Genomic DNA, 72089 nt, shown 5'->3' with positions numbered 1-72089 from the left:
GAGGGAGGTGTATTTTCAGTGGTAGATTGCAGAAGAACCAGCAGGCACAAATTCAAATTTCGGGGAGTAACAGAAGGCTGGATCTCATGAAGATTACTTTCGGGTAGTGTGTTGTAGACTATTGGACCGAATTCCATGCAGCAGTGGTTGAAGTCGACAGTTTTGTTAGGTTCAAAGTTGAGTTGGATAAGTACATTTTTAGAGACTGGAAAGTATAAATGTTAGTTGTTTTTTTTTTTTTTTTTGGCAGATGCAGATAAAACTCTCTTTCTTGCACCATTTAGCGATTATAATGCTAAAACTAAAGGTAAATTTATTGTTTTTTAAGATAGAGTGAAAATAACATTGAGTATCGTATAATTTAAAACGTATTATTTTGTCATATTAAAAATTAATTTCCATTAATTAAAAATACTGGCTTCAAGATAACATTTAAAAAATTTTAATGTCATTTAGACTTTTAAATAAAGAGTCCAAGGATTGTGGCAAGGGTAATGGCAAAGATAATATCTCTCGTAGGCGGCGCACTGTCTTTATCCAATCCAAAGCCGTGAGCAATAGTTTATATCCTTATACAGTATATTGTTTTGTATGTTTTTATGCAAGAAATGTGAGTGTGATATAAATTCTATATAAAACGATAATATGATAAGTCTGTCCAAATCAATCATTTTTTTGTTACTAAAGCATATTGTAAAATATGCAAGAAGTCAAGATTGCTATAAAATCATTTAATAAATTTGGTGTAGTTCCATACTCGCAAATCATCTTATATGCACAATATCTCGAAATCAAAACTTTCAAATTTGTGATCGCTATTCTTTTGTTTCGTTTTCATTCTCCAGATGGCACCACATATACAATGCCAGTATGCAGTCTTTCCATTTAAAAATCATGATAACTTTTTAAAGTGATTGTATAAAAGGAAAGTGATTCTAATGAATCATTGATTTTAATAAAAAGTTTTAAGTGATTGTGTAAAAGGAAAGCGATTTTAATGAATCATTCATTTTAATAAAAAGTGAATCACTTTTTAAAGTGATTTTGTAAGCCCTTTCACTAACCCAATTACTCTTAACAAAATGATTGTAAAAAGTGAGTAGCTAAAGCGCGAGATGGTTAGGTACAGTGGTGTAGCCAGGGTAGGGTCAGCAGGTATATTGTACCCCAAAATCTGGTATTGTGGCACTTTTTAGCATTAGGCAATTGGCGCCTTTTTTTTTTTTTTTTGTGAATGTATCTGCTGACACCACTTACTTAAGTAAGTGGTGTGCACTTAGCTATAATTTTTTCTCGAGATACCATAGTGAAGAAAAGGCTCGACAGAATCCTGTGGCAAGTCACAGACAACCTTAATAAGCGAATAATAGCAGATTATCTCAAGAACAACGAAGTAACAGTAGTCAGCATCCACACAGCCATTTACTGTGAGCTGTAGCAGCCAATAGGATGAACGGAAGGGAAACCAAAGACTAACGTAACACAAAACGCAAAGACAAGAAACCACCAGCCTGGGAAATAAAGCTACAGCAGAAGACTGAAGAGATAAGCGTGAAGAGTGCAGTACAACGGGGTAACAGAAGTAAGAAGCTGATCAGAAAAGTGAAGGCCATTTCCAGGATCCACAGCAAACACGAGACCTATAAGTAGAAGATCGAAGAATACCTTGACAACCTCAAGCAGAAATTCCTGGCACACAACAAGAGACTTCGCCATTACAGGGAGAGTGACCAGAGGAAAACAAAAACAGGATATTTGATGAAAACCAAAGCGCCTTCTACAAGAAAATTGGAGAAGGGGAGACTGAGCCGGCCCCAAAACTTGTGAGACCTTGTTCAAGAATTGCTTGCGGGGCCCTGTTCAGGAATCATTTGCTGACCCTGTTTTTTATTTCCTTACCTCCAGAAGTTAAAATCAATACAGATATTATTGAAAGTGAGAATAACATAAAAATTACATTTTTAAATAATGTCCTATGTTCGAAATCAAACGAAACATACACATTGAGAAAGAAGTATACGCTCTACTTCTAGCAATTTTCAAGTTAACTCCCGCAAGCACTCTTGCAGTGACGATAATATGAATAACTAGACATTAAGACAGCGGTAGAGTCTACCGCCGTCTTAATGTCTAATAGAGCTCGTTGATAGAAATGCGGAAAAAGATGGGGATGATATTATTATTTAGACCATTTGAGTGCAGGGCCCTGTTCAACAGGACCGGTTGAACGTGCTTATGGTCGGCTCTGAGAGCAGAAGGAAGACAACGCATCCGCCAACCAGAAGGTACTCCAGGAGTTTTGGGGAAACCTGTGAAGCAGCGAAATTAGCCATAATGGCCAACTGAATAGATCTAGAAAGGAAGAAATTCATGAACGTAAAAAGGAGGACAGAATGGGAGATTGGGGAGGAAGATGCACAACAGTCAATCAGGAAGTCCCACAACTGGCGAACCCCAAACGGTAGTGTAGTTGTAGATAGATAATATCTACAGCTACACTAGAAGTTTAGCCACACACACACACACACACACACACACACACACACACACACACACACACACACACACACACACACACACACACACACACACACACACACACACACACACACCGGAGCAGTTCACCCAGTTAATAATGCACCCTGACACAATCCCAGAGGTCCTGACTCAAGGAATCACCTACTTGAAGGTTGACAAAGAAACAACAGACAAGACAAAGTACAAAACAATCAGCTGTCTCCCAACAATGTACAAGAACGTAACCATCTGCATAACTAAGAAGATATCAGACAACTTGGAGAGCCAGAACTTCGTAGCCGAGCAGCAGACGGGATGTAAGCAGATGCGCACAGGATGCAAGGAACAGTTGACCGTTGACGCTACACTTAAGAAGAAAGTCTACAAGAAGCACCGCAACCTCTACACGGCCTATATCGATTACCGCAAGACCTTCGTCTCTGTGCCCAATAGCTGGCTGGTAAGGACGCTGATGATCTACAAAGTCTGCCCGACACTGACACATTTCTTAAAGCAGCCATGGCAAAATGGAGGACTACCATCAAGGTCGAGAACATCACGACCAAACCGATACATCAACATTAGCATTAACATTAGTAGAGGCATATGATGAATAAAAGCAAGCTTATGCAGCATCAGCCAAAAAAAAAAAAAAAAAAACACTCCCATTTCACCCCGCCGTTCGTTCGAAATACCTGTCCAGCTGAGCCTTAAATTTATTTAAGCTATCAACTTCTACAACAAGGGATGGAGGTCTGTTCCACCAACCAACTACCCGCTGGCTAAAGGCAAATTTCCGCACATCTATCCTACATCCTTCTTTCCTCAATTTGAATTTATGCCCTCTCAGATGATTATTCTGAGCAAGAGGAAGAATCCCATCAGCATTGAGCATGTTCAAACCATTCAAGGCTTTATACACCTCTATCAGATCACCTCGCCGGTGCCTAGTTTCCAGAAACTGTAATTTGCAAAACTTAAGCCTTTCTTAGTAAGAGCAACCCTTGGTTCCATGCACTAAACTTGTTGCCCTTCTCTGTACTCGTTCCAGCAGCTCTACATCCTTCTTGAAATGAGGCCTCCAGACCTGTATACAGTACTCAAGGTGTGGCCTGACCATTGCCTTATACAAGGGAATAATCACCTCCTTATCCCTGCTAGAAAAATTCCTGTATATCATTGACAAGACACCAAGAGCTACTCTTGCAGGCCGTCTGCACTGTCAGAAAACTTCATATCTGCCTGCACAATTACTCCCAGGTCCTTTTCATTCTCTACCACTGTCAGTGTAGTACCACAGAGTTGATACGTTACTCTGGGGTTACTGTTTCCCATATGTAGTACTTTACATTTGTCAATGTTAAACTTCATGTGCCACCTCTTAGCCCATCTGCTCAACCTTTCCAGATCCTGTTGCAGCAGCAGCATACTGTCAGTAGTGTCCTTAACCCCGCCAACATTTGTATCGTCTGCAAACTTGGACATTCTTGATATACCATCATCAATATCATTTATAAATACAGAAAACAACAATGGACCCAACACTGAACTCTGAGGGACTCCACTAATAACATTAGATACTAATCGGAGGAGGAATCTTCCAGTGAAACGCCCTGAGCCCATTATGGTACTGTCTAATACTCAACCCAGTGAAAACCATGCTCAATAACAACAAATCTGGTTATACCCTAAAAGAAGAGAGAAAGAACCTGTATACCTTCTCTCACTTGATGTAAATAGATGACATCAAACTCTATCCCGCAATTGAGAATCGACTCCAAAAGCTGCTCCAGATCACCTAAGAGTTCAGCACTGACATCCGGCTGAAATTTGGCCTCGACAAATGCAAGACCTGTGAATTTCATTAAGGACGTTCAGTCGGTCGACACTACCAGATGAAGACCAGTAAAGAGATTGAAGCCATGACAGAGTGAGAGACATACAAATATCTGGAATGATGCAGGCCCATCAGTTTGAACACAAGGAGGTCATGGCTCGCCTGACCGAAAAATATAAGTGCAGACAAAAACACTTCATCACTTGTGAATTTTGAAAATAATGTGTTTTGAAATGTTCGAAATGCATTTGTTAGATGGGATATATATCTCTCTGGATGAAATCCAATTAAACGACTCCAACTGATATACCTAACTGCCATAAATGTCTTCCTAAAAGGGTAAAATGTGTAATTAATGGAAATATGAGAAATCATGCAAATGGCAATCATGACAAACAAACATACATTTTATTGCATTTAAATGTACAAACTGAAATGACAAATTTATGTACTGTAAATCAGCAAAATAAGTCCTAAATATTTTGTTCTTCCTTTTCGAGCTGCAATTACAGCCTTGCAACGATCTGTCATAGAGTTAATCAAGTTCTGTAATCAAGGTCGCCGAATTTCATGGTACAATACCATTACAGTGCTCTCCTGCAGCTAAATCCTATTTGTTGGCTTCTTCTGAGTAATTTTAGATGACATTATGTACAGCAATTTTCAATCGGGTAAAATGTGAACTACTGCCGAGCCAGTCCAACAGTGTAATGCCAGTATTTCTGAGATGACTGCACCTTAAGGGAGAAAAACAAGGGAAAACATTGGTGTAAGTATGTTATAAGCCTTGTGAGATCAGAAGACAAACTCATCATTAAATCTAAATAGCATAAAACTTACCAATTTTGCTGTGTGGCAAGGTGCTGCGTCCTGTTGAAAAATTCAGTTTTGGACGTCTGTGTGGTGATCCCTAATAACGGGTTTCAGGCACTCCTCCAAGATAGCAGTGTAGGTTTCTGCATTCACCGTTCCGTTAATAAACTTAATTCGCCCCACCCTTTTGTTATGCATCCCCAGACCATCTAACTGGTGGGGAACTTTACAGTCAGTGTTATTCAGTCAGGATGGTATGCATCTGATTTTCGTCTTCTGACATATCGCTTCCCATTCGAGACCATTCAGGTTGAATTTCGATTCGTCAGAAAAGATTATGGTGTCCCGTTACTCATTAGTCCATAAACATGCGTTTTTGCTCAAGCAAGTCGCTTCTTCCTCATTTGTTGGGTCAACAAAGGCTTCTCCTTTGGCGATAGGCATGCAGACCCCATTCCGAAAGCCGTCTTTGAATAGTTTCAACACAATGGCCATCTCAAAGTCCAGTTTAAAATCATGAGCAATAGCATGGCGATTACGAATTTTCTAATATCGATTTTGGGTAGGCATAGTCACTCTCTCACAGCCTGATCCAGGTCTTCCCTCCACATCACCGGTTTCAAGCTTGAATTTCAGCACCCAGGATACTGTTGACTGGTGGAAGCTTATTTTATCAGTGATAGCATGTGTAAAGTGTAAAGTGTGTTTAGGGTCAAACGGCACCAGAGGTTTCCCCCATCTCCGCTTTGTTTTCATTGTGGGTGTACCAGTTCATTGGAAATGCCAGAGATTTAAAAGTGTTCGGTTATTGTATTTGTGTAGCGCCATGTGCCGTTGTTCTGGTCGTTTAGCCGCTGGACTCCTGCTGAGGCCCAATGTTGCCCCACTTTAGCCCCCTGGAGGCATACCAGGAAACACCAGTAGACTAAGATTTACTCTAGCAGGTCCTGCCGTTTAATTTCCTGAGATTTCTGTGGCTAGGACCTAAAAAAAAATAATAATAATAAAAAATAAATGGAATAATTGCTTAGTGGGGATAGCGTTAGGATTTGAAAGGCTGGAAATATTAATGGGCGAATGTAATTTAGATTAATGTAATTAGGTTTGGAAAGTGTGGGGCATTCGCTTGCATCAGATAGAGGGGGGGAAGGAGACTGAAGGCTGGGGGGAGATAGACAGAAATATTGGAGTCAACAGGCAAGAAGACTCCAGATTTCGGTGGGGCATGCCCATGTCCCACCAGAAGGGAAAGTGGGGAAGGGGAGGAAACAGGAGTACCGTATATTCCCCTTCCCTGCTGGGGAAAGGCAAGGGAAGGAAAGGTGGGCCAGGCAACGGCGCCGGCTCAGACTGCCATAATGGCTTTTGTCATCAGTCGGTGGAAGGTCACTCATGGGACAGTATCCCGACCAAGGTATCCAAGGGTCCAATTTATTCAGTAGTCATTCATGGGACTAGTCCCATCCATATCGTCTTCATATCTTGCTTCTTGTACTCACTACAGTTGAAGCTGTCTTTGGTGTAGTCTGTTTGCAGGCAGTTTATGCCGTTCGGGGTTATGTTGGTATCAGGTCCATGCCGTAGTTTGCCATAGTTTATGCCGGGTAGACTCTTTACAGCTGCAGTTGTGGTTGTGGGAACATCCTTCTTCTTGTAAAAAGATCTTATGCAAACTGGATGAATGCATTGTATGTGTCTTCTTCAGTTAGTAGGAGGTGCTCCTGCTCTTGTAATATTAGTCGGGTGTTGATTATGAGTCGGCAGTGGAGGTTTTCGTACATAGTGACATAGTGTTTTTTTGACAAGCGGCACCGGTGCTTTCGCACAACTCCGCATTTGAATCTCTTGTGAAGTAAGACAGTACAGTACTGTCAAGGCCAGATAGCATATGTTAGTGTATGTTCATGTTTGCTTAGTGTGGTTTATGTTGTTCATCTGGCCGCTTGGCCTAGGGTCCGTGGAACACCACAGACCGCTAGTTACCGTCACTGGCACTGGGAGCCGGACCAGGTATGTGGGAAGAGAACTCTGGCTGGCCGACCCTGGGGTTCGCCTGAGCTTCCCAGGGAGAGCCAAAAAAATAAATAAATAAATAAATAAAATAAAATAAAATAAATTAAAAAAATAATAATAATAAAAAAAATATATAAAAAAAATTAAAAAAAATAATAAAAAAATAAAAATAAAATAAAATAAATTAAAAAAATAATAATAATAATAAAATAAATATAAAAAAAATTAAAAAAAAATAATAAAAAAATAAAAATAAAATAAAATAAATTAAAAAAATAATAATAATAAAAAAATAAATATAAAAAAAATAAAAATAAATAATAAAAAAATAAAACTAAAATAAAAATAAATAAATAAAAATAAATAAATAAAATAAAAAAAAATAAATAATAATAAAAATAAATAAATAAATAAAATTTTAAAAAAATAATAAAAAAATAATAATAATAAAATAAAAATAAAAATAAATAATAAAAATATTTTTTTTTTTTTTTTTTGAAATAGACGGGGTGAGAGATTGAGGTGAAGAAAGAAGGTAAGCAGAAGAAAGAGGGCGAGGTAGGGTGGGCTCCCCCCAAAGGAGGGGGGAGCCCACCCTACCTCAGGAAGAAGAGAAAAGATTGTGAGGTCAAGTGACCCACAAAGTCAGATTGCCTAATAGCATGACCCTGCATTTGATGTCAAATGCCAGTCCCACTCCCAGAGGAGTATTTATGAGTTCTTACACAAGTAGGAAAATCAGATATTGTCCTACAACTTGAAGAGAAGAGGTGCCGGCAAGGAGTGGGTCCCACATTGGGCAAGGGGCCCAGTGTCAGCAATTTAATCTTCATCCAAGGGTGACTTGTAGGCAATGAGCAGTGACCCACACTGGGTAGAGGACTTGGATAATCTTCTCTTAGGGGATGAGAGGAGGCACATGGATTCATGAAGCTCGAGGATTACTTGGAGTTCTTGTGTCTATTGTAGAAAAGTCCTTTTTGGGTTCGTGGGTTTGTCAGATAGTTTCCTTTGTGAACGTCGAGAGATTCCTGTTAGGTCAGGATAAAGATCAATATCCTGTTTGTGTTTTCTTTGATTCCATTCAGGATATGTTCTGTGAATTGAGTTTTGGGTTCGTTATAAGATGGGGGTGCGCTGAACAGTTTGCTGTAGGTGAATTTGGCGCATTTCAAATACACTCTGGGCAAAAGTAGTGAAGGCTTTGTAGTTGGTTTCATCAATTATGTAGAGATGTTCCTGCCCACTTGGTATATTTCCAGTTCTGGTAATTAGGAGACTTCTGGGTAGATCATAAAGAGGGCAATTATACATTAGGCGAATCCAGTCTTCATTGTCACCGCATGTGCACAGAGGAGAATCGGTGAGACCCAGGGCATGCAGCTTGGCCCGAAACAATCCATGACCAGTGAGGAAGAACGAGACGTGAAGGCCTGGTGAGTACCACGGAGGAGGTTTTGGTGCAGTTATCATAACTTGTGGAAGAAATCTTTTAGTTGTTTCACCTTTGGTTGTTTGCTCCCAAGATCTTTGCCAATGCTGGAAGAGCTTAGAGTAAATCTGTTTCATTTCGTTTTTTGGATCATTAGCAAGATCGAGTGTTATATCCAGAATGGTGGTGAGAATTCCTCTCTTTATGCGGTATGCAAGGCCGCGACGAATAACCTCCAGGTCCAGAGGAAGAGTACCTGCTAAGACCTGCAGGGCAGGATTACTGACTGTGCGGCAAGCTCTAGTCACAGTGAGTAGGATATTGCGTTGAATTGTATGTAGCTTTGCTTTATTACGGGCAATGATGGCACGAGGGAACCATATGGCTGCACCATAGCACACAGCTGGTAAGAAGATGGTTTTGTAAAGTAGCATGAGAGTCCTCCTCTTCAAACTGCAATCTGCTCTGCTAATTCTTACGATCATGGAAGTATAACGACGTATTTTGTTGGAGAGGTAATTAAGATGAGGTAAGAATGTTAATCGGGAGTCGAAGGTTACTCCTAGATATTTTAGTTCTGTTTTGAGTTGCAATGTCTGCCCAGAGATTTTAATTTGGGGCGGTCTTCTTATGTCCAAGGATCCTTTGAGGAGGATAGTCTTGGTTTTTTCCCCAGAGATGACTAACTTGTGGTTGTTTGCCCAATTTTGGAGGATCGTTAAGGCAGGGGAGGCAATTTGCTCAAGCTGAGTTCTAGAATCAGCTTTGATAAGGAGGATGAGGTCATTTGCATAGGCCATGCAGTCCACAGGGCCTAGATCCATAAGAAGGAATTCATCTAGTAACAAGTTCCAGAAGTGGGGCCCAAGAACTCAGCCCTGTGGACACCCTCTAACAACTGGTCGGGAGGTTTTTCTGAAAATTTGTTTGAACTGTTACTGAGCGGTTGAAGAGGTAGTTCTGGAGACAGCGGTAGAGGTTGACTGGAATATTGAGTTGACGTAATCTCCTGACAATGCTGGGCCACCAGATGGAATCGAAGGCACCAGCAAAGTCAATGGAGATAGCCAGTAGATATTTTTCTGTGGTTGAGTTTGCTGTGTTGAGGAGATTGTTCATAGCATCTTCAGTGGAGCATCCTGGCTTAAAGCCATACTGCTTTGGAGAGTCTAAGTTGGCTGTCTGGTAGTAGGTGGATAATCTGGATTGAAGCAGCCGCTCCATTACCTTTCCCAAGACCGGGAGAAGAGCAATGGGGCGGTAAGATTTGTGTAGACTAGGATCTTTATCTGGACCTTTTAGGATGAGTTGAAGCACTGCCTGTTTCCAAGAATCAGGGAAAATTCCTTTCGCAAGGCATTTGTTGAACAGTGCTAATAGGTGGTTTGGGACATGTGTTGCTGCTTTCTTGATGACCTCAGCCTCAATATTATCATGACCAGGGCATTTATTTATTTTTGTTCTGTCTGGTGCTTTGTTCATTTCCTCAGAGGTGAAAGGAGGTTCTATTTTATTGTTGGAGATGGCCTGGTTGTCTTGTTTAATTTGCTTTTGTTCATCATTGAGGGGACTCTCATCAGTCTGAAGTAGGGCATTCAGAATATTATTCATGGATTCAGCCCATGTGTGTGTTGGATTGCCATCAGGAGTCAGGGTTGCATTTAACATCTCTCCCCTGGGCAGCTTGTTCATAACAATGCGATAAACGACCCACCAAGGATCTGCGTTTCCAGTAGTTGTCACAAGGTTCTGCCAAGACACTTTCTTTTTCTGCCGAATGAGGCTTGTGTAGTCGTTACGATATCTTCTATATGCTTCCCGTAGAGCCTGGACCTCCGCAGGAGGCCAAGAGTGCCTCGCTCTCTGGAAGGCTTTTCAGGCAGTGTGGACTTGGCGCCTTAGGTTTTCTAGTTCCCTGCATCACCAAGGGACTGCTTTTAGGTGTTTCTGACGTTTTTTCATAGTTCTCTCACATGCTTGTTGGATTGTGCTTGTTAGGAGGGAGAGGTGCTCCTGTGGATCAAGATGGTTTAATTGAGATGTATCCATTTGTAGCTTTGATTTTATATTGTCCTTGAAGGCATTCCAATCAGCTGTTTTGGTGGAGTATCTGATGATATCGTGGTATATGGGAGGAGTACTATCAAGTTGTCTCGATAGATGGAAGGAGATGGCCCTGTGGTCTGAGGTGGTCCAGGCCTCATGAACCATCCATGATGAGAACTTTTGTGCTATGGACCATTTCCATTTCGTACATTAGGTGTCTGCATGTTTCCCGTTGGCCACAATGGCATAAAGGGGTGTCGCTAAGTCCAAATTCTTGGAGTTTGTCTCATATAGCGCCGTGTCGAGTTAGCAGATAGGTAACAAGGAGTCCGGGATAGAGCCAAGGTGGATAATTTGGGAATACTAGCTGTATATTGCGTATAAATTTTCTAGTAATTTCACCCTTGCTTGATGCTTGCCAGTGGTTTTGCCAAACCTGCTGGAGGTATATGGAGAGACGTTTACGTTCTGATTTGCAGTCGTTTGCATGGTCCACAATGAAGTCCAAATGGGTAGCTCCTCGTCCTTTGGAGAGTTCGTATACTAGACCACGGTAGGCAATCTCCAAGTCGAGGGGAAGAGTCCCGTTAGGGCCTGAAGTGCATGTGTGCTTACAGTGTTGCAAGCTCTTGAGATTGTAAGTAGAATGTACCGCTACGTATGGTTTCCATATTTCTTCTGTTAACGGCGGTGTTAGCCTTTCGGTACCACACGCTGGCAGCGAACGTAATGGCAGGCAGGAAGACAGTTTTGTAGAATAATTTGAGGGTTCTCTTTCGCAGGCCCCAGTCTCTGCGGACGACCCTCGAAGTAGGGCAGAGTATCCTCTAATCTTTCTTTGAATGTAGATCAGGTGGGGCGTAAATGAAAGGTTCTTGTCCAATATGACACCGAGGTGTTTTAGTTCCTTTGTGAGCTTTATGGTGGTTCCATGAATGCGAATTTGAGGAGGTCTCTTTATATCTAGGGTTCCTTTCAGTAGTATTGAACTGGTTTTGGTAGAGGGTATGCGGAGGTTATTATTGTCGGCCTACTCCTGTAGGACACTAATGGCATTGGTGACTGAAGCTTCCAGCATGGCTCTGGAATGCTCCCTCAATACCAGGACCAGGTCATCCGCATACGCCTGAGACGTAATGCCGCCAAGGTCCAGGTTCAGAAAGCCGTCGAGGACCCTGTTCCAGAGGAGCGGTCCCAAGACTGATCCCTGAGGGCAGCCTCTGAAAATCTGTCTAGTAATGGATCAGTATTAGCCTCAACTGCGACCGATCTGTTAGTGAGGTACGTCCTTATGCATTGGAAGAGGTTTGCTGGGATGTTGGTCTTCGGGAATCGGCCGAGGACGCTTGGCCACCACAAGGTGTCAAATTCCCCGGAAAAATCTATTATTATTACCAGAAGGTATTCTTGGTTAGTTGTCTCTGCAGTTTTAGTAATGCTTTCCAGGGCGTCCTGGGTGGAGCAGCCCTGCCTGACCCAAACTGATTTTGTGACTGTAGATCTGAAGCCGAGTAGCGAGGTTCAATTCTATCTCTGAGGTGTTCAAAGAGCTTACTTAACACAGAGAGAAACGCTATTGGTCGGTATGACTCCGGGAGGTCCTGCAGCCTGGCAGCCCTCCAGGCTTGCAGAAAGTATCCCTCCTTGAGTGGCATGTTAAATAGGTCAAGTATGACCTTGGGAATGGTCTCTAAGGCTTTCTTAACAATCTCGGGCTTCAAGAGGTCAGCACCCAGTGATTTCATGTTGGTGGTGGAATAGGTGTCATTAACCTGGCATAATGATATTTGTTCCGGAGTGGATGGGGTGAGGTGTCCTCGGAACATGCAGTCGAAAATATTGTTTATGGTCTCCTTTATGGCATTTTTTTTATAATTTATTGCCATGTCTTTGTAATTCCCTTGTGGTGTCCTGGTTGCGGGAATGACTTCTCCCCTCGCGAGTTTATTTGTTGATAGCATGCGTAGAAAGCCCTTCCTGGAACAGAACAACAGCTACACTTTTTTTTTTCCTTGGTGTCGACTGAACGTATGGAGCCATGCTTACACCTCTGCAAAACAGGATACTGTACTAATGAGTGTGTACACCCTTCCAACGCCATATTTATCGAAACGGTTGATGTAATACCTTGCAATTACCTTCTGATGCAACAGAAGCATTATCTGACGCAATACCTTTGCTTTGCTACAATCAAAATTACTGTAATCAAACAATAAAATATCTTATACGTTTCACTACAAATGTTACTTTTTAAGTGATGCATTTTTTTTTTTTTTTTTTTTTTTGTCTGGTACTATACCATCAGAGACAGAGAAGTTTGTTAAAATCAAAGCTGAAAGTTTCTAAACACAACAGTCGCAGTACTAACGTACTTTTTATTTATTTATTATAATTAGCCATATGGTGCAAGGAAGCCTGAGGCTTATGCTCACCAGCCAAAAAAAAAAAAATTCCCTATTACCCTGACTTCTTTGGGATCGTAGAGTGGACCGACATCGAGCTGGAGGAGATTATGAGATCGATCAGGGAAATAAAGAAAATAAAAGGCTACCTATCTGATTGACATAACGGTGCCCAACACTGTCAACCTCCAGAAAACCCATAATGAAAAGCTCAGGAAGTACACGAGCATAAGATACGAGATCAAAGAAATATAGCATATGCAACAAGTAACGACCATCGTATCTTAGGCTCGTATATTAGGCTAAGATACGAGATCAAAGAAATATGGCATATGCAACAAGTAACGACCATCGTAATTGGCACCATATTTGTTGAACAAAGTCTTTGGCACCATACCGGTAAACACTGGTATGGTATCAAAGACCCTGCATAACAATCTAGCAGCAATAGGCTCCCAGAGAACACCTATGAGGAACTCCAGAAAGTCGCAATCCTGAACACCTGTAGGATAGGCAATAGGAATAGGAGTTCCTTGACCTACAGTAATAACAGCTGGACGTAACAACCACCAGTGCGTGATATCACGTGGCGGATTCCGCCACCATCAGGGTGAAATAATATAATAATAATAATAATTTCTGTTTTGCTGCAGTACAATTTTTTTAATTAGTACATCAGAGAGGGCGCTGTTCTTGAATGATGAGAGTGAAATTGTCAATATAAACATCTGCAATACCGGAAATTGTGGCGTCGGGGTTTATATTTTATTATTGTTACCTTTAGTTTTGTGATACTATTTATGTAATTTTTAATCAATGTTTTTACGATAATTTACTGTTTCTGTAAGTGAAGGTATTAAACTTTTGATTTACACCTTCCACAAATTTAGGTTTCTGTAGAGCCGTTTTGCGGTTATCATTTGACTATTAAATATTAACATTTTTCGGTTTGAATATGTGTTTATGAAAAAAAGTGAAATTTAGTTTGAGATTTTTGGTGAGTAATTTCGAATTATTTGAGTGAAATGCTGATTATAATTATAACTACTGAATTGCTGTACATGTATAATTATTGAATATATCAGTTTTTGTTGCTCTCGGTGTCAGTGGAAACTTCTCGAGAAAGAGGATTGTGAACATCCATGCTGTTTTTTTTTTTTTTTTTTTTTTTTTTCCTTTTTGTCGTCAGTAATTACAACTTACGTGTAGTGAAATTTCATTGTTTGAGTCACATTTGCGGAGAGGAAAGATGTTTGCGCATATAACGGGACTTTTCTGGATTTCAGACATACCATACATGGTATGTCAGGTATACATGGTATTAATAGCCAAAGGTTTGACGGCCTGTTTTGGTGTTCCCTTCAATATGATAAGGTACGGTCTATCAGTTATTGGGCCTAGTCGCAAATGATTATCTCTAGGTGAGAAGCGGAAGTACTGAAAAAACTAATAAATAAAATAAATAAATTATTAATATCAGTAAATCTTCAGTTATATTCTTTGCTAATGTATGTATGAAGAATGAATTCTTCACGTGTGCATTCTTGGACTTCAATTATAAGGAAAATTTATGGTTAAAATTTTGGCGAAACTCCAGATTGTGAGTATCCTGCACTTCGACAGGAAGAAGGCAGTGATTGGTAGGTGCCACTCACTCCTTTCCCCTCCTCCTAGCCTTTTTGTCTGCACATGACATTAAAATACGTCACAACCTAAATAAATAGAGAAACAGCAATATGGAGCTAAAATACATGAACATAAATGCAAATTTTTAAAAACAGGGTTTTTTTTTTTTTTCTCTCTCTCTCCTCTCTTGAATTCCTCCTGAAGTTATTTAAAAACTTAACCTCTTTTTGCTAAACAAAAATTACAACTTCAGTCCAAAGAAAATGCCATGGCCAGCGGCCGGTTTTTTGCTTGAACCCCTCCTGAAATCGCATAAAAAAACTTTTTGTTTAGTGGAAAACAAAAAAAAAAAAAAAAAATGACTACTTGAATTCAAAGATATCTTATCAGTCCTGGCATGATGGCCAGTATAGTTCACAAATTCCATTAATGAAAGACATTATTATGTCACTGCTGCCAGAATGCCTACGCCGCCACATGAACTCTGTGAGGTAGGAGTCAGTCTGCCAGACTGACCATTGACATTTCTTGATGGCAGTTGCTGTTCAATAGCATTCCAAGAACCCTCTATACTGTTGTTGCATTTGCACCAGTTTCAGGATTGCTGAAGTGAAGCGAGTGGTTAACAGCTGTCTGCTGAAACCCCTTGTCACTTAGGCAATCATAAGACTTCCAGTAATCTGATACTATAGTAGTACCAAGTAAAATGGAAGTCTTAATGATACGATATCTAGGAGGACTTCTTTACTCCGATTTTCAGTAACCCTGAGAAACAGTGATGTACCTAGTTCAACCCCACCAAACACCCACTGCCCATTCACTCTTCTACCTCTATTGTATTTCTTTTTACCAAACTTGCTCTTGCCAATTTCAACAGTAACACGTATATCCACCAGCACAATGGTGACGACTAAACAAGAATGACACATGTGTAAATGATAATTTTCCATTTCCCCTCCAAATCAGAATGGAATTGCATCCAATTAAACAACCAGAAAGAAAATTACACGTTCACAGAACTCAACGGTACAATCACTCCATTTTTTTCCCGAGACGTGGAGACAAGTGATACCCAGAAACTGGAGTATAATGAAAATTTTTAAAATAATTTCCCTCTCCAAAGCAGTTCATCAAATTATAGGTCTCCAAAGCAGACCTATAGACTGCACACCAGTGGTGGTTTGACTGTACCTTAATAAAAAAAATCAGTTTTTTTTTTTTTTTTGTTTTTTTTGCTAAACAAAACTAATTTTAATGAAGAAAATGTTTTCATAATCAATATCTGACTAAATCTGTGCTGATACTATTTCTTCAACAATAAATTGAGGCTTTATTTTTATTACTCTGTTTCAGCATGTAAGTCAGAAGTTGTCAAATTTTCAGGTTGAATGTAAAATGCAAAGCATGAATAAAAGGCACATGCCTAGTGTTAGAAAGCCAAGAATTAATATCACTATATTTAAAATTATTACATATATTTTTATGCATTTTTAAAATTCAATAATTTAATTTATCTTCAGACAAAAAGAGATTATATATATTTTTTGATTTATTTTTGAGACTGTCACTTTGTTATAGAATGTTCTTCCATTTGAGGCATTGTTTGCAGAGGAAACCAATTTGCAGTAGTACTAAACAAACTTAGTTACGTAGTTAAAAAGCCTTCCTGTACATATTTTGTGTCAATAAGAGAATTTTAGTTTAGTAATCTTTTACATGAGGGAGTGCTGTATATTTAGTGAGTTAGCATCACTAGGAAGTGGCGTCATTTCTATCTCGCATTTTCGTTACCAATCGGTTTTACTTAAGTTCGAAAAATTTAGTAGGTGCCACCAAAGATGTTTTCACATCAAAAAGTAGACTTGTGCTGGAATATATGGTATTTCAATAAAAATAGCGTATAAAAAGATATCGGTAGTATGCTTAATTTTTTTTTTCAACTGAAAGATGGTCCATAGTGTCAGGAAGGCTAAGAATTGCTGATAGGCCCAGAAACACTGCTCTAGATTAGATTAGTGTTTCTAAGTCTGTGGGTTGTGGCTCACTTTAATTGCATTAAAGACAATACAGTAGAACCTCAAGTTTGTAATTGTGGGCACATATCGTGCTTCAATTTTTGAAGGTTGTGTATGGACCAAGTATTTGGGGATTTGTGATTGTAATTAGATAGCACAGTAGCCTTGATCTTTAATATCTCCCAAAAATGACAGTCATTGGCATTAAGTCAGAATTACCTATACTGCCAGATTGGTCCAGTGGGTAACATACTTGCTAAAGAAATAAAGGTTGTGGGTTTCAATGCTGCATCCAGTATAAGGTGTTGCAGTTGTCCAATATTGAATGTTTTCAGTTTTACATTGAATGTTTTACAGAATGAGTGATTTCATAAGATGTAATAGTGTGTATTACATTAAAATCATTGAAAGCCATTAAGATATGAAAAGTGACAGTAAGGATAACTATTGTGGATCTTAAATAATGAAAATGTTGCAATAAAATTACAAGTTTATCCCCTTCAAAATAATTGCTTTGGGCTTACACTCACTCACTCTCAGGGTATGACAGTTAACATTTATTGAACATTCTCATTCACACGATCCCTTTTATAACAGTACCCCCAGGCCTGATGCAAGACCTAACTACAACTCGTCGGACGGGACTCTGCTCTCATGAGTGCCGTTACTTTGTCAACTGAACCAGAAAGATCAGAGTACCACGATATCGGACGGGACTTTGCTCCCACGAACATCACAATCAAACACGGACACCCTGTCAACTGGACCGACAGCGCATGTAATTTACCCAACGAACTACCCTAGAATGTGACAATCACCATATGCAGGAGTGACAACACTGCATCGGCACCCAGATAACAGAACAAACAGTGAAAGTGACCACATACCAACAATGACCACCCAAAATGGAAATAGAAGGACCACGACCAAACTGGATGAGACCTTGATCCCATGACCAACGCTGGCATTCAACCAATCTGTGAACAAGTCGGTAGAGACCTTGTCCCTGGATGTACCTCCTGGTGGGGCCAGTGTCGTGATGCTGTTCTACACCTGCTGACCTAGCCACTCTGCAGCCAGGCTGCACACACGCCATATTGGCGACCTGTGCCGGCTCCCTTGTCCGGCCCTTTCTACCCCACCCTGGCAGGGGAGGAGACGGTCATACTGTTTCCTCCCCTCCACGCCACCCCCATTCTTCCTTCTGGCAGGGCATGCCCTACTGACACCAAATTGAGGCCTCCTACTCTATTGGCCTTATCCTTCCTCCTTTAACCCCCCCACAGTCTTCAGTCTCTCTCCCCTCTATCTTTACAAAAGCAAATTTCCCCCCCCACACATAAATTCAATGAATCCAAATTAGCTTACGCCCATATTTCGGTCTTTCCTTATTCAAGCGACATCACCCTACGCAATCGAGAGATATCACACATATCTATACACATGTGTAAACATTTTTTTTTTTTAGGTCCTAGCCACTGAAATCTCAGGAAATTAGGTGGCAGGACCTGCCAGAGTGAACTAAAGACTATCGGGTACCTGGTCTGCCTCCATGGGGCATAAGTGGGGCAACATTGGGCCTCAGAAGAGGTCCAGCGGCTAAATGGCCAGAGGAACAACGGTACAAAACACCACACTTCCATAATCCATACACTTTTAAATCTCTGGCCTTCCCAGTGAACTGATACACCCACAGTAAAAGCAACGCGGAGATGGGAGAAACCCCTGGTGCCGTTAGACACTGAATACACTTACTAACTCTACTACCACATACATTCACTCACAATTAAAATGTATTCCATCAAACACATTTTCTTTTATACGTACACTGGCTGGGAAACATTCTAGCTGGCCGGTCATTATCAGTAGTTGTCACAGTGAGGGAAAGGAACTTCTCAAGGTAGAGGCAGGTGTCTGAGTTTAGGGTATCGCTGCAGTGCACAAAAGGTGATATTGTTGTACATGTTGGCACTAATGACCTTAAGAGTAACAGATCTGCAGATTTACTTAACAAGTACAGGTAAATGTTAAAAAACAGTTGCGAGTTAGGGTTAAATTTGAAAATGTCTGTAATTCTGCCCAGACACGATAGGAGGGAGTATATGATGAGAGCCTTGTCAATCAATTTGGCTCTATAGAGATTGTGCAAGGCTCATGGGGTAGAATTTTTTTCAGCATGGTCTGTGCTTGCTAACAGGAGAGACTGCTTCTGCTGGAAGGGGATACCCTTAAATAGAAAGGGTGCAAGAATATTTGCTTATGCTATCGAGGCAGTGTTAGGCGAGTTGGGAAAACTGCTAGCTTGGGGGAGGGGGGTGATTCACAGACTAAAAGATTAACGGTAGCTGCAAGCAGAGGTCGAAGGATCTTGCACTGTTTCTGTTGTAATGAGCAGCAGCCTAGAGAATGTTGCTGGGGATTTCAAGAGCTGCTGGGAGTCATTGTGGAACACATAAATGCATGGGCTGGGTAAGGGTAACTAAGAGCAGAAAAGGTGCATGTATACTTGCATGTACACCAATGCCAGAAGTATAGTAAATAAACTTGATGAATTTTAAGTGTTATTCAAGACATCAAAGGCAGATATTGTGTGGATATCAGAGACATGATATCAGTAGAGTTGGAATTTGGGGAGTACAATGTGTACAAAATGAATAAACAGGGTAGGAAGGGAGGAGGGGTTATGCTGTTAGTTAAGGAAGTATATCCAGTTGACATGGGTGGACAGTGCAGCATTAGCAAGGGCACATGATGCAAGAAAGAAAGCTTATATAGCATCAGCCAAAAAAAACCCCATTATTTTGCCCACACCCTTGCTCCAAATGTTTGTCAAGTTCTGCCTTGAATCTATTTAAGCAATAAACGTCTACAACGACAGATGGAAGTTTTTCCAGCAATCAACCACCTGCTGGCTAAAAGCAAACTTCCACACATCTATCCTACAACAGTCTTTCTTCAATTTGAATTTATGCCCTCTCAGGTGATTATTCTGAGCAAGAGGAAGAATCCCATCAGCATTGAGCATGCTCAAACCATTCAAGGCTTTATACACCTCAATCAGATCACCTCACAGGTGCCTGGTCTCCAGACACTGTAATTTGCAAAACTTAAGCCTTTCTTTGTAAGAGCAACCCTTTGTTCTGTTCACTAATCTTATCACCCTTCTCTGTACTCGTTCCAACAGCTCTACATCCTTCTTAAAATGAGTCCTCCAGACCTGTATACAGTACTAAGGAGGTGATTATCCCTTATACAAGGGATAATCACCTCCTTATCCCTGCTAGAAAAATTCCTGTATATCATTGACAAGACACAATGAGCTACTCTTGCAGACTGTCTGCACTGCTCAGAAAACTTCATATCTGCCTGCACAATTACCAACAGGTCCTTTTCATTCTCTACCACTGTCAGGGTGGTACCACAGAGTTGATACGTTACTCTGGGATTACTGCTTCCCATATGTAGTACTTTACATTTGTCAATGTTAAGCTTCATTTGCCACCTCTCAGCCCATCTGCCGAACCTTTATAGATCCTGTTGCAGCAGTGTACTGTCATTAGTGTCATTAAAAACCCTGCCAACCTTCATATCATCTGCAAACTTGGACATTAAGCCTGATATACCATCATCAATATCATTTATAAATACAGAAAATAACAATGGACCCAAGGGGTTTAGAGGGGAACAGGTATTATGTGTGTTATCAGACACTCAGCCTAAAACACTGATGGATCCAATATCTCTCTATTACAGAAGATTTAGGAGAAGTCCGGTTGGCCTGCCTCCCTAAAATCCACTCATGCACACCTTCTCGATGGTAAGCCCTGTTACGTCACTTAGGTGGCAACGAACGTGTAGAGTGGTTCTCTTCAAGACGCCTGGTCAGTGTGAAGAGGAAAAGACCAAACCCTCCAGCAATGAGAGCACAACAATACAAATGGCCCTCATTCCCCAGCAGCTTTCACTCTCCCTCTTACAGCAGCGAGAGGATCAGAGTGGAAGCAGAGGGTGCTAAGAATCTCTGGGTACGACCAGGCTACCATGCACGGAAATTGAACTTGGCCTGTTATAACGTACGATCACTCATCGGTGAAGACAGGATATTAGAGCTGGAAAAGGAATTAGAAAATGTGAATTGGAATATCATCGGTTTGGCTGAAACAAGAAGAAGAAATGAATCACTTATAAGTTTATCAAGTGGAAATCTGCTGTACACCAATGGAAACAGTGAAAGGAGTGAAGGTGGGGTTGGGTTTCTGGTCCATAAAGATTTTAAAAACAACATTTTGAATTCAAAAGTACATCACCAAGGGTGTCAAGACTAATACTCAAGATTTCTAAGAGGTACAAGCTAAAGATTATAATGATTTATGCACCAACATCGAGCCATGATGATGAAGAGGTTGAAGAAATGTACACTGAAATTGAGTCTTCTAGATGAGCAGAAAACCCACTACACTATTATCTTGGGGACTTCAATGCTAAGGTTGGAAAAAGGCAAAACAGCGCAGAAAGAGGAACTATAGGAAATTGTGGAATTGGTGAAAGAAATAAAAGAGGTGAAAGACTTGTGGAATTTGCAGAATCTCAGGGAATGTCAGTAATGAACACTTTTTTCAAGAAAAGGGTGAACAGAAAGTGGACATGGAAGAGTCCAAATGGATTAACAACTAATGAAATCGACTTCATCCTCACTAACAGAGGATATATTGTGAATGATGTTACCGTCCTGAATAAGGTAAATGTTGGAAGTGATCACAGAATAGTAAGATGTACACTTGATATAGATGTAGGAAAGGAAAGGAAAAAACTGACTCGAGTAAATAATACAAAGGGCTTTGAGATAACAGAGAGGGAGAAAAAGCAGTATGTACTGGAACTTAAGAACAAGTTTGAACTTCTGCAGACTGCTCAGGACCAAGATATCGACGTAGCCAGGTGGGAAGGAGCAGCAGTGCGTAGCACATGCTTCTTGATTAGACCGGGGTTCGAGCCCGTCACCACCAAATACGGAGCATGCGGAAAGGTCAGGGAATGACCACCGCACCGGAGCAATATGGCCTTAGTTGCTAATGCTCCTAAAAAACCAAACAACAACAACAACCAAGATATCGACGAGGAATATTACAACTTTCTGAAAGTGATAAAGCCCAAGAAACCTATAGGGAAACAGAAATCCAAAGAAATAAAAATTAGTCAAGAAACACTTGTCATGATGAACCAAAGACGACAAATGAAGAGCAAGAAAAACACTGACAGGGAGAAAATTGAGTATACTGAGTTATGCAAAGCCATTAGAAAGAGACTCAGAGAGGACATAAGAAGATTTAACACAAGAAAAGTGGAACAAGCATTAAGGGAAAACAAAGGACTTAAATCAGCAGCCATGAGCAGTAATACAGAAAGATAAATGATACTGAAACTGAAGAATAGCGATGGTGTACTTATAAACAGCAGAGAAGGCATAATTCAAATAGCAGAAGACTACTATAGAGAATTATACAAGGAGCGAGGGAATGATACCAGCAGTGGGGAAGATGGATTGCAAAGTAGCAACACATACGACATACCCGATATTCTTCCTGATGAGGTAGAACATGCATTGAAGAAAATGAAGAATCGGAAAGCCCCGGGGGAAGATGAAGTTACTGTAGAGTTGTTAAAATTGGGAGGAAGAGACATTACACAAAACCTGGCAAGGCTCTTCACAAAGTGCATTAGAAAAGGTGTGATGCCTAAGGAGTGGAATAATGCAATCATAGTTTTGCTGCATAAGAAAGGAGATAAATCAGAAATTGGAAATTATAGACCAATTAGCTTGTTATCCCATATCTACAAGTTGTTCACAAGGGTCATTACTAACAGATTAGAAAGAATACTTGATGAGAATCAACCGAAAGAGCAAGTTGGCTTTAGGACAGGATTCTCAACTATGGATCACCTTCACGTAATATCACAGCTAATGGAGAAAGCAAATGAATATAAAACACCATTATGCCTGGCATTTGTGGATTATGAAAGGGCATTTGACTCCATACAGCATAAGGCAATGTTGGGGCACTGGAAAGACAAGGCATAGATACTCCATATATTATGATTTTGAAGAAAATATATGAGAGTGCTACATCCTTTATTAGACTAGACAAAGACAGTAGGAAATTTAAAATCGAGAAAGGAGTTCGACAAGGAGACACAATATCTCCGAAGCTGTTTACTGCTGCCCTTGAGGAAGCTTTCAGAAGATTAGACTGGTTGCAGAAAGGAGTCAATGTGAACGGAGAGTACCTAAATCATTTACGATTTGCAGATGATATTGTGGTCATAAGCCACGATCCCAAAGAATTAGAGGAAAATCTTAATCAGTTATGCACAGTTAGTAAGGATTTTGGACTAAAGATGAATAGGGCTAAAACAAAAGTAATGATGAACAAGTATGCCACGGAAAGGGAAATAATGATTGAAGGAGCAGTAATTGAAAAGGTGGAGTCATATACTTATCTGGGACAAGTTATTAGCTGTAATAATGATAAATGGCTGGAAGTCAAGAGAAGAATAAATTTTGGATGGATAGCATTCAGGAAATATAGTCACATACTGAAGAGCAATATCCCAGTTTGTCTGAAACGTAAAATAATGAATCAATGTATACTCCCCACCATGACTTACGGAAGTGAAACTTGGGCACTCACCAAAAGAATGGAAGAGAAGCTAAGAACTACACAGCGAAGAATGGAACGAATTATATTGGGAATCAGACTGTTAGATAAGAAGAGAAACACATGGATTAGGCAGCAAACTCAAGTAAAGGACATTCTTATCAAAACTAAAGAACTAAAATGGTCTTGGGCAGGACACATAGCTCGAAGACATGATGACAGATGGACTAAGAAAATAACCGAATGGTACCCAAGAGGAGCTAGAAGAAAACCTGGAAGACAAACGCGGAGATGGATAGATGAAATTCATGAGTTTTTGAGTAGTAAATGGATGGCCAGTGCTCAAAACAGAAGGAACTGGAAAGTTGCTGGAGAGGCCTTCATCCGGCAGTGGATTGAAAATGGCTGATGATGATGATGTGTACAGAAAGGACAGACAGGGTAGGAAAGCAGAAGGGGTTATGCTGTTTAGGAAACACAAAATCTAAGGAAGTACATTCAGTTGATACATGTGGACAGTGGAATGTTGAGTCTGTTTGGTGTGACATAAACACTGGGATATTGACTGGAACTTGTGGGTTGGTCACTTGCATGCTAGGAAGACTTTTGTGGATTTATTGGAGGATTGTTTTCTACGGCAACATGTTCAAGGGGTAACCAGGAGTAATACCCTTGATCTGATTATCAGCAGTGATTATTCATGCATTAAGAATTAGTAGATAAAGGAACCACTAGGTGACAGCGATCATAGTGTACTGATGTGGGATTTACTTAAAGATGTAAATACCATCAAGGGTAAAGGGAAGGATTTTTGTTTTCATAAAGGTGACTACATTTGTCTCGGACAGTTTAAATTCTGTACAGTGCAATCAACTGATGTTACCAATGGTGAATTCTAACTGTGAAGCCTTCAGGGACTTCATCTTGGAGGCTACTAGGCTTTTCATACCAACTAAGAAATACTGTTCAAGGTTCAGGCCTAAATAGATGTCTAATGAATTAATAAGGCTTGTGGCAGAGAAGAAAAATGCATGGGATGCATATAAATTATCAGGCTACACAGAAGCCTACGACAGATATAAGCTAGTCTGTAATCAAATCACAAAGGAGATTAGGCAGACAAAGGTAGATTACGAAAAATCTTTGGCAAAGGATGCAAAGAAAAACAGCAAAAAGTTCTTTACTTATGTAAACTCTAGAACAGGGGTTGCCAAACTTCTTTGACCGTCAACCCCTTCAAGAGTTTCTTGACTTTTTATCGACCCCTTCTATTTTACTATTACTTAATTATAATAGGACAAGCAAAAAAGACGCTTATGTGAGTTTTTAGATAGTTTATTTTATAGTTAGTTAGTTTATTGTATGTATAATATAGTATATATTATTATTTTGGCTTAACATCAAAGGGATACGTTTTTGTTTTTGATGTCCTTCTTAACATTACATATTTGATAGGAGGGATAAATAATATATAAAATTTTAATTTAGATAACAATAATACAATCTTCCTTTTATATATATATATATATATATATATATATATACACACACACACACACACACACACACACACACAAAGGGTACTAGGAAAGTTTTGCAATATGACGCAACAATGAATCACAGGAAGCTGCTTGTTGCTGCATGTTGAGACATGTTCATACGTGCATAGTAGCTGCCGCGCCAAGTCAATGGGCTCAGTTATTCATTAGTAGTGAGAGTGTAAAGTGCTTGCGATGGCATCGTGGTCACGAAATGAGATAAGGACAGTTTTGCGGTATAATTTCATGCGTGGTTTAACCATAGACCAGTGCTTAGAAGAAATGACTCTTGCACTAGATGATGATTGTCCACATCGTACAACGATATTCAGGTGGTATAGAGAATTCCAAAGGGAAAATTTCACTCTGGAGGATTCTGAGAGGCCGGGAAGGCCACGAACGTCAGTTACGGAGGAAAACGTTACTGCTGTGAGGAAAATGCTTGACGAAAACAGGCGAGTGACCTACCAACAGATAGAGGATACTTTGGGCCTAAATGCACCAGCAATTTGTTCAATTCTGCAAGATCATTCGCACGTGAAGAAACTTTGTTCTCTCTGGGTGCCGCATCAACTGACTGACGAGCAGATGACACGACGTGTGACTTGGTGCCGGGAGATGTTAAAAAAGTTTGATAAGGGACAATCTCGGTATGTGAACAACATCGTGACAGGTGACGAGACTTGGCTGTACTATTACAATCTGCCGACCAAGGCTCAAAACAAAGTTTGGGTCTTTGAGGATGACGACACACCCGTAATCGTCAGAAAATCCCGATCTGTAAAGAAGAAAATGATAGCTGTATTTTTCAAATCGAGTGGAATTGTGGAGCGTGTCGTTTTGGACACGCAGAAGACAGTCACAGCTAAGTGGTATACTGAACATTGCCTGCCTAAAGTCATTGGATCTATGAAGAACCTGCAGCCAAAGTCAAGAATTGACACCTGGTACCTCCATCACGAAAATGCTCCAGCTCACCGCGCCAAAGCCTGCACCGAATATTTGACCACGACAGGACTGAAACTTCTCGAGCACCCTCCCTACATGCCAGACCTTGCTCCCTGCGACTTTGCACTGTTCCCGCATGTGAAAATGAAGCTAAAAGGGAGGCAGTTTTCCAGTGATGAGGACCTTCTACGGGCTTGGGACAACGAGTGTGCTTTACTCCCTAGTGAAACTTGGCAGAATTGGTTTAAAGATTGGTTTCGGAGGATGGAGAGGTGTATTGAATGTAGAGGAAATTACTTTGAAAAAATTAAATAAACAAAGCTGTATTGCAAAACTTTCCTAGTACCCTTTGTGTGTGTATATATATATATGTGTATATATATATATATATATATATATATATATAGTATTTCTAAAAACAGAACAGCATTCCAGACTTCATCTAGAAGATGACATGAGATTAGCAATTTCAAATATGGACCAAATATCAGTTATCCAGGCTCATCCTCCTCATCAGTTGTTTTGTTTTGTAATTATTCATTTTTTATTGCTTTGTAATCTTAATTGGAGAATAAGAATTTTTGATTTGTTGTTTTTGCTGTATTCAGTTAAAATATTAAACAATTATTTTAATGTGTAAAATTAAGAAGGAAATTTTTTTTATTCCTTTCTCAATACTAGAATAAAATTTTCTACAACATAATTTATAAAATGCCATTTTTCTTCTGTTAAGAATCCCGTCATCCTACCTCAGTGCTTATATTGAGGGGTAGTGTCAATCTTATATTTAATAAGGGGGGTTGTGAGTGAAATAAGTTTGTCTGTTACTGTTCTAGACTGAATTCAAAAGCTCTGGAAGGTTAATCTGGTTAATTAATGATCCATCTCTTACAAACTCTCTCCCCTCTGTCTGTGCATTCTTTTTCTGCTGCATACTGTATTGCATTGTTCTTCTGAATTGGTATCTGTAATTCTCCCACTCTCTTGCATATCAGTCTGAATGTGTTTTACATGCAGTTGGCATCTATTCACTGTCCACCCCCAAACTCCCAGAACCACCTTTTCCTCTTTCTCACTTATCCCTTCAACTTTTTTTTTGTGGAGCAGCTGTCCTTCATGTGCATTTCCTGAAAATTTTAGTGTTCTGAAATCCAAATGTGATGTCAGCAAGCATCTTTGGTGTTCTCTATCTTTTAATCTGTGCACAGTACTAAGTACTATTGGTTCTCATACCTTCCATGTTTGAGGTTATTCATAATAATAAGAAAGGGGGCATGTGTAAATTCTAAGTGGGAAAGATTCAGGGTAATAATTGTAGAGAATAGTAAATATAAGAAGCATAGTATTTTCTAGTTACTTCACTGAATCCTAGTAAACCAATTAAGAGATTGTTCAAAGTTTAGACCTAAATGTATGTTAGGTAAAGTGATGCTAGTAATACAAAGAAGAAATATCTGGGATGAATATAAAAAAAAAGCAACAGAAATTTACAGTAAGTATAAAATAGTCTTCAATGAAGTCACTGGGTTGGGAGGGGGTTAAGGCACATTACAAGAATTTTTCGGCTAAGAATGTAAAGATAAGTGGCAAAATTCTTTCCTTATGATAACACTAAAAGATAAGTGATGAACCACATTGATCTCCTATATACAAATGGCAAGGCTATTTGATGTTCACCTGCTAGGAAGTTTTAAGGAGAAATGGGGAAACCAGATGTATACCAAGTTATAACTGGGAATCAAATGATTTTGTGATAACTGAGAAGAAAGTGGAAAATAATTTATTAAAAGTAAAAATAAATACGAAAGAGGGCTGATGGAATCTGTTTGCTTGTATTAAAAGAAATAGGAAAAATAAGTGGGCAAATGATTGTCTATAATTCTTTGTATTCAGGGTGGGTTTCTACAAATTGGAGATGTACAAATGTCTTTCCTATTGTTTATGAAAAGGGGATGAAAGAATGAAGGGAATATTTACAGATCTTGTTAGCTTGACTTCTGTTCCAGAGAAAATCAGTGAAGTAATGCTGGATCATCTTTTCAGGAAGAATGCATGTTGATGGCATTTGCAGGATAGACTTATTAATAGAATTTTGTGACCAATCGTGATTACCTACTGTGAGGAAGTGACAAAAGAGCTGGATGCAAAAAATAATTTTGACATACTTAATTTCAGTTAAATTTTTGATACTATTCCACATGAAAGACTGATAGAACAATGTGGCATTAGGGCCAGGTTACTGCTATAGATAAATGTTTGAGTAGCAGAAGATAGTGGTTATTAATGATTGTTGCTCTTCTTGGACCAGTGTTTTTAGGAGAGTCACAGGATTCAGTACTAGGCCCTTTTCTTGTTTTCAGTATCTGTTAATGATTTTTGATAAAGGCATATGAAGTTTAATGTCTGTTTGTAGATCCAACAAAGGTTGGGAGGGTGGTTAAGGAATCTGTGTGCTACTGCAACAAGATCTAGAAAAATTAGGAAGATGGGCCGAGAAGCAGCAGTTGAGATAATGGTAAATGCAAGGTACTGCGTATGTATTACCCGGTATTTATCATTACCAGCATAACATACTAATTGAATGGTACCACAATCGAGGTAGTGGAGAATGATAAAGGCTGGGGGTAATTGCACCATCCGATATTAATTTCTCTGAGCTGTGCAGACAGCTCATGGGGTTTCTGTCAGTGTTATGCAGGAATTTTGCCAGCAGGGATAAGGAGTTGATTAAGATGTATAATACAGTGATTAGGCTGTATCTTAAGTACAATTTACAGGTCTGGAAGCTTCATTTTAGAAAATATATGGGTCTTTTTTAATGGGTGTAGAGAAGAGCAAAAAGATTAATCAGGAGCACAAAAGGGAGTTCCTTCAAGAGAATTCAGTTTTTCAAATTGCAGGACTGATCTATGGAAATTAGGAACCTGTCAGGAGACCTAATTTGAAGTATTTAATGCTTTAAATGAATTGGTAAACTAAATGCTGCTGTCATCTTTATTCTTGCTTAGACAGTACACATAAGGGAACATGACTCTGGCTGAAAGTAAATTTAAAAATTTACTTTCAGCCAGAGTCTAGTTGATTGTTGAAATAATAAACTTCCATTTGGTGTTATGGAAGAGGATAGTTTGAATAAATTAAATTTAAGGGAAGATTAGACAAATTACTAGAGGGAAACAGATATTGTGGGCAAAATTACACAGGAGAATTGGATTTTATTTCTAAATTAAGAAAAAAAAAACTTAAATGCCACATTATGAATAAAAGGTAATGAGCTACTAACAGAACTTTCAATTGAAGTCCTGTATTACAATTATTTCTTGGTTTTCATAATGTGCATATAGACTTAGAACTTAATCTTTTACAAGTGAACCATTTTTATAATGATTATTATCATATGAAAATGGCATGCAGACAGAACAAACTTTTTATATTCATTTTGTTGGTAAGATAACCAACCACTCACAAAATTATTTCAGTTAGGAAATTTTTTAAATACAGATACAGTATCTTGTGATGATGAGTTGTTTAGGATTTAGTGGCATCTTGGCTTTATTAAGTGCTTTTTAATACAGTAGGCCCTAAATTTAATGGACCCCGATTTAATGGACTTCAGATTTAACAGACAAATTTCCGTCTTAAAGGAAAAGTTTAGAACCTCTTTTATAAGTCTATGGTAGTTGGTAAGGCAAAAAAACCTCTTCCTTTAAAGGATTTAATGAACCAGTTATGGTGATATATTCCCACTCAAAAAATGCCTGGTTTACAATGGATATTTTCTGTGACTGGTTCTTTAATCATTTTATTCCGGATGTGCAATGCTATCAGACAGATGTGCTGAAAACTATTTCTCATAAATAAAGGTTGTTTTACTGCTAGATAATGCACCTGCTCATCCTAATGCTGAAGTTAGTTAGCAGGGTATGAGAGAATTAAATGTGTTTTTCTGCCTCCTAACACTACTTCACTGATACAGTCGACCGATCAGGGTGTAATCATTGCATAAGAAGTTTTTGGAAGAGTTGATGGTTGTTTTGGAAGAAACAGATGCAGAAGAAGATAGAGGCACTAGGACACTGAAAATTTTTACATGCATACGTACAACATCAGATCTGCTATCTTCAACTTAGCAGCTGCGTGGAAAGATGTGAAGATTACTTACTACCTTGGCCAATGCTTGGAAGAAGTTCTACAACGTAGAACCTGAAATGGACTTTGGGGGAGTTGAGGCATCTAATTTTTGGGACACTTTTCTGAGAGCCAACAACAAAAAATGCAACTAAGTATGATGTGGAACAGTGGCTTGAAAATGGTGATCCAGGTATCAAATTTTTTCTGAGGTAGAGTTTGGAAAATCTTCATGGAGAACAAGAGAATGATGACAAAGACGAAGAATCAGTTGCACCTCATCCTAAATTGTCTGTAAGTCAACGTATGGATGACATCATACATTATATTGAATCATCACCAGACCCTGATGTGCTTCCTTATTATGAATATTTTAGAGAATTTTGATCTACAGTAATAAGGAAGCAGCACCAAGGTGTAAGGCAACTGAAGCTTGATTTCTTCAAGACCACCACTTCATTCACTGCACCTGTTTCATCAGAACCCTCCACCAGCAAGTTTCTGACTCTGAAAATTGTAATTTTTTTTTTCAATTAAGTTAATGTTAATATTAAATTGTTTTTTTTTAATGTTTTTTTTTTTTGTGTTTTTTATTCAGTGGAGTTTAAGAATATTAAAATATTTTTTCCCCTATAAAATGGAATTAAATGAAAAACTAATGTTCACATTGAAAACAACTGTGTGAGCTTTTAGAAAAAAATAATAAAATAGTTTTTTTGGTGTGTTGAATTAAAATAAAGTTTGGTTCCTGTTGTAAATTTATTTTTATATTTTTAACAGATTTTTTAGTGGCATGTATAAGTTACTCAATGTACATTGTAATATTTTATTCATACTTATACATTATAATAACATTTTAATAAATCCTGTACATTGCAAGTTTGTTATTAATATATATTTTTAAAATACATTCGATTTAATGGACTTTCGGCAATAGCGGACACACCATTCCTCCAGTTAGTCCGTTAATCCTAGGGCCTACTGTATATGTAAGTTTTAATGTAGTACTCGCATATAGTGAGGGGGGAATAAGTGGAATCTTCTTTCTTGCATATTTTGTTAATTATAATCACTGTCATCTCAGTAGGCATCCTGTATTATCTGTTCTTTCATGCCATGTTTATTGTAAACAGTCTGGTTTTTTAATTTCTTTGAAACTAACCTCTGTGCCTTGTTTTATACCTTGCTCACTTATTTCATCTTTCCCTGCCATTTTCTGTTTCTAATTTTTTTTTTTTTTTTTCAATCTCCAGATATTTTTAAAAATATTAAAAAAAATAGTCTACTTATTGTATTGCTATACAATAGCATGAAAAATGGAAATATTAAAATTGCAGACTTGTTTATATTTTAGTTATTCCTCTTAACCATCTGTTGTATAATGCAATGGTTCCCAAATGGTTTTCTGCATCCTTTTTAAGTATGCCACAAGATTAGGAAAAATTCCATTGAGTTCAATGGAAATCACTATTTCAAGATGCCTTTAATATTCATCTTTTAACTTAGTGTGACTCGAGTGACAAAAGATTGGGAACCGCTAGTACAATGTAACACAACTTTACACTGTGACAACTTCTCTTAATCTTATAGACTAGAGAAAACACTAAATTTGACCACTTAGAAAAGAACTTGTGCAGCATAAAAGTCATGCACAAGGAGATACCATACTGGAATTTAAGGCTCACTAGCAGTGGAAGAAGTGTATATACATCTATACGTGGAATTCAAATAGATAATAAATACACATTCTCACCATGCTTAATTGTGGCATATCTACTTGGATGAGTCCTTTTATGTAAACCATATTGCCAGAATACTTTTTTTCTAAGCAGTTTGATCTCTGACGACAACAATTTTTAACAGCAATGTCAAAATTCAGTAGCTAAACAGTTTTGCTACCTGCCTTACTACAAACTTAAATTTATAATCTGTTCACTCCCAACTCTAGGTGCTGATGTTAACAAATATGCTCATTTGTCACTTTCTTTGATACCACTGACCTGTTCATCTTAATAATAATCACTGTCTGTGTAAATGTTGATTAATGCTATTTTAACCTTTTATGTCTATCAATTATTCACTCATGGTATTTTCTATATTGTAAATAATGGAAAAATACTACTTGTTTTAATTAACAGCAAATAAATAATACTTGCTATTTAAATATGGCAGTTTTTATTATTTTTTTAATGCTGATATAGTAAACTATATAAAATCAAGTCATCTCTCAAAGATGGTTAATTAACGTAGGTTAATTAACCATTTGTTTAAATGATGGGATTACTATGATAGTCTGAGTCCCTTCATCAGATAGTGGGTGATTTCTAGTAACAACCTGCAGACAAAATAGTTGAAAAGAAGTTTTTATATGAGCTGTCATGTGGCATATGAAATTAGGGTTTTCAAAGTCTGTTGAAAGATGTAGTACTAGGGCAACTCAATACAAAGGCAAGTTGGTTCTGCTCTGAGCATTAAGACCATTATGTTATCATCCATACAAGCTTAGACTCTGCTTGCAAAAGTAGATGAAAGGAAAAGAGTCATTTACAGATGCAGATGAGCTCAGTTGTTTGGGCTTCATTGAAATGATTCCTTTTTAAATTGCTCAGCCACTAAATATACCATTTTAAAATCCAGATGTCTCAATTCCCAGACTTGCTGTAATTACAAGTTTTCTGTATATTAAAACAAACAAAAAAAAAAAAAAACAGCAGAACACAGTTGAACCATTCAAATCTAGCAACCTTGGGAGCTGACTTGCTGGATCTAGTAAATTTTCTGGATTTTAGGTTGTCGAAAAACACCAAAAATATTGATTTTTTTTTTTTTTTTTTGTAGGGGAACTTTTTTTTTGTACAAAAGTTACACGAAGTTTATTATACTTTTACAGTACTACACACAAGTTTTAACATTGATAAAGAAAAAAGCAAGTATGTAGGAAAAATAAAATAAAAATATATTAAAATAATTCAAATCCTAGTAAGTGAAAAACAACAAATATGATGAAAGAAATAAAAAGTAAAAGAAGCATGGTTTGAAAAAGATTGGAAAGATCTCTAGAAAACAAAGGTATTACACAAAGAAATAACAGGGAAACAAAAGATAAGGGCAGAGTGCATATAAGCTAAGCAAGTAGAAAGTAACAACAATTGATAGAGAAGAAAGAAAATTCATTTGGCAAGGATACTTAAGACCTGTATTAAGTGGACTAGCTATGTGTCCAACCAAGAGGATAATGCCAAAAGGCCCAGAGATTACAGAAGTGAAACATTTCCATCAGAGATATGAAGGAATAGAAAACCATAATAACAGATGATGTCCTGATAGAATTAAATTAAAAAATGAATTGAAGGATTTAAAGAGCTAATGAGTTGTAAATAATATTTCAGCACAAGCAAGTAGTCTGAAGAACTCTATTCCTCTATCACACTGCCAATATCCAAAAAGCCAAAGTACATTTAAGGTACTGAACATAGCCTCCTAAACTACTTTCTATTAAAAATTTATAATAGAATTTATTGGAAAATAGACAATAGGCAACAAGAGCTATGGAAATCATTTTTTACTGGCAAGATGTTAGAAAAAGCTATGTATGAATGTTCCACTATACCTTTGCTTTATAAACCATGAAAGGCATTTGATAGAATTGGTCATTATTGGCTATTTATTTGATAGCTATTAATTATTATTAGCAATTGATTCCCCCAGGGGCTCACATCTGGTGAGTATTCACTTGGCACACCTGGGTCCTGAGCTAGATATTATCAATCTCCTCTTTTTTTTTTTGGCATCTCTCTCTCTCTCTCTCTCTAGGTAACTTGGAATTTTTTTTTTTTTTTTTTTTTGCTGGTGCACCATAAGCCTCAGGCTTCCTTGCACTATGTGGCTAGTAATAATAATAATTTTTGTTTTCTACAGAAAACAAAATTCAGAATGTTGTATGAAGAAAACCAAATGGATTAAAATGAAAATAGGAATCAGACAAGGCTGCCTACTTTTGCTCTTATTATTTAATAATTATGAGATGTTACCTATAAAACTCTGAAAAATAGAAATGAAGGAATCAAGATTAATGGAAAAGTAATAAATAATTTAAGCTATGCAGATAGCAACAAACGGGATCTTCAAACATTAGTTTAGGAATTAGAAAACAAAGTGAACCATTGGGCCTATCAATAAATGCCAGAAAGCTCAAAGCAGTGTATTTATAGTTAAAAACACAATTAGAATACAGTGTCAAAATAATGAGTTCGAGAAAGTTAGCAGCTAATTTTGGGGTGGGGTTAAATTGGTCTCTGATAAAGGACCAGGGAAAAGAAATTAGATATGGAATTGGCGAAGCAAAGACAAACTTAAATTCAAACTTACTATGTGTAAAAAAAGCTGAACTTCGAACTTTGAAAAAGATGACTAAAATGCAGTGAAGAGAATTGAAGCTTTTGAAATGTGGGCATTAAGAGAATGATAAATTAAGTGGACAGACAATTTCTGATAGCACAATATTTCAAATTAGTGCCAACAAAAGAGAAATAATGCACAAAATCCAATAACTAAAAGTGAGCTGCTATCTCTTTATAAGAGGACCAAAATATGAAACCCCAGGATTGATCTTAGAAGGGAAAGTGAAGGGTGAAGGACCTAGAGGAAGAAAAATAGCCTGCATAGGTGATAATTAAAGAATGGACAGGGATGAATGTAGCAAAGATTTCTTTATGCTAGCAGAGACAGTGACTTATGGTGGAGAGATGATACTTAATTATGATATCCTAGATGAGTTTGAAAATTTTAATATATTATATTTTGTGTAATACAAAGTATGTATTATGAAGGAAAGTATGAAAGAAGTTTTTATGGAATAGGGCTACTGCAACGTGGGAAGACACTGACCATAATGAATATATGAATGAAAAATTGTAAAGAAAAAGTGAATCTGTGGTATACATGTGAGTGACTGATAACCTTTGTGTCATTATCAAATGTCAACCTAAACATGGGTTTCCAACACCTCAAGCCAATTTGCTCCAGTAAGCAAAGTGGTGGTATAATAGGCATGCACCAAGCAAATAAGCCTCATGCATTTAAATGCACTAAATATCTCTGGTTCTTCAGCTTGTGGAATAAGTAGCATACAATCTCTTCTTTGAATTTTAATTCTGCTGGAATTTTTGTCCTTACCTTAACAATGGGCTTACCAAGGTGAACAACTAAGGCAGAATATTTAACTTCTGTTCCTCTTTTCAAATAGTGAAACTGTCAATTTTCACCACAATAAATATATGCATCATATATTTATTGTATTTATTATTCGGTCCTTGAGTTTGTCACAGACATTCTCTCAGATATGCCAGACAAGCTGCACTTGCTACCTGGGCATCTAAAACGCTGATGGAACTGATATTCGGGTGACACTCAGTTCAAGTGGACCCAATTTCGGCAAAGTCCGGACAGTCTGTGACAGCCAAATCCTCTGCTTACACTTTCACGATGGTGAGACTTTTAGTAATCCTAGGTGTAACCTCCATGCTCAAGCACATGGTGGGTGACCACCCAGGTGTGAACCAACATAAGCAGGGGTCGAGGTGTGGCGCCCACACCACATGGAGGAACGCTGCCCCTCTATGTTACCAGGCAGTACTAGGTGGTAGATGACTCTCATCAACCGGTGAAATACCACCACTTTGCTTATTGGAGGCTTGAAGTGGTGGAACCCATGTTTAGTCTCTAGAGCTAAGTTCTGGTCAACCCTTCCCTATCTCTTCCATCATGCAGTATGATCGATGACTTTTGAGGTTATGATGAACATCGTGGCGAGATCCAATCTTCCTTACATTTCGAGGGTACAGCTCTAAAATGGTGTTTGCATGCTGGCCGCTATTAATTAGGAAGGACCGAATCTATTGGTAACTCTCTAGGAGGCTTTTGGATCAGCTACTGTATAATCTTGCTCCCTCTACCCTGCCAGATAGTTACAGGAGGGAGTCAGAGTAGTGTGTATGCGAGGGGAGCCATTGTCGAGTCCACATTATGTCAAGGATCTGAGTATATTCTTATCACGTGTATGCCATGTCCAAAAATTTCATTACTTCATAGAGCATGTCCCACCCACTTTTTCTTACTATTGAATACACCATGAATTGTCAAAGTAATAGAGTAAGCTCATCTGCAAAAAGATCTAAACCTCCCAGACACTTCCTAATTCATTTCACAAATATACATGGTCTGAATTCTAATCTCAACGATGTCCATTTCCACTTGAACTCTACCAAACCCTGTGTACTTTTTCTGACAGAATCTCAGTTATCAGTTGATTCAACTACTGCTCATCTCAGTTGCCCAAATTATTTGCTGTACGATTCCTTTTGCCTAAAAGGTGGTTCTTGTGCATATGTCCATTCTGATATTCCCTGTCAGAGACTTGGCAATTTGGAATCTCCTCTCGCTTAATCTTTCTACCTCATTGTGTCAAATTCATCTGTTGTCTCTACCGTTCTCCCAGCTCCACTAATCACTTGGAGCTCTTTGCAACTTGACTTTCTCCAGTCCAACTTTCCTAACAGTGAGGTAATTTTCCTTTGTGATTTTAATGATCACAACTCCAGCTGGCTTCCATTTTCTAGTCACACTGACCCAGCTGGTCGAGATGCTGAGGCTTTTGCAATTACTAATGACCTTGCACAGATTGTTCATTTACCTACAAGAATACCGGACAATCCTAACCATACAGCCAACACGCTTGATCTTTTTCTCACAAACAACCCTTCTAAGTACACTGTTGAAGTGAGAGGTCCTTTAGGCACCTCAGATCCCAACTTGGTGATTCTCTTCTCCAATGGAGCCATTATCTCATGTGGCTATTCCCAACCTCGTATTGTTTGGCATTAGAAGAATGCAAAATGGGATGACCTGTGAGATTTCTTTTCCTTGGTCGTATTACTGTTTCAAAACTTCTGATGTCAACATTTGCTCAGACCATGTCAGTGAAATTATTCTTGCAGGAATGGAATCTCATCCTTTATCAAAACCTTTCAAATAAATGTGCTAAGGCTGTTCAAGAGAAGAACATTGCATATCGTAATTGGCTTGTTTCTATTTCTTCAATTTCATTTTCTGCCTACACCAAAGCTCGCAACAATTGTCAAGCAGTTATTAATCAGTCCAAACTAGAGTTTGAACAGGCTAAGAGTAGAAAACTTGCTTCATACTCTTAATGGTAACAGAGCATTCTGGTCTCTTACCAAAGCTATTTGGCTGCAACTTTTGCTCATCTCTGCTCCCACCTCTATCCAAATCAGATCGTTCTGTTGTCACTTCAGCCAAGGATAAAGCTGACCTGCTAGCATCCAATTTTTCATCCAGCTCTTGTATTAATGACCTTGGTAAAACACTTCCCACCATTCCCAACACGTTCCGTTCAATGCCTCCTTTGGTCTTCCGTCAAAAGGATGTCACATGGATTTTGACGAATCTTGATGCTAAGAAAGCTCCAGGTCCCGATGGTATTTCTCCACTTGTTCTCAAAACCTGTGCTCCTGAACTTACTCCTGTTCTTTGCCACCTTTTTTCACTTTCTTATTCCAAAGGTGTTTTTCCTTCTGCTTAGAAATTTGCTCATATCCAGCCAGTTCCTAAAAAGGGTGACATATCTCTCCCATCCAATTAATGTCCCATTGCAATTACTTTCCTTCCTAAAGTAATGGAGAAATCAATTAATAGCCAACTGTTAAACTACCTAGACACCTGTCTGATCAACGATCGCCAGTATGACTGAATCCAGTGTCGATCCACTGGTGATATTCTGGCTTATGTTACCCATTTATGGACTAATTCAATGGAAAAGTTCAGTGAAACACAAGCAGTTGCCCTTGACATCTCAAAGGCTTTCGATCATGTTTGTCATAAAGGTCTTCTAAACAAGCTTCCATCTTATGGTTTGCCAACTGTTTTTTTTTTTTTTTTTTAATTGGTTATCCAGTTTTCTCTCTGATCGCTCACTGAGGTTGATAGTAGCTGGCTCTCTGTCTTCTTACTTCTCCACTAATGCTGGTGTCCACCAAGGTTCAGTTCTTTTCCTCTTGTATATTAATGACCTTCTTCCATTGACTCTGAATCCTATCCATAGTTTTGCCAGTGATAGCACATTGCATTCCTCTTTCCATTTTGAGAAACCTTGCCCTGCTCAATCAGCTTCAACTTCTCAAATCTGCTACCAATTCCTTAAATGCCAGTCTCCAGGTAATTCTCCAGTGGGGCAAAGACAACTTAGTTGATTTCAATCCTTCTAAAATTGTCTTGTCTTATATCTTGCAAAAAGGATTCTTCTGCTCCTATGCTTATCTTTGGTGACAATGATTTCTAGGCAAAATGATATCTCTTTTGCGGATTACCCTGACTTCTAATCTCTCTTGGCACAAGCACATTACAAATATTGCTTCCTCTGCATCTAAAAAAACTTGGTTTTCTCTTTCACTCTTGGTGTTACTTTTCTTCCAAACAGCTGTTCACTCTGTACAAATTGCAAATCTGCCCTACCATGGAATATTGTTCCCACATCTGGGGTGTTACCCCCCAAAACCTCTCTCAGGCTTCTTGATTCTGTTCAGAAGAGGGCAGTTAGGTTAATTAATGATTCTTCTCTAACAGAGGCTCTCCACTTGCTGTCTCATAGACATACTGTGTCTGCTGCATGCCTCTTCTACAGATAATTCCATGATCACTGTTCTTCTGAATTGGCTTCTATAATTCCCGCTCCCATTCAAAACAGTCTGAACATGTGCTGCCACCAGCCAACATCTATTTACTGTCCAACTTCAAACTCACAGAACCAACTTTTTATCTTCCTCGTTTATTCATTCAACTATTGTTTTCTGGAACAACCTTCCTTCATATGTCTGTCCTAAAAATTAGTCTACAGAAGTTCAAGTCTAATGTCAACAAATATCTTCTTTCGTCTTCTCAACCTCCAACCCTAGCACGGTACTAAGTACTATAGGTTCTAATAAGTCTCGTGTTTGGGGTTTACATAAAAAAAAAAAATCGTATAGATAGCCAATCCTGACATCCATCACCCATGTTAAGCTTGCTAAAGTGCAAAGGAAAATTGCATTTCCCATTTGCACAAATGGGTTGTATTTTTAAAAAAGTAGGTTGAGAAACAGCCAGTGAAAAAAAAGTTTGCTTTTCAGAAATTCTGAAACAGCCACTACCAAATGAAAGTTGTTCACCAGATAAGTTGCATTAGTCTAATTCTTTGTGCACTATTCATAAAACCAAGAAATTCGGTAATCTATTATCAATTAATTGCTAATCTCTTTCATGAATTCTATAACATTTTACCTCTTATGTGAAAAGCCCAAAGGATTATCTATGATTCTTAAAAAAACGTAGGATAATTCATTATTTTGAATGTATTACTAAATTTTTACTGCATAAAACAAAAGGATTTCATTTCTTTATTATGCCTGTTAAGGCATCTGAGATGAAATCTACACCCTATACTAGGGTTCCCCAAACTATGGTCCGTGGGCCAGATCTGACCTGCAAGGAATTTTTATGCACCCCGATGATATTTTCAAGGAAGGAAAAAACAAAATAAAAAATTGCTCAAGATTAACAGAATATCGGACATATCGTTACAAGAAGTAAAAAGCAAGTACGCTGCCCTCATTAATACTTGAAGTTGCGAATAATTCATATTTATCTGCTTTTCTGCCATTAAGAAAAACTTGAATGATTGTCTTGTAATAGTAGTAATAATTATTATTGAAAAGTTTATTCATGTTAAGGTTAGGTATTTTTTGTGTGTGTGTGTGTGTGTGTGTGTGCACGCACAGCTGACTACTTAATAAAATAGATATTATAAATTGTGAGACAGCTTTTTGGATCCAACCTGCCTACTACTCTTGAATATTCCTATATTGCCCTCCAAACACTTTGGGGATCCCTACACAGCCAGCTCTGATGTTCTGCTTTGGTGAATAAACAACTCGGCAACTATATTTGTCAATTTGAGGCTGGTTGCTGCTTCTGTCCATTTTCGTTGAAAATAGCGAAAAGTAGAGCAGCATTTTGTAATGCTGCTGTACTTTCTTTCTGAAAAGTGCTGTTTATTGAAATTCAACTCTGACAACTTGCATGAAAAATTATGCAACATTATTTACAATACAAATTTACACATAAGCTAGACAAGCTTCAGCTTTAGATCCTCACATTACAAGGGGCCTCCACATCAGTATTTAATAAAAATTAAATTTATAAATAATGAACATCGGTATACAAAAAATTAAAATTGTTATAGTTTTTTTGCTTTTCTGCTTTTTGTAAAAAACAACTTATCATTGTTGTTTTTACAACACATGCCTATTTTTGGAATCAATAAATTACGAATGTTCCAACAGTAAGTGTCAAATCAGAGATTGTTTATTTACTTATAAGGGAAGTGGGGCAAAATCAGGTTGCTAATCTTTTGTCAGACAGTTTGCTTTCAGTGTTTTATGTTAATATGTATGTGTGATCTTGTTAAAGTGAGCAAGACTTGAAGAATAATTTAACAATAATATACATATTATTACGACAATATTATTTAATGAAATAATTATCTTTATTTAAATGGCGAAGTGAGTTACAAACATTTTTATGTAGCAATTTACAGATAAAAATCTATTGACAATAATAAAATAATCAATTTAATAATCTAAATAAATGTACAAGTTAGTGCAATTGCATCATTAAGTATATATCATATTATGAATACCTTCACGAGTTGCCATGATATTGCATTATCTCTAATAAGTAACACTTCACCATAGGAGAAGACTATTGTTACTTATTCTCAGTGGATACCATTGCCCATAAGCCCTAAACTATATCTTAATCTAAATTACTTCACACCATCGGGCATCTCTCATATTGTGGATTTTATACTTTGCAACTGGGTTGTTGTCATTGCAACACTAGGATACCCACCCACCCACTGAGGAGCCAATAAGCTCCTAAACAGTGCCATATGGGTGATGGTATCCACTGAGAATAAGTAACAATAGTCTTTTCCTATGGTGAAGTGTTATTTATTCGAGGTAGTGCAATATGATGGCAACTGGTTATGTGAAGGTATTCACAATATGAAATGTACTTAATGCTGCCAATTTATAACTACTTAAGTAGTTGGCTATGTACTGAAATGATGCAATTGCACTAACTTGTACATTAGTTAACTCTTTACATAACCCGAGGCCTTATCCCTAAACTTTATTGTAATCTAAATAAATAATTAACTCACATAATGTCATTTGCAATATTGTAATAAAAGAAATAGTTAATAATTATTTACTAAAATTTCAAAAATTCGTTTTTACACTTTTTTTTCTTTATATGAAATAAATTTTGCTTAGGATTAAAAATGAAATTTTGCAAGTGGCTATTGAAAGAGAATAAATATGAAGCTATTATAGGCTCACTTATCAGTTTACCCAAAATTGACACTTATTTTAAAGTGACACAAATAAATGAAGAATTATCTATTGAGGGTCGACCTGATGTATGAATGCCAACTATTTCTACAGACATTTCTTGTGCTGTTACATCTAATCCTGATATTGCTGACTATAAAACAAACTATTCCTATAGATGTTTTTAAGGCAATTACATCTGATCCTGATATTTCAGACTGTGATACAGAAAATAATCAACAAAACATACAAAATACAATAATGTGGATCTATGGAGTACTTTAACTTAGGATGATATTCTGTTTTCGGTTTGAAAAGGACATGTTGACTGTCAACACTGGAAGGATTCATTTGAAAAATCAAAATGGATATTTAAAAATCAAGTAAGGTGTTGCTCCCAACGACTCTTTCACTTCAGAAAAATTATTGGTGAAAAGTACAGTCGAGAGTGGCTAGTATATTCTCCAACTGGATGTCTACTGTTTTGTATTTTTTTTTTTCCAAATTCAACTTGTGCTTTAACCAGAGATGGCTTTAAGGATTGGCAAAACCCATTTTAATTAAACACAAATCAATTGATCATAGAGCAGCTTTGCTCACATTTTTTTAAGAAAATGCAGATCTACTTTAGATTCAAAATTAGATAAATTATAAAAACAAAAATATTGGAGACAGGTGCTTCAACGTATTGTTGCAGTTGTATCTTTGGCATCTCGTTGAGCGATTTTTAACATTATTCCAGTACAAAACTGTTCTGGAGAAAATTTAGCCAATTTGATACATTGATTATATTATAAATTAATGTAACATTGATTTTAGCAAGTGTAGAGGACAGTCCTACAATAACGCTGCCAATGTGTCTGGGAAATATAAAGGGTATACAGCAAAAAAAAATGGGGGGGGGGGGAAATGCCATATATGTTCCCTGTGCCAGACATATGTTGAATTTGTTTGCCCGTGCTGCAGTTGATTGTTGCGTAGATGGAGTAAATTTATTTGCAAATTTTCAACAAACCTATACATTTGTTTTTTTCTCTGCTTTGACAAAACGATGGTCTGTTTTGAAATATGGTTTGGGATCCACATCTAAAGTTCCAAAAGGTCTTTCTGACCCTAGATGGGAAGCACATTAAAGCTACAAGAGCAACTATGAATAATTATAATTCAATTATTGGTTTTAATTAAATTTCAGGATGATGAAAATGGTGAAACCAAAAGAAAAGCCCTATTATACACAAAAAAACTGGAAGAACTTGAATTTGTTTATGCTTGTGTTATGGAATTATATTGGAACAGTTTCACAAAACCAGCAAAATATTACAAGACCCTCAAACATAAAGTACACATTCAAAACTGTATTCATATTTATCCGATTTCATAAATGAAATCAAAAATAGTTTCTATGAATTTTGAACAAAATGCAAAAAGAAAAATTACCAGATAACATATGAGTGCAAAGAAAAGGTTGAGAAAAGTACAGATTAATGATGGAAATGCATCTAATATTGACTGTTTTTCTGCAAGAGATTAACTTAGAATAAAATCTTTCATTCCTATCATGACTTCTTTAGAAAGTAATTTACAAAGAAGAGCTAAAGTACTGTATATAAGAATTTTTCTCAATTTTCATTTTTATTAAATTTTGACTAGATAGACTGAGCTCAGAGAAAATGCAAAAATTTTAGTAAATAATTACCCCGAAGACATAATGATAATGTTTTATACCTTCATATAAGTTATCATCTGTACATAAAGAAAAATTATTCTCAAACAAATGAGTTTTAATTATCAAAATTTATAGAATATAATAGTTCAAGGCAAAATAGTCAGTCAGTTTTTCAAATGTTGAAACTATATATATATATATATATATATATATTTTTTTTTTTTTTTTTTTTTTTTTTTTACCTTAATGATAACTAATTGCTCTGGAGAAAAATCATTTAGCAAAATGCTTAAGAGGGTAAAAAATGAATGTCATACTACTATGCTTCAGAACACTGTTCCTTGAGCATCTTATATATGAAAAGTGACAATCTTATCATTTAAAGATATTGTTTCAGATTTTGCCATAATGAAATCGCAGAAATTAATATTTTAAATAATTTGAATCAATTTTAATTATTAATTAAATTATTTATCATTAAAATTTTTTTAACAAAAATGAAAGAAAATGTCTTGTTTTATTATATTTAAATTTAATTTATGTTATTATTACTTATGTCAAAAATATATCCTATTTTTTTGACAATTAATAAAACATGTCTTACTATCTACATAGCATTTTATATGCAGACTTTGATGAGCATGAAATGCTATTAAACTTAATTTCCTCAGAGGAGGGCCTCTTAAAAGTTATAGCTTAGGGACCACAACAACCTTAAATCTGGCCATGATTTTAGGGTTTCTGATTTTTGGGTTCAGCTTCCTGAAAAGAACTTTCAGGACAGTTGAATGTCCCAATTTCACATAAAAAAAAATAATAATAATAATAATAAGGAATTTTAAGTATAAAACAAGAGTGAGATATACAACTTTGTGTTCATCACATTTAACTGTATTAATGAACTAAATAACTTTTTTTTTTCAGTTTCCTTCATAACCTGTAATAAATTGATTTTTGAGAAATCATGGTGATACTTCAATATAATATGGAAGGAACTATTGATAACAATGATCAAATAAATGAGAAGCTGTTCAGCATTGTTTATTGATGCAGAGTGGAAATGCGTATGTAAAAAAGTGTACAGAAAGAAAACATTAAACTCTATCAATATAAAATACTTTAATTGGACTCTTGACTATTTCTTCAAGAAAGTCATTAATAAAAAGTAAACTGTTAATGTTTCTGAAAATCCATACAAACCACTGAAAACAAAAAAATATTAAAATCATTCATTGGAAAAGGACTAGTGCTCTACTGAAAAACATTGATAGAAGTACAAACACAGTACTTTCTTTTGTGGTGTAATGACACAGACAGCCATAAGAACTATAACAAGCAACAGCAGTAACCAGACACACGTGTTAGAGTTTGAAAACAAATTGGGATGTTATATAATCATTTACACTGCACATGCATAAACTATGGTAAGGCAAAACACAGTGATAACATGAACTAAAACACTAATTACAATAAATGTCATTTTACTATGTATTAGTGATAACTTGAGCCAACATGAGTTTTACCTCCAAGAACTTAAATGTTGTTTTTAGCCAGTTTTTATGTGTAGATTTTGAAAATCGCCATGATAGTTTCAAATGTTGTTGTTTGGTTTTTAGGAGCATTAGCAACTAAGGCCATATTGCTCCGGGGAAATGCGGTGGTCAATATAGAGGGAGTTATGTTTTACCAAAATATGCCAGTTTCACATAATCTAGCCAGTAATGTACTAGATATACTGATTTATTTTAACAGATATATAATTCTCTTAATTATATATTTCTAATTAAATAGCTAATTTTCTTAATTTTAGCAATCGATTATGGCCTCTATTTTCTTGTGATAAACATAATCAGACTTCTGCCTATGGTTCTTAGGTTTAAATTCCGATGCAACAATTTACAATTTGAAGAGAGCACACTTAGCATTTTTGGTGAGTATTTTTGTAGGCTATGCCAAGGTTTTCCAAAATGGTTCTAGGTTACTGCAGTGGAATATACTCTCAGCAGGAACAAAGATTTCAGTGTTTTGGAAAAGTTTGGAAATATTTTGCTATGGAGGACTGTTTTTGCAAAGACATTATTGGACTTCTGAAAGAACTAGGTGTCGTGCATAAATCAGATGAATGGGGTTTATTCAGAGATGCCTCAATTAAGTTTATCAGTAGTTTTGCTTCATAATGGCAACTAACTTCTATTAGTTCCTGTGTTTCATTCAGTTGGACTTAGTCATGAAAGCATGTCTAAGGTTCTACATGCTATAAAATACCAGGATTATGTTTGGAACATATGCAATTATCTTAAGGTTATTGGTTTGCAAGGGGATTTCACAAAATATTGTTTTTTGTGTTTGTGGGACAGCCGTGCAGCAGAAGAACATTATAATGTGCAACATTGGAACAAGTGGGATGAGTTTGTACCAGGACAACGTAATGTAAAATATATTCCTTTAGTGCAATCAAACAAGGTTCTTCTTCCACCACTGCACGTCAAACTTGGATTGATGAAAAATTTTGTGAAGGGACTAAATAAAGAAGGTAACTGATTTGCATACTTGAGAAGTGCTTTCTAATATCTCAAACTTAAGGAAGGAATTTTCGTAGGATCCCAAATTGGGAAACTCTTGAAAGACTGTTTGAAACACAGTTAAAGGAGGTTGAATTGCAGCTTGGTGATCGTTTAAGGCAGTAGTACATGGTTTTTTGGGTAATAGGAAAGAAGAAAACTATGAAATGTTGGTGTCTAATTTTCACACGATGGAAAAGCAGTACCAAGGTTGCTGGGATCCTGTAATGATGGGGATTACTGCTAGTTCCTTGTGAGGGAGAGTAAGTAGAAATATAAGAGAAACTCTTAGTAGCAGGCAAACATTTAACGAAAATTACAGGTATGCTGCTTATATATTATTGAAATAACTTTCACTATGATTTATATATTTTTTTGGAAGTAAAATGGACTATCGAAAATGTAAAAAAAAAAATTTTTTTTTTTTTTTTTTTTTAAACACTTGTATTACAAACTTGAATTATACGTATATATCCCTTTATTTTAACATTAAACGTTGATACATCTTTTGATGTAGACGTGATAGAGACTTTATGGTGACTTTTCAGCATCAGTACATTTATTTCCTCCAGAATTGCATATCTTCATTGCGGAGACATGACAAAAAATAGTTTGTTGGCTGGTGTAATCAGATTAGCATTAGCATTAGTAGAGGCATTTGATGCAAGAAAGCAAGCTTATGCAGCATCAGCCAAAAAAAAAAAAAAACCACTTCCACTTCACCCCTCTGTTTGTTCAAAATACCTGTCCAGCTGAGCCTTAAACTTATTTAGGCTATCAACTTCCACGACAAGGGATGGAAGTCTGTTCCACCCACCAACCACCCGCTGGCTAAAGGCAAATTTCCGCACATCTATCCTACATCTGTCTTTCCTCAATTTGAATTTATGCCCTCTCAGGTGATTTTTCTGAGCTAGAGGAAGAATCCCATCAGCATTGAGCATGCTCAAACCATTCAAGGCTTTGTACACCTCTATCAGATCACCCCGCTGGTGCCTAGTTTCCAGACACTGTAATTTGCAAAACTTAAGCCTTTCTTCGTAAGAGAACCCCTTTGTCCCATTCACCAATCTAGTTGCCCTTCTCTGTACTCGTTCCAGCAGCTCTACATCCTTCCTGAAATGAGGCCTCCAGGCCTGTATACAGTACTCTAGGTGTGGCCTGACCATTGCCTTATACAAGGGAATAATCACCTCCTTATCCCTGCTAGAAAAATTTCTATATATCATTGACAATACACCATGAGCTACTCTTGCAGCTCGTCTGCACTGCTCAGAGAACTTCATATCTGCCTGCACCACCACCCCCAGGTCCCTTTCATTCTCTACCACTGTCAGTGTAGTACCACAGAGTTGATACATTGCTCTGGGGTTGCTGTTTCCCATATGTAGTACTTTACATTTGTCAATGTTAAACTTCATTTGCCACCTCGAAGCCCATCTGCTCAACCTTTCCAAATCCTGTTGCAGCAGCATAGTGTCAGTAGTGTCCTTGACAACCCTGCCAACCTTTGTATCGTCTGCAAACTTGGACATTAAGCCTGATATACCATCATCAATATCATTTATAAATACAGAAAACAATAAAGGCCCCAATACTGAACCCTGAGGGACTCCACTAATAACATTAGTCCACGATGAGCAGTGTCCATTGATTACCACTCTCTGTCTTCTCCCCCTCAACCACCCCTTTATCCATAGCAGCAACTTGCCTCCAATGCCACACTGCTCCAATTTGTGCAGCAGTCTTCCATGTGCAACAGTATCAAAAGCCTTTCTAAGATCCAAGTATATAATATCAAAGTTATTCCCTGCATCCAGTTCTTTTGTGACTGCATCATAGTATCCAATCAAATTGGTCAGGCAAGACTTCCCCTTAACAAAACCATGCTGTGTCCTAGCTATAACTGAAGTCTTGTCTAGATGATCCTGCAGTGCTTCTTTCACCAGTGCCTCCATTAATTTTCTGGGAACAGAAGTTAAACTCACAGGTCTATAATTACTTGTGTCAGCCTTTGATCCCCCTTTGTGAATTGGGGTCACATTTGCACATCTCCAGTCAATGGGTACCTCCCCTGAGTCCAAGGAAGCTCTCATAATTATGGCTAAGGGTTTGCTTACCTCCTTTGCTGCCTCCTTTAATATAACTGGATAGATCCCATCCACCCCAGGTGCCTTTCTTGTGTTTATCTTCAACAATTTCTCCTCCACTTTGCTCTCAGTTATTACAAGATTCTCTAGCTTACTGCTAGAGTTGAATACACCTCTGGCATTCCCCTCGCTGAATAACTCCTCATGTGTGAATGTCGATGCAAAATATTCATTTAGTTTGTTAGCTACCCGAGCAGGGTCATCAACAGTTGACCCATCGATCTCAAGTGGACCAATCTGATTCATCCCCTTCCTTCTAGAGTTTACATAAGTAAAGAACTCTTTGCTGTTTTTCTTCGCATCCCTTGCCAAGGATCTCTCGTAATCTGCCTTCGCCTGCCTAACCTCCTTTGTAACTTGGTTACAGATCAACTTGTATCTATCATAGGCATCCGTGTCACGTGTTAATTTGTATGTATCCCATGCATTTTTCTTCTCTGCCATATGCCTCATTAGTTCATCTGACAACCATTTAGGCCTAAACCTTGAACAATATTTCTTAGTTGGTATGTAAAGCCTAGTAGCTTCCACGATAAGTTCTTTGAATGCTTCCCATTTTGAATTTGCTGTTGGCAATATCATCAGTTGATCCCACTGTATAGAATTTAAATACTGTCTCAGTCCATTGTAGTCGCCTTTACGAAAGCAATACCCCTTCCCTTTACCCCTAATGGTAGTTACCTCTTTGAGTAACTCCCACTTCAGCACACTGTGATCACTGCCACCAAGTGGTTCATTTATCTGCAGATTCTGAATGCATGAAGAATCACTACTGATAATCAAATCAAGAGTATTACTCCCTCTAGTTGCCTCCCGAACATGCTGATGTAGAAAACAATCATCCAATAAATCCACAAAAGCCTTGCTACTGTGTGAGTGACCAGCCCCCAAATTCCAGTCAATATCTGGGAAATTAAAATCCCCCATTATAAGACTCTCTGATTTACTGGCCCACTCTATTTCTCCGAACAGTTTCTTATTATACTCATCAGAGTCATTAGGCCTATAGCACACTCCTACTCTCAATTTTGATCTCCCAATGCTTATGTCACACCAAACTGACTCGACACTGCACTGTCCAGCGATGTCGACTGGCTTCACTTCCTTGGATTTTATGTGTTTCTTAATTAATAGCATAACCCCTCCTCCCTTCCTATCCTGTCTATCCTTTCTGTACACATTGTACTCCCCAAATTCCAGTTCTGCATTTCTTATATCTGTGTGACACCACGTCTCTGAAATCCCCACAATATCTGCCTTTGATGTTTTGAGCAATACCTCAAATTCATCAAATTTATTTACTAAACTCCTAGCATTGGTGTACACACAAGTATACATGCACCTGTTCTTTTTCTTAGCTACCCTAACACAACCCATGTGTTTACTTGTACCCCAATGATTCCCAGCAGTCTCTGAAATATCCTGCATCTTATTTTCCAGGCTGCGGCTCATTCCAATAGAAGCAGTGCAAGAATCACTTTCACCTCTGCCAGTGGCTACTGTTAATCTATTAGTCCTTGTATCCCCCCAATCTAGCAGTTTTCCGACCCACCTAACATTGCCTCGATAGCATCAGCAAACATTCTTGCACCCTTTCTATTTAAGTGTATCCCATCCCTGTAGAAGCAGTCTCTCCTGTTAACAAGTACAGACCAGGCTGAAAAAAATTCTACCCCTTGAGCCCTGCACAATCTTTCCAGGGCCGAATTGATTGACAGGGCTCTCATCATATACTCCCTCCTATCGTGTCTGGGCAGAATTGCAGACACTTTCAATTTCAACCCTAATTCACGGCTTTTTTTCATCAGTGACCTGTACTTGTCAAGTAATTCCGCCGGTCTCCTACTCTTAATGTCATTAGTGCCAACGTGTACAACTATATCACCTTTTGTGCCCTTAAAAGATGATATCCGCTCTACAACGTCATCAACTTTTGCCCCTGGCAGACATACCCTGGTCCTATTCCACCTATCCTTTTTACAAAGCATGTTTCCCGTTTCCCTGACAATAGAGTCACCAACAACTACTAGTTCCTTTGGGACCAGCGCATTCTGCCTTGGGGGTTGCCACTGTGTTCCGCGATGACCAAGTGCAAGCTCTGGCATTGGTGTGGGCAGCTGAGAGCTTGATGGGCCCCTCACTTGTAATCCTTCGAGGGCATCCACCCTATCCTTCAAGCTCTCATATAGGCCCATAACAACGCTGAGTTGTCGCCTTATCTCCTTACACTCCTTGCATCGCACACACACAAAGACATCCCCCATGGCAGTATCATGTCCCATACTTGACTGCTCCGCAAACATCAAGCAAATAGTGCATCTTACAAGGCTGTGATTCAGAGGACAACTGCCCCCCTCAGTTCTCCCCTGGGCCACAGCATTCCCATTAGCTTGAGCCCTTTGCTTTGCTGCTCTGGTTTGAGTCATGATTTAGATTTACTTTCAATAAAATTTCAATTTCTGTACAAAATTAAATCCTAAACTTGTATCCAAACACAGTTATAACGCTATATTTATGTTTCAGTAACGAGTGTTATCTACGGAATATTTACGTTTCAGTAACGAGTGTTATCTACGAAATATTTACGTTTCAGTAACGAGTGTTATCTGCGAAATCCCTTTATATAACTTTCGTATCAAGTTATGTATTAATTATTTGTTTTTACTAATTATTTATGTTACGTAACCTAAGTGGTTATATGTATAATTAATTATGTTAAATAAAATTAATTATATTACGTTTGTAATCTAAGTCGTTATATGTATTTATTTAAACGTACAATTTAACTGCTAACGAAGTTCAACTAACGCTATCTAGTACGGTATATCGTATCACAAGGGCGGGAAAATTACGAACGGTTAGCGGAGTTGAAACACGTGGAAACCTTTACCGATACTTTTATGCAATTACAAGGCCGAGTAAAGAATAAATACACCAAATTAATCAGAAAATCACAAAATAATGTTATACTACTAAATTTAAATCAAAAGTTTTAGAAAAACAATAATTTCAAATCAATAATTAACAAAAATCCACTTAGCGGCTTTGAAAACGACCGTCTCTAGTAGCCTCGTCAGCCTAGATATTTGTGAAATTAATTAGAAAATTTTTCTGTTAGTTTTACTATTCATGATGCATTTGATATAGATGAGGTGAACAATGGGGAAAAACATGCCGAACAAAACTGTTAATTATGCAATCATTTTCACTTTCATTATGCCATATACATGGCAAGATATTCCAAACCCCTTAACATAATGCGTACATAATACTTGAACTCCCTGCAGTCACAGGTTGCAGAATAAATGCATTATTCACTAAGTGAATTGGGTGCCTCTTAGAGCCACCTTATCAGTTCTTTTGGTGGACTGTATACTGGCTGGCTGTGAAAATCATTTTGCAGGTATGCCATCAATGTAAGGAAGTCTCAATCCTTATCATGATGCACAAGTTTGTCTGAACGAGTGTATTCATAATTGAACTCCAGACTTGCCAAACTAACCTTTCTTCCTCTTTGTTTATTCCAATATCAGATTATTTCATTTTTAAATCTTTATATTACAGGAAATGTATTAAATGATGTAAAGATAATGAAATATTTAGATAATATTTTTTCTTTTTCCAGATTTTGAACAATGGCAGCCAAACAGTTAATGCTACGCTGCAAATCTAAGAAGGGCCAACACACTGTCGATAATCTTAATGGAGAAAGTACTGTAGAGGACCTTAAATTATGTCTTTCCAACATTACTGGTACTGATCCTTCTTCTCTTAGAGTGCTGGCTGGTTATCCACCAAAACCATTGGATCTTACCAATGATAACTGTAAATTAGATGCACTGTTTACTCAATCTGGAGAAACACTTATTATTGAAGAAGATAACAGAGTTGCAAGTGGTAGAGAAGTCAGGTACCCTAGATCTCTTCCCCTTGGTATTGGAGATATGCCTCGAAATAGTCCACCCGGAATTTTGATGCGTAGAGTTGTCCCTGCTAACAACTCCTGTCTTTTCACTAGTGTCTTCTTTGCACTTTCCTGTGGAGATTATGATCCATCACAGGGATCAGTCTTAAGGCAGATTATTGCTGATACTGTAGCTGCAGACAGAGAAATGTATAATGAAGCCTTTCTTGGGAAATCAAATAAGCAGTACTGTACCTGGATTCTGAATGAAGATCATTGGGGAGGAGCAATAGAATTATCAATTTTAAGCAAACATTACAGGTTAGAAATGGTTGCTGTAGATACTCAGAATGTTCGATTGAATAGGTTTGGTGAAGATGCTAATTATGATTACCGTATTCTTCTGATTTATGATGGCATTCATTATGATCCACTAATGTTAGAACCACTTGATGCATCAAAGCAGATTCAGACAATTTTTCCTACAGTAGATGAGATGATTCTCCAGATGGCATTAGAAATAGCCAGGGAAGCCAAATCTAGTCGACAATTTACTGATGTTCAGAACTTCTCTCTTCGTTGTTTAGTATGTAATACTGGTTTACGTGGTCAAGCTCAGGCTCAAGAGCATGCCAAAGAAACTGGCCATATAAATTTTGGAGAAATTTAAAACTCAAATTATTGTAAATGAATCTGCTGATAGTTGTAATTACTATAATTTTTCAAGTTTACTTAAATTATCTCTTTCTCTCTCCCTCTCTTCCCCCTCTCTGTGAATGTGTGTTCTAAATAAGCTTAGACTACCAATCCCCGTGAACCATGCAATTTTATGGACATTTAATAATTTTTTTTACCCTGCTAGTTTATACATATACTATAGAAGGATTACGAAGTTATGTTATGGTGATGTTGAATTAATGCGTACTTTAATTGTCTCCCACCTGAAGTATGGGAATTATGTTTTGATTGATGTTAGATGTGTTTACAAGTTTGGTGTTTTACAGACCTTAATTTTTGTATGTTTTATTGTACATTGATTCCATTTCTATTTGTATAGAAAAGTTTATGTATATAAGTGTGTATGTATATATATATGTTCGTTTGTATGTATGTATACGCACACGCATACAGACATATATATATATAGTGTACAAATATATATATCAGATTTTATTATTTAATAAAATGTTTAAGAAAGAAATGAAATTAACTTGTCTATTTGCTTTTTGCTGTAAACACACCTGTCAAGTCAGTACCTAATTATATTAATTCAGAGCCAAGAGCATGGAGTCTGAGACCACACAAGACTTCAGCACTCTTGTGTTCTTTGTCTACTTGGGCAAGCTGAAACTCCCAATACCTTTTCAGCAAAAGTGTTTTCTTTGAATTCCCCCTTAAAGTGCAGTTAACATGCAAACAGGAAAAATTCAGGGTCAAGTTGCCTCTTGATAGTTATGTATTTGCTGAAAAGAAAATTTAAAATTAATAGAATCTCTCTCTGATGTCCAATTATTGAGGTATGTGCTTCTTACATTTTATGGTGCCTCCGTAGCCAGGTGGGAAGGAGAAGCAGTGCGTAGCACACGCTTCTTGATTAGACCGGGGTTCGAGCCCGTCACCACCAAATACGGAAGATGCAGAAAGGTCAGGGAATGACCACCGCATATCCCGGAGCAATATGGCCTTAGTTGCTAATGCTCCTAAAAAAAAACCTTACATTTTATGGTAGTGCATTCAATTTTTACATTCTCTTGCTTTGTCATTGAAAAGTCTGATTGGTGTACGCTTTTTTTTTTAACTGACATTTTGCTTTCTAGTCAAGATAATATTCAGAATTCCCAAATAAGAGGTGAGAGAAACTTGTAAAGTGTTTGTGGGGGGGGCAGTAATGTTTTTATATTAAAAACATTTCACAGTTATGTTCATAACAGATTGTAAATAAAGGTGGCAGCAAAAAGTGAACAAATTTGAATTATTTTCTTGCTGATTTTTAATGTTTTAAATGGAGTAACTTTTTACCCAAATGCCAAATGCAGGTGCAATCCTCAAAAACACTGGCCTGCTCAGCTTAAACCTGCCCAACATGTTAAATATAGAGATGGCAATAGTAAAGTGCCCAGTATCTCAGAAAGGTTTGTTTGTATGGTCACGAAGTGCTCTAGTTAGCATTGTCATGAGGTGCAGAGAATATATGGGCTATGTACCACTAAAAAAAATTAGTCTTTATTGCTTATATCTTTCATATTGCAAGTGTAGTTTATGCTTTAGAAATTACAATGTCTATTCAGAAATTATTTTTTTGTTAATACTTATATTTTGTCATTAAATTTAATTCTCTTAAAATGGATAGAAAAAGGTAACTTTTTTTTTTATTATTTCCCCCTGCTACTTGTTTACATATTTGCTTATGCTGTACAAGTTCAATATAATGTTTCTTAACCCTAGGTTAGTCTGGCCATTTTTAATTTTTGTTATTTAAATTATATGAATTACAGTATCTATTTAAGCCAGGAACAGCAAGCATAATGCTTGTACTTCAGAGTTGTTTATTATATATGGAAAGAAGTTTGCAAAGCTGTCAAGAAACATCTAAAATGAGAAATTCAACAAACAATATGGATTAATTAACATTAGGGTATTTTCAGTTTAATGTTTTAAGCTCATGAAATCATTTTACAGGATTATATTGCTGAAGGAGATCAATTAAGTTTTTCTAAACTTGAAGCAGATGAAAAATTAAATTTGCTCATCAGTGATCCAAGGTTGTTTGTTCTCTTTGGCTCTTCACTGTTTGGAGTAATATTACTCCCAAATTTAATGACTTTGTTAATGATTTTGCTAACAGAAAAAAGGCAAAATTTCTGTGAAACCTGTGTTTACAGATTAGATTATTATTGAATTCTATTTGAATTTTTTTTTTTTCTAATTTTTGCATAGGCCCTAGGCACAGTGCTTATTGGAAAAGATGGTTCTGAGTCAAGCATGTCTGGTCAAATTCTTTTAACTGTGGTGTCTTGTGATTACATATATACAAGGAAAGGAGTAATATTTGATAAACAAGATGAGGGTTTTTCCTGTGCTTTCTCATGGAAGAAGCCCTTGATGGAAGTTTGATCTAGACTTCTGCCCAGTCCACTGTATTAGACCCACACCTGCATTAACTGGAATTGGACCTGACTTGCCTTGTTTTTACTTGCAAAATGAAAATAACATTTAAGAAAATTTTGTATTAAATTTTTTACACATTAGTACTAATGTAATAGGTCTGTTTCGGTAATTTATTTTAAATTAAAATAAATCAATAATATTCATATTTTATTTTATATAATGCATAAAAACAATTAAATTAAAAAAACAAACATTTATAATTAATTTTTAACTTTTTTTTTTTTTTTTTTTTTTTTTTTTTTGCTAAGTGGCTGTGTGGAAACAAGACATTTTGGATATGAATGTACCAGATTCAGTTGTCTTCTTTCTTGGATTAGAAAACTTTTTTCTTGCTACACTGTTGACAAGGATGGCAAGAGTTAAATCCCTTCTGTTCTCCAGCAGAGGATAGGATATATTTGACAAAGAGCAGGCATACCTGTATATTTTAAAATGTTTATCTGTCATATTATCACCCATATAAAACTGTATAATTTATGTAGATTCTTTAATGGCTAAAACTACAATTGCCATTCAAATTGGGAGGATTGCATCAGCTCATATCTGGCCCCACAATTTCTAGGCCAAATTTCCAAATCTAAATACTCATTGTATTTTCTTAATTATATACCCAATTTTATATCTTAATATACCTCACATCTTTTTTATATCCTTGGACTTGGCACGTTTTGGTGAAAGTTGCCCATGTGGCTTGAAAATCAAATCTTTGTCCATATTTATATATTTATTATATTTTGGTCTGGATATGAATGTGCAATGAAAAATTAAAATTTAGATTCTGTATGTACAACCATAAGCTATTAAAATTATTCAGAATTTTGAATTTCCCATGATAATTGTAATCCTGAAAATTTAGTGTTCTTTTAAGGAAAAATTTTTAGATGATTTTAATGTTCTTTCAGTTTTGTACCTGAAAGATTTCGTTTTTAGTGTTGAGTCAGAGTCTAATTCTGTAGCACTTGGTGTAAACTTCATAATCAGAAACATAATATGGCTTTAGATACTAATGTGCTATATAACAATAATAATAACATAAATAGATATAATTTAGAAATAAAAAAAAAAACATTTCTTTTTATACTTTTTGCATCTGACTGCAGTATTGAAGGGGAGGGATTAAAAATAGGTTTTAAGTGTAGAAAAGTAATTGTACCATTTTGGCAAATATTTACAATTCATAAAGATATCAGTAGTAGAACAGTATTGTGTGTAACTGAAATTACACAATAAAATTATAGTACACAGCTGGTAATTTAGTAAATAATGGTACTTGGGAGAAAAAATTAATAAGCTGTTGCATTAATACATTAATTTTTGATATCATTGTATTAATTTATTTACATGCAAAAACTTGATTGCATCTGACCTATATTGCTCGTAACCTTTGGGTATGTGACCCAATGCAAGACTCCAGTTTCAACTTTAACTTGACAGTATTGCACCCTCATTTATTGTACTCATTTCTCCAACTACTGACAACTAATCATTTCAAGAGTGTGTATGTTGGATACTTTAAATGGTTATTATTAACAATGGTAACTCCTGCATCTTCTGAAAAAGGGGACTGTTTGTCAAACTTGATTTAAATCCAAATTTAAATTAATATTTTTTTTTTTTTTTTTTTTTTTTTTTTGATTTGGTAGTTGTTGGCGCATCGGCTTCTGTGGCCATATTGCACCTCCCAAGGTTTTTGCAGTACTTTGATCCAAGCCCGAGGCGGGAATCGAACCCGCGACCTTTGGGTTGCCGGGCAGGTACTTTACCCACTCGGCTAGCCCGGTCGGCACTTAAATTAATATTAAAGGCTTTTCTAGAGTCTGATCAGATTCTCTGAGGAAGATGACAGCATGAAACAAAAAAATTACTGCTTTCTGAATATAGAAATGTATGAAGGAGTAACAATGGATAAACCTTAAAAAAGAACCAGACTGAAGCAGAGTTAAGACTGGAGGAAGTTTTAGAAGTTTTTCAAGGCAGAGGTAGCAGGATATTCTCCCTGTCAGTTATTCTAAGTGTTTCAATTTACGTGTATGTGTGCACCCACTTAAGAGCTATATGAACTGGCATGGTATGACCAAATTAGCTGACATGTCTAAAACTACCAATCAGTCAGTAACTAGAGGTAGGTAAGTGAAACAACTGCTTTAGTTGCAGGGCTGCTGTAAAAAAAAAAAAATTGCTTGTCCTTGGGAAGAGCTTATTGAACACGAAGTGGTCAAAAAGATACACATGGGCCTGACAACCATATATTTTAATTTTCTTTGTTTCTAAAATTTGGCAAAATGCTTTTCTAAAAGTTAATACTGTGTGTGTGTGAGAGACAAACCAGATAGTGATATGGCTCATTAACATATTGTGCCCTTTCCTGTGCTTGGAGAAACTGATGAAAGACCACATGATTTCAGACAGTCTTGTGACCCGGGATACCCGAGTCTACAAGCAGTATGGCTACAATTATACTCCCTGTTTAGAATTTTGGAACTAGTTCATAATGTGCCACAAAAATATGCCCTGAGCCTTTTTATAGGCTTCCAAAGGAAATTTAACTGCCTGAGGTGAAAAAGCGTTTTCAAGCATCTCCAGAATAGTTGCCCAAAAGAAATGAAGTAAACATAAGAAACATCATAGAATTGAATAAACAATCACTGAAGTTGCTCCAGGCTTTTTTTTTTTTTTTTAAATTCTCCTGTGGAATTATGCAAGTTTTGTTACAAAACTTTTTATTAAGCCATTTGTCATCATATACCAGCACTGTTATGTATATGATGACTTTTTATCTCTTTGTATTCAAGGATACAACAAGAAAAAACCTCTGACAAAATCCTCCTAGTAATTTCCCACGTGATGTACATTACACAAACTGACCCTCTCCCAATAAAACTGAAACTGTACTCTTGAAAAGCAACCTCAATATCATATAGCCACTAGTAATAAAATATCAAGAATAAACCATAACCTATTCTACCACTGCAAAATGCATAGGAGTCATCCTTGATCATAAATTATCATTTATTCCACATTTACCTCATTTGGCAGATAAAGTTAAATTTAGTCATGATAATTGGAACCTTGTGCCCAGACTGACCCATCAAAGGCAAATCCCTGATGCAACTTTACAACTGTGCCTTTCTTCATATTGTAGTATACACTGATGAGCCAAAACATTGACCAGCAAGTCATTATGCAAATCGAAGCAACTCCAGGTGAACTACGGCACATGTGCGTTTCGGACACTGTATAAAAAACACCTGATACTGAGCTCCGTTAATCAGTGTTACTCTTGTTCGTCAGATTGGCTTGTGACCCAAGTAGGTAAGTGAAACAACTGCTTTAGTTGCAAGGCTGCTGTAAAAAAAAAAAAAAAAAAAAAAAAAAATTTGCTTGTCCTTGGGAAGAACTTATTGAACATGAAGTGGTCAAAAAGATACACATGGGCCTGACCACTTTCAGTAGGTACCAACGATGCTCTGACCCAGACGACTGGGTCAGTGCATGGTTGGTACCTACTGAAAGTGGTCAGAGGAAGAAAAACCCACTAACTGCTGGTGAGGTGTTGGACGACCACAGCTCATCAGTGCTTGAGGTGAGCGAAGGCTCTCCCAGATGGTACGTGGCAACAGAAGGGCAACTAGCCAGTAATTGGAAGTCATGTGTAGCAACACAGTTCATTGAACCCTGCTGAAAATGAGGCTGCGTAGCCGCAGGCCACTCTGAGTGTCCATGCCAACCACGGTTCACCAGCGACAGTGCCTACATTGGGCATGCGAGCATCAAAACTGGACCTTGAGTGATTGGAAGAAGATTATCTGGTCTGATGAATCACGTTTCCTGTGGACGGTCAGGTACGTGTGCGTCGTTTACATGGGGAAGTGATGGCGAATGGATGCACTTTGGGAAGAAAAGCCAGTGGCGGCGATGTTCTGCTGGGATACCCTGGGTCCGGTCATCCATGTGCTGGGCAGTCTGTCTACCACCTACCTAAACATCATTGCTACCAGCTACACCCTTCCATGGCAATGGTCTTCCCTCTGGCAGTGCCGTCTTTCGGCAGAAAAATGTGCCATGCCACACTGCCCGGATTGTTCAAGACATGTTCACAGAATACGAGGAAGACTTCCAGGTGTTGCTCTGGCCTCCAAATTCCTCGGACATCAATTCCATCGAGCATCTGTGGTTTCTGTTGGAACAGTAATTCTGATCTGTGTCATCTCAACCTTACAGGAGTTGAAGGATCTGCTGGTTACGTGTTGGTACCAGATACCACAAGACACATTTTGAAAACTTGTAGCATCCATGCCTTGCCGGGTACGAGCTGTTTTGGCTGCACGTGGAGGACCAATGTCATATTAGGTAAGTGGTCATAATGTTTTAGCTCATTGGTGTATGCTGCCAATGATTGATATCACAGTGCCACACTAGATGCAAACTGAGCTTTAAACATCAGAGCTTGTCATAATTGTAAGGTCTAGCTGACACTTTCCCTTAGACCTACTGTATATTTTTCTAGAACTCTGCTGTCATATGCATAAGTCATGACCAGCCCTGAAATAAAGACCTAGTCACAGTTAATTCTATTTCAATTCATGAAATTGAAACAGTATCTACAGAAATTCAAGTCTAATGTCAAGTATCTTCTGTTTTCAACTTGCCCCATCCATGATACTAAGTATTATAGGTTTTAATACTTTTCATGTTTGAAGTTAAAAAAAAAACTAGTCCTAGAAAATGATACAAATTTCAAACAACTTAACAGAAACTTAAGTTATGTTGGGTTAATGAGAATAAAAGCACTATTACTAAGAAATTCTCTTTTTGAATTGGTATTAGCAATGGTCAAAAAAAAAAAGAAAATAATAAAAAATTAAAGGGAAAAGAAATAGACAACCAATGTGTTTCCTGCTTACTGTAGGTAACTATCCAGCTGACCTTTGAATTTCCCCAAACTGTGTTAGCCTTTACCACCCATGTAGATAACTTATTTCAGTAATTTATAACTCTCTGGCTAAAATAAAACTTCCTGCAATCCAATCTAAACATCTCCACCTGTAACTTGAATTTATGGCCTCTAGTTCTAGAATCATAATTGAAAATTTTGTCCTTATTCATTTTACTTATGCCTCTCAGAGCCTTAAACACTTCAATCATGTCTCCTCTAAGATGCGCCGGGTGGGTAAAGCGCCTGCCTGGCAACCCAAAGGTCGCGGGTTCGAATCCCACTTCTGGCTTGGATCAAAGTACTGCAAAAAACCTTGGGAGGTGCACTATGGCCACGGAAGCCGATGCGCCAATAACTACCAAACAACAACAAAAAAAAACCTCTGATGCCTAGATTCCAAGCTCTGCAACCCTCATATTCCAAGTATTTCTTAATATGGACTCCCTTTTACTGATCTCACTAGTTCAGTTACCTGTTACCTTTGGGTCCTTTTGAAGAAGCATGATGTCTTTCTTTAGGTATGGTATCCATACTTGAAAACAGCAGTTCGAATTCACTCATTTTATTGATGACACTTCTGTTATTACTGAATAAACACTTGGTGTTCTAGTATAGTTAGCTACCCTGACACACCCATTACAGTTATTTAAGCTCTCTTCCCTGGCATTAGCTACTCACTCATTTGAAATATTTCTGCCCTCAGAAGATCTTGCTAATATGTTCTGTTGCAGTAACAAACAAGAATTCTTGAGGTATCTGCAAGTATTACTTTGACCAGTATTATCAGATAAATGCTCATCTATTACCCTTTTCCCCCCAAACTAGCAGTTTCCTAAACCTTTAAGGTATCCTCAATAATACTAGCAAAAATCCTTGCACCACCTTTGTTTAAATGTATCCAGTCTCTACAAAACAGATTCCTTTGACCTACAAATGCAGGCCAAGCTGAGTCTGCAAGGCTTTTACTAAAAGCCTTGAAGAGTCCCAAGTCTTGAGTTAATCCACAAGGCTTTCAGCTTATAATCCCTCCTATCATGCCTGGGCAGAATTGCAGATAGAAATTGTAACCTAACTTGTGGCATTTCTTCAGCATGGTCCTATATTTGTGTAACAGATCATCGGATTGTGTGCTTTATATCATTAGTCTCCACATGAATAATAATATGCTGTTTACCCCCTTGAAAATCTAAGAATCTGTTGGTGACATCACTAATTATTGCTCCTGACAGCCATACTGTGGTTCTAGTCCACCTATCCTTATTACAAAAAATATTTCATGTTTCCCTGACAATGGAGTCTCCTAATAGAACTTAAATCCTTTTGAACCAGAGTAGTTTGCACTTGGTTATTCTGTTCTGGGACCCAAATTGGGGGTGCATCACTTGGTAGATTACTAGTCTTGAGTTCCCAGTTACATTATTCTTGAGGTCAAGCTCCTGTTTTTTTTCAGTGACTCAGATTGTTCTAGCAATGCAGCAAATTTTAACTTTAGATTGGTACATGCCACATAACAGTGACAAAGAGAAGAATCACCAGGTGAGCTGTGATTATCCACTAGGTTGACCTTGGAATACATGATAGGTTCTGCAAAGGATAAAATCATGACTTGCCCAGAAATCACCATCAGATATTTCTGTATGAGTCATGGTACCCCCCTTACGAAGTGTTCAAGGGTGATTATGTAACAATCATTGTAAAATTTTTCTGAACATCAATGAAAATAACTTTCCAAAAATTATATTTATAATATGAAAACAGTTTTGTAGCCCCCCCCCCCCAAATCCAAATATGGTTCCAGTTGTAGGTATGTGGCACATATGCCACACATCTATTGACTAGTCGTGGCTCCATCCTGGCAAAAGCTTGATCTCTGACTGCAGCTGTGGAAACTAGACTTGGTCTCCCATCCTTCACATTTGCCTCTAGTACAATGTGTTTTTTTAGCAGCTCATAACACATCTGAGAACTGATGTAGTAGACTGGGAACAAACAATCAAAATCAAAGAAGCCTTTTGGAATTTCAAACCTGTGCTATCCACACTGTCTACCAACAATTGCAAAGCAATAAACTGTGGACATATGCCTTGCCCAAATAACCTGTTAAATACCAGAATTCTTGACAGTGAACTCAGTATAGATCTGCCAATGCTGCAATTACCAGCTGCTCACTAACCTACTTCCACACTCTCCTGCTGGCTAGTGGCATCATTGATTTAACCCAACTAATATGCCTTCCTACATTTGAACTAATTTTTATTTTTCTGATGTGAACCCATGGCTTACCCCCAGGAATTATGACAACAGCCTGGCATGAGCAACTCATCTCACTAACTTTGCTAATTCCCAATACTGGGAGTTGGATAAATCTACCATCCACTAACTTAAGCTGATACCATTCCTTAGCCCCAAATAACAGTAGCTTGAGGCTGTGCCAAAATAAACTGATTGACAAGTTAAATCAAGATGACTGATTGGTTGCTAGTGAATCTTTGAATATTTTGTCTTTTTGTTTGCTAGTTAATCATTAATTTACAGTCTCAATTTCCTTGGAGGTCTGGCTGTCAGGTTAGATCCACCCCATTGGCTAACACAGTCAGACTAGACTATAAATACTATAATTTCATTATAGTATTTATTTTTTGCTGTTTATATTAATATGTCAAATAAGAAAGGAAAGGTAGAGTTAGATTCTGATGTGGAAGAGCTTTTACAGCAGTGTAAGTTAAGTGATAGGACTGTGGAGTTAACTGAGGAGGATGAGAAAGAACTGGGCCAAGGTACCATCATTTAATCACCTCTGAGTAGGTAACCTCAGATGTCTAGTTCAACACTGATGTGCTGAATAAGTACTAAGATACTGAGCCAGGCATGTTAGGTAATTAAGTGGAGGTTGCAGATCCTTAAAAAAAAAAAAAAAAAGTGGCCTGACTTCAAACTCCTGTTAAGAGGATAGTCACGGAGGTAGAAGAGTGGGAAATGCTAAGTGAGAGTTCTTAGGGGAGGAAAAAAAATGGATAAACTGCATTAATTTTTGATATCATTGGTGAGAGTTTTTAAGGGGGGGTGGGGAAATGGATAAACTGCATTAGTACATTAATTTTTGATATCATTGTATTCATTTATTTAAATCCAAATTGATTGCACCCAACCCATTAACTGTACAATTACCAAGATCTGACCTATATTGCTGGTAACCTGTGGGTACCTAACCCGATGCAAATTATGAGAGAAGAATTGACTTATGAAAGAGATAGTGCAGTAAACTCCTTCCGTGTGAAGAGATAGATAAATAAGCAAGTAATATCTGAGCGACAATTGATCGAAGAGGCAAAGGGATGTCATGGAGATGAAGAGTTGGCAGCTAAAATATTGAGCATGGTGGATATCATAGCTATACAAGGTGTTTCAAAAGTGATGGTCAATAATTTAAAAGAACTGTACGGACTACAATATGCGAAAAAAAGCCTAGTGAACATGGGTACTTAAGTGAATCGTTTGAGATATTGCACATTTCTAGTTGATCCACCACTGACAAGGTGAACTGTACAGAGTTGGGATCCACCACTGACTTGTTTGTTTAGGTTAGGTTATGTTAGGTTATGCTCGTTCTCTTGCCCTTTCCCCTCTCTCAATGCTATGAGACGTAGCAAGCATACTAGTACTAGTCAACATGGAAAGAGGTTACAGCAACGAATAGTATGTGGACATGCACTTCATGTATGGTAAAGCCAATGACAGTGCATTCAAGGCTGCATGTTTGTACCAAGAAGCATTTCCCCACCAAAGGCAGCCCAACAGGCACACATCCATCAGGGTACATCAACACCTTAGAGAACAGGGGCGCTTCACACATGGAGTAAGAGCATGTAGGCCCACAAGCATAACACCCGATGTTGAGGAAAGGGTGTTAGAAAGGATAGAACAAAATTCAGCAATTTCAACAAGGGGGGTTGCTCTGCAAGAGTGTGTACTGTCATAGCAGTGTGTGGCAAATTTTACATTGCCAATTACTGTACCCCTACCATATCCAGCGTGTACAAGGTCTTAGCAATACAGACTGCTCTCTCAGAACTTCTGCCGGTGGATGCAACAACAGTGTGTCCTGAACCCCCAATTTTTAAACAACATTTTGTTCACTGACGAAGCTGGGTTTACTCATGATGGTATTTTTAATTTTCATAACTGTCACGTTTCTTTCTGATGAAAATCCTAATGCAATTCATGAGTCAAGACATCAGCAACGTTTCTTGTTGAATGTCTGGGCAGAACTACTAGGAGACAGTCTAGTTGGACCACACTTTCTACCAAACAGGTCAACAGGAGAGCTGTACCTTCAGTTCCTGCAGAATGTTCTTCCAGACCTCCTTGATGATGATAATGTCCCACTTCAGCAACGCCAGAACATGTGGTTTATGCATGATGGTGCACCGGCACATTTTGCTCGAGTTGTGACTCAGTATCTAACTAGAAGGTATGGTCAATGATGGATAGGTAGAGGTGGGCTTGTAAAGTGGCCTCAACATTACAAGCCCACCTCTAAAAATCCTCTATGGATTTTTGTATTTGGGGTCATGTGAAAAGCTTCGTGTACACTTGTGACATTAACACAGTAGAGGAATTGCAGCGTCGGGTTGAAAGGAATGCCTGAGAGGATTCGCAATTCAATGCAGAGAAGACTACAAAGCTGCGTACAGATGCAAGGACAGTATTTTGAACACCTTTTGTAACATCTATAAAATCCTGTAGTGCTGAAATTAAAAATGTGTTGTCTTCTGTTTAATAAAACCACCCTTAGCAAAGGATTTGCAGCTTTTTGCTAAACTAGTGACTTTGATAGTCAGTGGCAGATCTTAACAGAAAATGCGCATGATCTCAAACAGTTCATTTGCACCTTGATGTCCACTGGGACTTTTATGCTTATTTTAGTTTGTACTTTTCAACTTTAAATTATTGACCATTCTTGAAACATCCTATATAATAGTGAGGGTAACAGATTACAAAGGCATGAAAGGAGGTGTTGGCAGATCAATGGAATAAGTTGGAAGGGGTAAACCTTGGGGTTATGACATAGAAAATCAAAACTTTAATGTTAGAATGAATAAGAGGCAAGGAGCAGGCAACGGAGGTTACCTATTCATTGATAGTAGAAACAGAAGGAGAGTGGGAGGCTAATGTGATTGTAGACATTGACTTGATGGCCAGTACAGTTAGAATAAAAAGATCATGTGTTAAAAGAAATGACCTTTTGTAAGGATACTAAAATAAAGAATATGAGAAAGGGCAGGGATACTAATTTAATTAGTCAAACTGATTCTAAAATATGCTCAAGTGTCAAAAGATATCAGAACTTTTTCTTAAGATAGATAAACCTAACTGTTTGGGACCAAAGTTTATTGTCTATGATATAGATGGTAATTTGCAGGAGGAGGAATATTTCAGAGATTTATTTGATAAGAATATCAAGTTGTATGAATTGAACTGGTTATCAAAAGCTTAGGATGAAATATGTGAATAAGGAAAAGGGGAATAATAATACTGTTAATTGCATTATAGGGACTCTGTGAAATAGTGGAAAACTTCTTTTAGTAAAAAATTTATTAATTTTATCTTGGACAGTTTTCACAAACATGAAAAATGTTTATGGTTACAAGATATTAGAAGTATAATAACATTGCTAAGAACAGTAAAAATCAAGAAGTATGTGGAAATTGCTGATATCAGACAGTTCTATAAAATGTGTACAAATAAGAATTTAGAGCTGACATGTTCAAATCATAAAAGAAAGGGATTAATGCACAGTCATTCAATGAATAGTTTATGATGACCCAAACATAAGAGCCAACAAAAATTGAATAGGTATGTTGCATCTACATTCACACTTGAGGAATTCTTTAGGGAAAGGGATGCCAAAAGTTTATCAAACTCTAACAAGGGGCTAAATGACTTTGATAACTGAAAGGAAAGTGGAGGAGAAATATTGTTCAGGATGGACATAAAAAAGCAAGCACATGGGGTGAATGGATGGAATCTTTCCAATTATATTAAGGGAGGTAGCAAACCCTTAGCCATAATTAAAGAGAATCGATGTGGTCTGGAGAGTTAAATTAAATAAATCTTTATTGTGAAGTAGAGTTACAGCACAATATCCCATCACAGCGACGAGCGCCAGGGGTTCACATCTAGATAAGATAAGTACGGCATACAAATACAAAAGGCTACAAAATACCGATCACAAATGCAACAGAAATACAAATACAGCATAAAAACACAGAGCTAGACACAAATACAGAAATAAATACATAAGAAATACAAATAAATAAATATCAAGGTTCAAGGACTTTGATAAAGTTGTCTGTCCTTCTTACTTATTATGCTGTCAATGTCGGCATCCACACGGTTGAGTACGGGGAGCATCTGCTTGGGTAGAAATCTCTCAGTGAGTACAAGCCTGTTGTGGTGAGCCACGAGTGCTGGTACCGACCTTAGGCTTGGCTGTGGAATCCTCCAAGAGCAAGCGTTCCAAATATTTGGAGATGATATCTGGCCTGTGATGAGTTTGGCTGTGAAGACCAGTCTCTTTTCCACAATCAGGAACTTCAACCTCGGGATGTCGAGTGCTTGTGCCATCATGGTGGTAGCAGGAGGTAGCCGAAGCTTGTTATTGGCCCATTTCAGTAGCCAATATTCAGCGGTGTACACCCGCTTGAGGTTTGTAGGTGCAGCAGAGGCCCATATTTCTGCACCATAGAGAATGGCGGGGTAGACGGTGGAGGTGATGAACCTTTAGTTGTGAATATACCCCAATTCATAAAGGGATCAAAAGGTGATGTGAGTAATTAGACCTGTTAGCTTAACTTCTGTTCCAAGGAAAATAATGGATCACTGGTTAAAGAAATAATGCAGGACTACTTGGACAGGCATGCAATTATACTGCAATCAGAGCATGGATTTGTCAAGGGGTGGTCTTGTCTAACCAATCTGATAGGTTACTATGATGCAGTGACCAAGCAACTGGATAGTGAAAAAATTATTTTGACGTCATATACATGGATTTCAGGAAGCCTTTTGAAATTATCGCACATAAGACTGCTATACAAACTGGAGCAATGTGGGCATTAAGGGTAAGTTACTGCTATGGATTAAGTGGAAGAAGACGAGTGGTTATCAATGGGCACTGCTCTTCGTGGACTAATCTTGTTAGTGGGTTTTTCCGTGGTTTAGTGCTGGATCCAATGTTGTTTTCAATATTTATGAATGGTATTGATGAAGGTATATCAAGCTTAATGTGCAAGTTTGTGGATGGTACAGAAGTTTGGCAGGGTGGTTAACAGTAGTCATCAAGGTGAGCTACTGCAACAAGCTCTAGGAAAATTGGGTCAATGGGCTGAGAAATGCCAGATTAACATTAACAAATGCAATATTTGTTACTCTACAATAATAAGTTACTGTGGGGTTACTGCACATGGGTAGCAGTAACCCCAGAGTAACTTAACTGTGTGGTACTACACTCAGGGTATGGAGAATCAAAAAGACTTGGGGGTAATTGTGCAGTCAGACATAATTTCTGAGCAGTGCAGACTTGTTACCAGAATAGTTCATGGGGTTTTGTCAATGATATACAGAAACTTAGTTAGTAGAGATAAGGAACTAATTATCCCTTTGTATAAAGCCATGGTTAGACTGCATCTTGAGCACTTTATACAGCTCTGGAGACCTCACTTTATGAAGGAAGTAGATCTGCTGGAATTGGTGCAGAAAAGAGCATTGACATTGGTGAAGGGAACAAAAGGGTGCTCTTACCTAAAAGCTTCAGTTCTGCAAATTGTAGTGTCAAGAACAGGCACCTGCAGGAAATCTGTTTGAAGTGTTTAAATCCTTGAATTGATTGAGTAAGCTGAATGTTAATGATATTCTTTCATTTGTTGTGGCTACACACATGAGGCAGCATGAATTCAAGTGTGGAGGAAGGATGGTTGCAGAATAGATGTGCAGAGGTTTGCCTTCAGCCAGTGGCTGGTTGATTGTTGGTTTCCATCAGTCGTGGAAGTGAATTGGTTGAACAAATTCAAGGGAGAACTAGATAAATTCTTGGATGGTATGGATGGGTAAACTATTTTTTTTTTTTTTTGGCTGATGCTATATAAGCTTGCTTTCTTGCATCATTTGCCATTACTTCTACTATTAGTTGTGCAGTTGAATGGTCAGAGAGCATGTGTAGTAATTGATCAGATAACACAGAAAATACAAGACAAAGATCTAGATATGTTTTTTAATTCAAGGTGTAGCTTGTAGAGGACCTATTAAAGGTGTTCTGTTGAGATTTGTATTGTTCAACACTGTTTTCATGATACTTCTGTACTTAATGTTGTAAGGAGTCTAGCCCTTCTTGTGACAAAGTTTTGTGCCTTGTTTGATATGCATTGATATGTGTAGAAGTTGAAAGTTTCTTAGGAGGACTTTATTTTTTTTATTTAAGTATTGTCGGTATAATGAGGTCCCGGAATATATACAGTATTTTTTTTTTTTTTTTTTTGTTTTAGTTAGTTGTTGGTGCATCGGCTTCTGTGGCCATAATGCACCTCCCAAGGTTTTTGCAGTACTCTGATCCAAGCCCGAGGCGGGATTTTAACCTGCAACCTTTGGGTTGCCAGGCAGGCACTTTACTCACCCTGCTAGCCCGGTCGGCACAGTATTTGCAAGATATGGTTGAAAAGCTCTCTAGTGAAGGAATTATAGCCTATGGATACTAATCCCTAGCATATGACATAGTCATGTGGCAGAGTTATAATATAGATAAATGTATTATAAAGTAAAGAATTAGAGAACTGTTTTTTTTTTTTTTGTAACAGCAAGCCTTTAAGTGTTAAATCTTCCTGTACATAATTAAATTTCATAAAATTTATGGTTTATCAAACATTGTGATGTGTGATTGCTAATTTACTGCAATTTATGGACTGTGAAGACAGGGTGAATGACAAGCAGTCATGTTAATTTAATGAATATATTGAGGAATTTTAAGAGCAGAATTCTGTTGAATAGTTAGTATTAAATCTGCTAGAAGAGTTGGTTAAGATTATGCAAAATTTACTATATAATGATTCAGTTAAGAAAAAGGGGTTTCAAAGACTATGCCATGGTGGGATGTAAAGTTGACTGAAAAGAAAAAAGAAGTAAATAGGTTGAGGGAGCAATGTCAGGCCAGCAGAAGTTACTATATCGAACAAGTTGAAGAAAAAGAAAAAAGAGGGATACAGGGAAGCTAGAAAAGAGTATAAGGAGATGAGGTTTAAGAAATATCAACCTTGGAAGGCTTGTGGGGAGTGGATAAGGATCTCTGGTATCTGGTCAATGAGATAGTTTTGGAAAAGATAGGATGAAGTTGGATAGACAATTTATTATTGTGAAAGAGGATCAGACTGAAGTCTTGATAAGATAAGGAATTGTAAATGGGTATTACAAGTTTTGATTTGAGAATGACTTGACTGCTAATAGTGAGGAACAGACTAATATTAGACGAGATCAAGAGAATAACTTTACTGGAGAGAAGTTAGAGTTGGCATTTTAAGCAACAAAATCAGGTAAGGCACCAAGTAGAGACAGAAACTAGATATAGATAGACCTTGTTAAAAAGTTTTATGTTGGTGATGGTAACTGGTTTTGGGAAAACTACTGTATTTCCAGATATTTGGAAAATTGCTGGGATCAAGTTTCTTGGTAAAAGTTCTGACAAAGATTCAACAGACTCTTGATTTATTGCCCTATAGCCTTTGTGCCTATCTTTGGAAAAAATATGGAAGGATAATAATGCCAAGAATATTAAGTATATTTTTTGTCTTTATAAGTATATGATCAAACAGATTAAAGTATGTATTGGCAGCCTTTTTTGATTTCACTGGCTGTCTTTGGTTGCTTTTTGTTATAAGGAGAAATTGTTAAAACGAAGTGTAGTATGCAATTGGTAAAGGTTATGAAGAATTACGTTTGCAATAGGAGAGTTGTAATGGAGACAAAGTTCTCTAGGCTAGACAGAGTTGCAACTGCATACTGGATGAATTTTTAGACTTAGAAATGGAGAATATTAAATTGATAGACTATGGTGATGATCTTTTTTGCTTTTCTATGTGGAAATTTCAAAAAAAAGAGGAGGAGGATAGAGCTACAAATTCAGTGGAGCAAAATCTATAAATTGAGTATTTAATTGAGAATTTCAGCAAAGAAGTCAGCAATTATGTTTATAAAAGGAAATTTGAGTACAACCAGAATCTCTGACGTTACATGTAATAAAAGCTCCATTTCTTATGTTACAAGTTAAGGATAATTTTGATGTAAAAATGTCTTTCATCTGGCAGGAACTAACTACCTTCAGGGAAGAAACTAAAACCACTTTTGCCAAGTTAAGGACGACTGTAAGAGTGGATTGAGGCTTGTAGAGTAGATCCCTGAGCATGGTTTGTATTAGTATATTTTTTGGCTGTAATGATCTATGCTGCTCCCATCTAGGTATATATCCAGAAATGTTATTAAATGACATTTAAATGCCCATAAGGTTTTTTTTTTTTTTATTGGGAATTATGAAGGCTTATAGAACTGTATCAAATATGACTCTATTTTATCCAGGAAACTACCAATTGATCTTCTGAATTACTCAAAGAACTTTGGAGTATTTTACTAGTAAAAATAAGAGTAGAGATCTTAGGCAGTATCTTGCCCAAATCAAGACATACTGTACATGGTTCTCATGCTGAAGATAGAGATGAGATCAGACTGATAAAGGACAAGTAGAGTTCATACCAAAGTAATGTTGGATAATCTATTACTTCTGACATGAACCTGAAAGCAAAACCTTAGCTGATCTTTGATGTCTTGGTTATACGTTTCTTAACAGGATATGGACCTTTTGATGCAAATTTTAAGTGGTTGGGATTAAAAGAAGAGTCTTGTGGTTTGGGCAGCTTGGAGGCCCATTTCTTGTTTCAAAGTATTACCCATCTTGTGAAAATTTGAGAAACAATTCTGTCCTGACATGCAAACTGATTTGGAGAATTTTGTTGTCTTATTGCTTATCTGACCTGGTGTAGAAAACAGTTGTGCAATAAATCCACAAAGGTCTTGCTATTGTGTGAGAGACCAACTGCAAGTTCCAGTCAATAACTGGAACCCAGCATACTGTTATTAAAGTGACTTTTAGCTTCTGGAAAATTCAGGAAATGTTCTGAGTTTACTAGCAGAATATTGAAAAGAAAAAAAAGACATAAGTGAGGATAGTAGGCCATGCCTCCACAGGTTTAGGAAGCAGGCAATCACTAATCAGTTGTTAAAATTTACTTTCTCTTGGCCTGGAGCAGCCTATCATCGCATCATTTCTGTAAGTTTCAGTGTTTGAGTTCTCTAAATATTATAGTTCATCTTTCTGCTTGGCTTAAAAGACAGTATTTTTAGAGCAAGATATAGGTGTATAATAGGATACTATCCTAAGAAATATTCATAGCATACAGAACTCGAATGACAATTTATTGCAGTCTTTCATGGTTTGGCATGGCTACAATAGCATAAATGAACTTGTATCCACATGTACACCACTTGGCATACAGTGAGCAGTATCACAATGCTTTTAGACCTGAAAAGCAGAAACTGAAAAGGCAGCATGATACTGTCAAACAGCAGGTCATGATGCACCATTTCAGTTGTTCCAAGTGTTTTTTCTTGAACAACTGAAAATGATTCAGGAGAAATTTACATAATTCATCAGGTTTTTAACATGGATAAAAATTGATCTGTTTTGGAAATGAATGCTTTACAGAGATTTTATTCTGAAGAATGAATAGGTCATTTTAATCACAGTATGCTGGGGGGGAGAGATTTTAAAATTTCAGTTATCGACTGGAACTTGCAGTTGGTCTCTCACACGATAGCAAGACTTGTGGATTTATTGGATGACTGTTTTCTACACCAGCAGTGACTCTTCAGGTGTTAAGAATATACGGATAAAAGAACCACTAAGGATTAACTTAAGAAAGATATGACGACTGTCAAGGGCAAAGAGAAGAGTATTTGCTTTCATAAGAATGATCACAGTGATCTCAGATGCTTAATTCTGTAAATGTAACTATTGACTACCAAAAGAAAATTCTAAATGGGAATTGTTCAAGGAATTAAGCATAGAAGCTATTAGGCTTTTCATGCGAACTAAGAGATACTATTCAAGGCACAGATCAACTGGTGAGACTTGTGGCAGAGGCTCCTCCGTAGCCAGGTGAGCAGGAGCAGCAGTGTGTAGCACGCTTCTTGA

General features: G+C 37.4%; 1 protein-coding gene across 1 annotated transcript; it reads left to right on the top strand.

The window, feature by feature from the left end:
- The first annotated feature begins 13813 nt into the window (after positions 1-13813).
- Positions 13814-52694, top strand: Yod1 (Yod1 deubiquitinase). The gene is made up of 2 exons (XM_090382888.1): positions 13814-14057; positions 51418-52694. Exon 2 carries the CDS (start codon positions 51428-51430, stop codon positions 52364-52366), a length of 939 nt encoding a protein of 312 aa, XP_090239014.1. The 5' UTR covers positions 13814-14057; positions 51418-51427; the 3' UTR covers positions 52367-52694.
- The last annotated feature ends 19395 nt before the right edge of the window (positions 52695-72089 follow it).

The sequence above is a fragment of the Mastigoproctus giganteus genome, chromosome 1 (assembly GCF_048544385.1).
Source record: "Mastigoproctus giganteus isolate SK-2022 chromosome 1, ASM4854438v1, whole genome shotgun sequence".
In the NCBI taxonomy this organism is placed as follows: domain Eukaryota; kingdom Metazoa; phylum Arthropoda; class Arachnida; order Uropygi; family Thelyphonidae; genus Mastigoproctus; species Mastigoproctus giganteus.
This window is presented reverse-complemented; position numbering and strand designations above follow the sequence as displayed.

What these genes read in the sequence shown, in the direction of transcription:
- Yod1 (XM_090382888.1), top strand. Translation starts at nt 51,428, where the DNA reads ATGGCAGCCAAACAGTTAATGCTACGCTGCAAATCTAAGAAGGGCCAA.